This window comes from Condylostylus longicornis, unplaced genomic scaffold, assembly GCF_029603195.1.
Source record: "Condylostylus longicornis isolate FDR11 unplaced genomic scaffold, ASM2960319v2 ptg000151l, whole genome shotgun sequence".
NCBI lineage: Eukaryota > Metazoa > Arthropoda > Insecta > Diptera > Dolichopodidae > Condylostylus > Condylostylus longicornis.
The window spans coordinates 1,207,345-1,279,433 of NW_026578119.1; positions in this window are offsets into that span (position 1 = coordinate 1,207,345).

Sequence of the window (72,089 nt, forward strand, 5' to 3'; positions counted from 1 at the left end):
AGATGACAGATGACAGATGACAAATGACAGATGACAGATGACAGATGACAGATGACAGATGACAGATGACAGATGACAAATGACAGATGACAGATGGCAGATGACAGATAACAGTTGACAGATGACAGATGACAGATGACAGATGACAGATGACAGATGACAGATGACAGTTGACAGATGACAGATGACAGATGACAGATGACAGATGACAGATGACAGATGACAGATGACAGATGACAGATGACAGATGACAGATGACAGATGACAGATGACAGATGACAGGTGACAGATGACAGATGATAGATGACAGATGACAGATGACAGGTGACAGATGACAGATGACAGATGACAGATGACAGATGACAGATGACAGATGACAGATGACAGATGACAGATGACCGATGACAGACGAAAGATGACAGATGACAGATGACAAATGACAGATGACAGATGACAGATGACAGATGACAGATGACAAATGACAGATGACAGATGACAGATGACAGATGACAGATGACAGATGACAGATGACAGATGACAGATGACAGATGACAGATGACAGATGACAGATGACAGATGACAGATGACAAATGACAGATGACAGATGACAGATAACAGTTGACAGATGACAGATGACAGATGACAGATGACAGATGACAGATAACAGTTGACAGATGACAGATGACAGATGACAGATGACAGATGACAGATGACAGATGACAGGTGACAGGTGACAGATGACAGATGACAGATGACAGATGACAGATGACAGATGACAGATGACAGATGACAGATGACAGATGACAGATGACAGATGACAGATGACAGATGACGGATGACAGACGAAAGATGACAGATGACAGGTGACAGGTGACAGATGACAGATGACCGATGACAGATGACAGATGACAGATGACAGATGACAGATGACAGATGACAGATGACAGATGACAGATGACAGATGACAGATGACAGATGACAGATGACAGATGACAGATGACAGATGACAGATGACAGATGACAGATGACAGATGACAGATGACAGATGACAGATGACAGATGACAGATGACAGATGACAGATGACAGATGACAGATGACAGATGACAGATGACAGATGACAGATGACAGATGACAGATGACAGATGACAGATGACAGATGACAGATGACAGATGACAGATGACAGATGACAGATGAGAGATGACAGATGACAGATGACAGATGACAGATGACAGATGACAGATGACAGATGACAGATGACAGATGACAGATGACAGATGACAGGTGACAGCTGACAGATGACAGATGACAGATGACAGATGACAAATGACAGATGACAGATGACAGATGACAGATGACAGATGACAAATGACAGATGACAGGTGACAGGTGACAGATGACAGTTGACAGATGACAGATGACAGATGATGGATGAGATATGACAGATGACAGATGGCACATGACAGATGACAGATGCAGATGACAGATAACAGTTGACAGATGACAGATGACAGATGACAGATGACAGATGACAGATGACAGATGACAGATGACAGATGACAGATGACAGATGACAGACGACAGATGACAGATGACAGATTACAGATGACAGATGACAGATGACAAATGACAGATGACAGATGACAGATGACAGCTGACAGATGACAGATGACAGATGACAGGTGATAGATGACAGATGGCAGATAACAGATGACAGATGACAGATGACATATGACATATGACATATGACATATGACAGATGACAGATGACAGATGACAGATGACAGATGACAGATGACAGATGACAGATGACAGATGACAGATGACAGATGACAGATGACAGATGACAGATGACAGATGACAGATGACAGATGACAGATGACAGATGACAGGTGACAGATGAGAGATAACAGTTGACAGATGGCAGATGACAGATGAGATATGACAGATGACAGATGACAGGTGACAGATAACAGTTGACAGGTGACAGGTGGCAGATGACAGATGAAATATGACAGATGACAGATGACAGACGAGAGATGACAAATGACAGATGACAGATGACAGATGACAGCTGACAGATGACAGATGACAGATGACAGGTGATAGATGACAGATGGCAGATAACAGATGACAGATGACATATGACATATGACATATGACATATGACATATGACAGATGACAGATGACAGATGACAGATGACAGATGACAGATGACAGATGACAGATGACAGATGACAGATGACAGATGACAGATGACAGATGACAGATGACAGATGACAGATGACAGATGACAGACGACAGATGACAGATGACAGATTACAGATGACAGATGACAGATGACAGATGACAAATGACAGATGACAGATGACAGATGACAGCTGACAGATGACAGATGACAGATGACAGGTGATAGATGACAGATGGCAGATAACAGATGACAGATGACAGATGACATATGACATATGACATATGACATATGACAGATGACAGATGACAGATGACAGATGACAGATGACAGATGACAGATGACAGATGACAGATGACAGATGACAGATGACAGATGACAGATGACAGATGACAGATGACAGATGACAGATGACAGACGAAAGATGATAGATGACAGATGACAGATGACAGATGACAGATGACAGATGACAGATGACAGATGACAAATGACAGATGACAGATGGCAGATGACAGATAACAGTTGACAGATGACAGATGACAGATGACAGATGACAGATGACAGATGACAGATGACAGATGACAGATGACAGATGACAGATGACAGATGACAGATGACAGATGACAGATGACAGATGACAGATGACAGATGACAGATGACAAATGACAGATGACAGATGACAGATGACAGATGACAGATGACAGATGACAGATGACCGATGAGAGATGATAGATGACAGATGACAGGTGACAGATGACAGATGACAGATGACAGATGACAGATGACAGATGACAGATGACAGATGACAGATGTCAGATGACATATGACAGATGACGGATGACAGATGATAGATGACAGATGACAGATGACAGATGACAGATGACAGATGACAGTTGACAGATGACAGATGACAGATGACAGATGACAGATGACAGATGACAGATGACAGATGACAGATGAGAGATGAAAGATGACAGATGACAGATGACAGATGACAGATGACAGGTGACAGATGACAGATGATAGATGACAGATGACAGATGACAGGTGACAGATGACAGATGACAGATGACAGATGACAGATGACAGATGACAGATGACAGATGACAGATGACAGATGACAGATGACAGATGACAGATGACCGATGACAGATGACAGACGAAAGATGACAGATGACAGATGACAGATGACAAATGACAGATGACAGATGACAGATGACAGATGACAGATGACAGATGACAAATGACAGATGACAGATGACAGATGACAGATGACAGATGACAGATGACAGATGACAGATGACAGATGACAGATGACAGATGACAGATGACAGATGACAGATGACAGATGACAGATGACAGATGACAGATAACAGTTGACAGATGACAGATGACAGATGACAGATGACAGATGACAGATGACAGATGACAGATGACAGATGACAGATGACAGATGACAGATGACAGATGACAGATGACAGATGACAGATGACAGATGACAGATGACAGATGACAGATGACAGATGACAGATGACAGATGACAGATGACAGATGACAGATGACAGATGACAGATGACAGATGACAGATGACAAATGACAGATGACAGATGACAGATGACAGATGACAGATGACAGATGACAGATGACAGATGACAAATGACAGATGACAGATGGCAGATGACAGATAACAGTTGACAGATGACAGATGACAGATGACAGATGACAGATGACAGATGACAGTTGACAGATGACAGATGACAGATGACAGATGACAGATGACAGATGACAGATGACAGATGACAGATGACAGATGACAGATGACAGATGACAGATGACAGATGACAGATGACAGATGACAGATGACAGGTGACAGATGACAGATGATAGATGACAGATGACAGATGACAGGTGACAGATGACAGATGACAGATGACAGATGACAGATGACAGATGACAGATGACAGATGACAGATGACAGATGACCGATGACAGACGAAAGATGACAGATGACAGATGAAAGATGACAAATGACAGATGACAGATGACAGATGACAGATGACAAATGACAGATGACAGATGACAGATGACAGATGACAGATGACAGATGACAGATGACAGATGACAGATGACAGATGACAGATGACAGATGACAGATGACAAATGACAGATGACAGATGACAGATAACAGTTGACAGATGACAGATGACAGATGACAGATGACAGATGACAGATGACAGATGACAGGTGACAGGTGACAGATGACAGATGACAGATGACAGATGACAGATGACAGATGACAGATGACAGATGACAGATGACAGATGACAGATGACAGATGACGGATGACAGACGAAAGATGACAGATGACAGGTGACAGGTGACAGATGACAGTTGACCGATGACAGATGACAGATGACAGATGACAGATGACAGATGACAGATGACAGATGACAGATGACAGATGACAGATGACAGATGACAGATGACAGATGACAGATGACAGATGACAGATGACAGATGACAGATGACAGATGACAGATGACAGATGACAGATGAGAGATGACAGATGACAGATGACAGATGACAGATGACAGATGACAGATGAGAGATGACAGATGACAGATGACAGATGACAGGTGACAGCTGACAGATGACAGATGACAGATGACAGATGACAAATGACAGATGACAGATGACAGATGACAGATGACAAATGACAGATGACAGGTGACAGGTGACAGATGACAGTTGACAGATGACAGATGACAGATGATGGATGAGATATGACAGATGACAGATGGCACATGACAGATGACAGATGCAGATGACAGATAACAGTTGACAGATGACAGATGACAGATGACAGATGACAGATGACAGATGACAGATGACAGATGACAGATGACAGACGACAGATGACAGATGACAGATTACAGATGACAGATGACAGATAACAAATGACAGATGACAGATGACAGATGACAGATGACAGCTGACAGATGACAGATGACAGATGACAGGTGATAGATGACAGATGGCAGATAACAGATGACAGATGACAGATGACATATGACATATGACATATGACATATGACAGATGACAGATGACAGATGACAGATGACAGATGACATATGACAGATGACAGATGACAGATGACAGATGACAGATGACAGATGACAGATAACAGTTGACAGATGACAGGTGGCAGATGACAGATGAAATATGACAGATGGCAGATGAGAGATAACAGTTGACAGAAGACAGATGAAAAATGACAGATGACAGATGACAGATGACAGATGACAGACGACAGATGACAGATGACAGATTACAGATGACAGATGACAGATAACAAATGACAGATGACAGATGACAGATGACAGATGACAGCTGACAGATGACAGATGACAGATGACAGGTGATAGATGACAGATGACAGATGACAGCTGACAGATGACAGATGACAGATGACAGGTGATAGATGACAGATGGCAGATAACAGATGACAGATGACAGATGACATATGACATATGACATATGACATATGACAGATGACAGATGACAGATGACAGATGACAGATGACATATGACAGATGACAGATGACAGATGACAGATGACAGATGACAGATGACAGATAACAGTTGACAGATGACAGGTGGCAGATGACAGATGAAATATGACAGATGGCAGATGACAGATAACAGTTGACAGATGACAGATGACAGATGACAGATGACAGATGACAGATGACAGATGACAGACGACAGATGACAGATGACAGATTACAGATGACAGATGACAGATAACAAATGACAGATGACAGATGACAGATGACAGATGACAGCTGACAGATGACAGATGACAGATGACAGGTGATAGATGACAGATGGCAGATAACAGATGACAGATGACAGATGACATATGACATATGACATATGACATATGACAGACGAAAGATGACAGATGACAGATGAAAGATGACAAATGACAGATGACAGATGACAGATGACAGATGACAGATGACAAATGACAGATGACAGATGACAGATGACAGATGACAGATGACAGATGACAGATGATGGATGAGATATGACAGATGACAGATGGCACATGACAGATGACAGATGCAGATGACAGATAACAGTTGACAGATGACAGATGACAGATGACAGATGACAGATGACAGATGACAGATGACAGATGACAGGTGACAGCTGACAGATGACAGATGACAGATGACAGATGACAAATGACAGATGACAGATGACAGATGACAGATGACAGATGACAAATGACAGATGACAGGTGACAGGTGACAGATGACAGTTGACAGATGACAGATGACAGATGATGGATGAGATATGACAGATGACAGATGGCACATGACAGATGACAGATGCAGATGACAGATAACAGTTGACAGATGACAGATGACAGATGACATATGACATATGACATATGACATATGACAGATGACAGATGACAGATGACAGATGACAGATGACATATGACAGATGACAGATGACAGATGACAGATGACAGATGACAGATGACAGATAACAGTTGACAGATGACAGGTGGCAGATGACAGATGAAATATGACAGATGGCAGATGAGAGATAACAGTTGACAGAAGACAGATGAAAAATGACAGATGACAGACGAAAGACGACAGATGACAGACGACAGATGACAGATGACAGATGACAGATGACAGATGACAGATGACAGATGACAGATGACAGATGACAGATGACAGATAACAGATAACAGATGACAGATGACAGATGACAGATGACAGATGACAGACGAAAGACGACAGATGACAGATGACAGTTGACAGATGACAGATGACAGATGACAGATGACAGATGACAGATGACAGATGACAGGTGGCAGATGACAGATGAAATATGACAGATGACAGATGAGAGATAACAGTTGACAGAAGACAGATGAAAAATGGCAGATGACAGACGAAAGACGACAGATGACAGACGACAGATGACAGATGACAGATGACAGATGACAGATGACAGATGACAGATGACGGATGACAGATGACAGATGACAGATGACAGATAACAGATAACAGATGACAGATGACAGATGACATATGACAGACAAAAGATGACAGATGACAGATGACAGTTGACAGATGACAGATGACAGATGACAGATGACAGATGACAGATGACAGATGACAGATGACAGATGACAGATGACAGTTGACAGATGGTAGATGACAGATGAGATATGACAGATGACAGATGACAGATGACAGATGACAGATAACAGTTGACAGATGACAGGTGGCAGATGACAGATGAAATATGACAGATGACAGATGAGAGATAACAGTTGACAGAAGACAGATGAAAAATGACAGATGACAGACGAAAGACGACAGATGACAGACGACAGATGACAGATGACAGTTGACAGATGGCAGATGACAGATGACAGATGACAGATGACAGATGACAGATGACAGATGACAGATGACAGACGAGGGATGACAGATGACAGATGACAGATGACAGATGACAGAGGACAGATGACAGATGACAGTTGACAGATGGTAGATGACAGATGAGATATGACAGATGACAGATGACAGATGACAGATGACAGATGACAGATAACAGTTGACAGATGACAGGTGGCAGATGACAGATGAAATATGACAGATGACAGATGAGAGATAACAGTTGACAGAAGACAGATGAAAAATGACAGATGACAGACGAAAGACGACAGATGACAGACGACAGATGACAGATGACAGTTGACAGATGGCAGATGACAGATGACAGATGACAGACGACAGATGACAGATGACAGATGACAGATGAGGGATGACAGATGACAGATGACAGATGACACATGACAGATGACAGATGACAGATGACAGATGACAGATGACAGATGACAGATGACAGATGACAGATGACAGATGACAGATGACAGATGACAGATGACAGACGACAGATGACAGATGACAGATTACAGATGACAGATGACAGATGACAAATGACAGATGACAGATGACAGATAACAGCTGACAGATGACAGATGACAGATGACAGGTGATAGATGACAGATGGCAGATAACAGATGACAGATGACAGATGACATATGACATATGACATATGACAGATGACAGATGACAGATGACAGATGACAGATGACAGATGACAGATGACAGATGACAGATGACAGATGACAGATGACAGATGACAGATGACAGATGACAGATGACAGATGAGAGATGACAGATGACAGATGACAGATGGCAGATGACAGATGACAGATGACAGATGACAGATGACAGATGACAGATGAGGGATGACAGATGACAGATGACAGATGACAGATGACAGATGACAGATGACAGATGACAGATGACAGATGACAGATGACAGATGACAGATGACAGATGACAGATGACAGATGACAGATGACAGATGACAGATGACAGATGACAGATGACAGATGACAGATGACAGATGACAGATGACAGATGACAGACGAAAGATGACAGATGACAGGTGACAGGTGACAGATGACAGATGACAGACGACAGATGACAGATGACAGATGACAGATAACAGTTGACAGATGACAGGTGGCAGATGACAGATGAAATATGACAGATGACAGATGAGAGATAACAGTTGACAGAAGACAGATGAAAAATGACAGATGACAGACGAAAGACGACAGATGACAGACGACAGATGACAGATGACAGTTGACAGATGGCAGATGACAGATGACAGATGACAGATGACAGATGACAGATGACAGATGACAGATGACAGATGAGGGATGACAGATGACAGATGACATATGACATATGACAGATGACAGATGACAGATGACAGATGACAGATGACAGATGACAGATGACAGATGACAGGTGACAGATGACAGATGACAGATGAGAGATGACAGATGACAGATGACAGATGGCAGATGACAGATGACAGATGACAGATGACAGATGACAGGTGACAGATGACAGATGACAGATGAGAGATAACAGTTGACAGAAGACAGATGAAAAATGACAGATGACAGACGAAAGATGACAGATGACAGACGACAGATGACAGATGACAGATGACAGATAACAGTTGACAGATGACAGGTGGCAGATGACAGATGAAATATGACAGATGACAGATGAGAGATAACAGTTGACAGAAGACAGATGAAAAATGACAGATGACAGACGAAAGACGACAGATGACAGACGACAGATGACAGATGACAGTTGACAGATGGCAGATGACAGATGACAGATGACAGATGACAGATGACAGATGACAGATGACAGATGACAGATGAGGGATGACAGATGACAGATGACATATGACATATGACAGATGACAGATGACAGATGACAGATGACAGATGACAGATGACAGATGACAGATGACAGATGACAGATGACAGATGACAGATGACCGATGACAGATGAGAGATGACAGATGACAGATGACAGATGACAGTTGATAGATGACAGATGAAATATGACAGATGACAGATGACAGATGAGAGATAACAGTTGACAGAAGACAGATGAAAAATGACAGATGACAGACGAAAGATGACAGATGACAGACGACAGATGACAGATGACAGATGACAGATAACAGTTGACAGATGACAGGTGGCAGATGACAGATGAAATATGACAGATGACAGATGAGAGAAAACAGTTGACAGAAGACAGATGAAAAATGACAGATGACAGACGAAAGACGACAGATGACAGACGACAGATGACAGATGACAGTTGACAGATGGCAGATGACAGATGACAGATGACAGATGACAGATGACAGATGACAGATGACAGATGAGGGATGACAGATGACAGATGACAGATGACATATAACATATAACATATGACAGATGACAGATGACAGATGACAGATGACAGACGACAGATGACAGATGACAGATGACAGATGACAGATGACAGATGACAGATGACAGATGACAGATGACAGATGACAGATGACAGATGACAGATGACAGATGACAGATGACAGATGACAGATGACAGATGACAGATGACAGATGACAGATGACAGATGACAGATGACAGATGACAGATGACAGATGACAGATGACAGATGACAGATGACAGATGACAGATGACAGATGACAGATGACAGATGACAGATGACAGATGACAGATGACAGATGACAGATGACAGATGACAGATGACAGATGACAGATGACAGATGAAGATGACAGATGACAGATGACAGATGACAGATGACAGATGACAGATGACCGATGACAGATGACAGATGATAGATGACAGATGACAGGTGACAGATGACAGATGACAGATGACAGATGACAGATGACAGATGACAGATGACAGATGACAGATGACAGATGACCGACGAAAGATGATAGATGACAGATGACAGATGACAGATGACAGATGACAGATGACAAATGACAGATGACAGATGGCAGATGACAGATAACAGTTGACAGATGACAGATGACAGATGACAGATGACAGATGACAGATGACAGATGACAGATGAGAGATGACAGATGACAGATGACAGATGACAGATGACAGATGACAGATGACAGATGACAGATGAGAGATGACAGATGACAGATGACAAATGACAGATGACAGATGACAGATGACAGATGACAGATGACAGATGACAGAGTGACAGATGACAGATGACCGATGAGAGATGATAGATGACAGATGACAGGTGACAGATGACAGATGACAGATGACAGATGACAGATGACAGATGACAGATGACAGATGACAGATGACAGATGACAGATGACAGATGACAGATGACAGATGACAGATGACAGATGACAGATGACAGATGACAGATGACAGATGACAGATGACAGATGACAGATGACAGATGACAGTTGACAGATGACAGATGACAGATGACAGATGACAGATGACAGATGACAGATGACAGATGAAAGATGACAGATGACAGATGACAGATGACAGATGACAGATGACAGGTGACAGATGACAGATGATAGATGACAGATGACAGATGACAGGTGACAGATGACAGATAACAGATGACAGATGACAGATGACAGATGACAGATGACAGATGACAGATGACAGATGACAGATGACCGATGACAGATGACAGACGAAAGATGACAGATGACAGATGACAGATGACAAATGACAGATGACAGATGACAGATGACAGATGACAGATGACAAATGACAGATGACAGATGACAGATGACAGATGACAGATGACAGATGACAGATGACAGATGACAGATGACAGATGACAGATGACAGATGACAAATGACAGATGACAGATGACAGATAACAGTTGACAGATGACAGATGACAGATGACAGATGACAGATGACAGATGACAGATGACAGATGACAGATGACAGATGACAGATGACAGATGACAGATGACAGATGACAGATGACAGATGACAGATGACAGATGACAGATGACAGATGACAGATGACAGATGACAGATGACAGATGACAGATGACAGATGACAGATGACAGATGACAGATGACAGATGACAGATGACAGATGACAGATGACAAATGACAGATGACAGATGACAGATGACAGATGACAGATGACAGATGACAGATGACAAATGACAGATGACAGATGGCAGATGACAGATAACAGTTGACAGATGACAGATGACAGATGACAGATGACAGATGACAGATGACAGTTGACAGATGACAGATGACAGATGACAGATGACAGATGACAGATGACAGATGACAGATGACAGATGACAGATGACAGATGACAGATGACAGATGACAGATGACAGATGACAGGTGACAGATGACAGATGATAGATGACAGATGACAGATGACAGGTGACAGATGACAGATGACAGATGACAGATGACAGATGACAGATGACAGATGACAGATGACAGATGACAGATGACCGATGACAGACGAAAGATGACAGATGACAGATGACAAATGACAGATGACAGATGACAGATGACAGATGACAGATGACAAATGACAGATGACAGATGACAGATGACAGATGACAGATGACAGATGACAGATGACAGATGACAGATGACAGATGACAGATGACAGATGACAGATGACAGATGACAGATGACAAATGACAGATGACAGATGACAGATAACAGTTGACAGATGACAGATGACAGATGACAGATGACAGATGACAGATGACAGATGACAGGTGACAGGTGACAGATGACAGATGACAGATGACAGATGACAGATGACAGATGACAGATGACAGATGACAGATGACAGATGACAGATGACAGATGACAGATGACGGATGACAGACGAAAGATGACAGATGACAGGTGACAGATGACAGATGACCGATGACAGATGACAGATGACAGATGACAGATGACAGATGACAGATGACAGATGACAGATGACAGATGACAGATGACAGATGACAGATGACAGATGACAGATGACAGATGACAGATGACAGATGACAGATGACAGATGACAGATGACAGATGACAGATGACAGATGACAGATGACAGATGACAGATGACAGATGACAGATGACAGATGACAGATGACAGATGACAGATGACAGATGACAGATGACAGATGACAGATGACAGATGACAGATGACAGATGACAGATGACAGATGACAGATGACAGATGACAGATGACAGATGACAGATGAGAGATGACAGATGACAGATGACAGATGACAGATGACAGATGACAGATGACAGATGACAGATGACAGATGACAGGTGACAGCTGACAGATGACAGATGACAGATGACAGATGACAAATGACAGATGACAGATGACAGATGACAGATGACAGATGACAAATGACAGATGACAGGTGACAGGTGACAGATGACAGTTGACAGATGACAGATGACAGATGATGGATGAGATATGACAGATGACAGATGGCACATGACAGATGACAGATGCAGATGACAGATAACAGTTGACAGATGACAGATGACAGATGACAGATGACAGATGACAGATGACAGATGACAGATGACAGATGACAGATGACAGATGACAGACGACAGATGACAGATGACAGATTACAGATGACAGATGACAGATGACAAATGACAGATGACAGATGACAGATGACAGCTGACAGATGACAGATGACAGATGACAGGTGATAGATGACAGATGGCAGATAACAGATGACAGATGACAGATGACATATGACATATGACATATGACATATGACAGATGACAGATGACAGATGACAGATGACAGATGACAGATGACAGATGACAGATGACAGATGACAGATGACAGATGACAGATGACAGATGACAGATGACAGATGACAGATGACAGATGACAGATGACAGATGACAGGTGACAGATGAGAGATAACAGTTGACAGATGGCAGATGACAGATGAGATATGACAGATGACAGATGACAGGTGACAGATAACAGTTGACAGGTGACAGGTGGCAGATGACAGATGAAATATGACAGATGACAGATGACAGACGAGAGATGACAAATGACAGATGACAGATGACAGATGACAGCTGACAGATGACAGATGACAGATGACAGGTGATAGATGACAGATGGCAGATAACAGATGACAGATGACATATGACATATGACATATGACATATGACATATGACATATGACAGATGACAGATGACAGATGACAGATGACAGATGACAGATGACAGATGACAGATGACAGATGACAGATGACAGATGACAGATGACAGATGACAGATGACAGACGACAGATGACAGATGACAGATTACAGATGACAGATGACAGATGACAGATGACAAATGACAGATGACAGATGACAGATGACAGCTGACAGATGACAGATGACAGATGACAGGTGATAGATGACAGATGGCAGATAACAGATGACAGATGACAGATGACATATGACATATGACATATGACATATGACAGATGACAGATGACAGATGACAGATGACAGATGACAGATGACAGATGACAGATGACAGATGACAGATGACAGATGACAGATGACAGATGACAGATGACAGATGACAGATGACAGATGACAGACGAAAGATGATAGATGACAGATGACAGATGACAGATGACAGATGACAGATGACAAATGACAGATGACAGATGGCAGATGACAGATAACAGTTGACAGATGACAGATGACAGATGACAGATGACAGATGACAGATGACAGATGACAGATGACAGATGACAGATGACAGATGACAGATGACAGATGACAGATGACAGATGACAGATGACAGATGACAGATGACAGATGACAGATGACAGATGACAGATGACAAATGACAGATGACAGATGACAGATGACAGATGACAGATGACAGATGACCGATGAGAGATGATAGATGACAGATGACAGGTGACAGATGACAGATGACAGATGACAGATGACAGATGACAGATGACAGATGACAGATGACAGATGTCAGATGACATATGACAGATGACGGATGACAGATGACAGATGACAGATGACAGATGACAGATGACAGATGACAGATGACAGTTGACAGATGACAGATGACAGATGACAGATGACAGATGACAGATGACAGATGACAGATGACAGATGAGAGATGAAAGATGACAGATGACAGATGACAGATGACAGATGACAGGTGACAGATGACAGATGATAGATGACAGATGACAGATGACAGGTGACAGATGACAGATGACAGATGACAGATGACAGATGACAGATGACAGATGACAGATGACAGATGACAGATGACAGATGACAGATGACAGATGACCGATGACAGATGACAGACGAAAGATGACAGATGACAGATGACAGATGACAAATGACAGATGACAGATGACAGATGACAGATGACAGATGACAGATGACAAATGACAGATGACAGATGACAGATGACAGATGACAGATGACAGATGACAGATGACAGATGACAGATGACAGATGACAGATGACAGATGACAGATGACAGATGACAGATGACAGATGACAGATGACAGATAACAGTTGACAGATGACAGATGACAGATGACAGATGACAGATGACAGATGACAGATGACAGATGACAGATGACAGATGACAGATGACAGATGACAGATGACAGATGACAGATGACAGATGACAGATGACAGATGACAGATGACAGATGACAGATGACAGATGACAGATGACAGATGACAGATGACAGATGACAGATGACAGATGACAGATGACAGATGACAAATGACAGATGACAGATGACAGATGACAGATGACAGATGACAGATGACAGATGACAGATGACAAATGACAGATGACAGATGGCAGATGACAGATAACAGTTGACAGATGACAGATGACAGATGACAGATGACAGATGACAGATGACAGTTGACAGATGACAGATGACAGATGACAGATGACAGATGACAGATGACAGATGACAGATGACAGATGACAGATGACAGATGACAGATGACAGATGACAGATGACAGATGACAGATGACAGATGACAGATGACAGATGACAGATGACAGGTGACAGATGACAGATGATAGATGACAGATGACAGATGACAGGTGACAGATGACAGATGACAGATGACAGATGACAGATGACAGATGACAGATGACAGATGACAGATGACAGATGACAGATGACCGATGACAGACGAAAGATGACAGATGACAGATGAAAGATGACAAATGACAGATGACAGATGACAGATGACAGATGACAGATGACAAATGACAGATGACAGATGACAGATGACAGATGACAGATGACAGATGACAGATGACAGATGACAGATGACAGATGACAGATGACAGATGACAGATGACAGATGACAAATGACAGATGACAGATGACAGATAACAGTTGACAGATGACAGATGACAGATGACAGATGACAGATGACAGATGACAGATGACAGGTGACAGGTGACAGATGACAGATGACAGATGACAGATGACAGATGACAGATGACAGATGACAGATGACAGATGACAGATGACAGATGACAGATGACAGATGACGGATGACAGACGAAAGATGACAGATGACAGGTGACAGGTGACAGATGACAGTTGACCGATGACAGATGACAGATGACAGATGACAGATGACAGATGACAGATGACAGATGACAGATGACAGATGACAGATGACAGATGACAGATGACAGATGACAGATGACAGATGACAGATGACAGATGACAGATGACAGATGACAGATGACAGATGACAGATGACAGATGACAGATGACAGATGAGAGATGACAGATGACAGATGACAGATGACAGATGACAGATGACAGATGAGAGATGACAGATGACAGATGACAGATGACAGGTGACAGCTGACAGATGACAGATGACAGATGACAGATGACAAATGACAGATGACAGATGACAGATGACAGATGACAGATGACAAATGACAGATGACAGGTGACAGGTGACAGATGACAGTTGACAGATGACAGATGACAGATGATGGATGAGATATGACAGATGACAGATGGCACATGACAGATGACAGATGCAGATGACAGATAACAGTTGACAGATGACAGATGACAGATGACAGATGACAGATGACAGATGACAGATGACAGATGACAGATGACAGACGACAGATGACAGATGACAGATTACAGATGACAGATGACAGATAACAAATGACAGATGACAGATGACAGATGACAGATGACAGCTGACAGATGACAGATGACAGATGACAGGTGATAGATGACAGATGGCAGATAACAGATGACAGATGACAGATGACATATGACATATGACATATGACATATGACAGATGACAGATGACAGATGACAGATGACAGATGACAGATGACAGATGACAGATGACAGATGACAGATGACAGATGACAGATGACAGATGACAGATGACAGATGACAGATGACAGATGACAGATGACAGATGACAGATGACAGATGACAGATGACAGGTGACAGATGAGAGATAACAGTTGACAGATGGCAGATGACAGATGAGATATGACAGATGACAGATGACAGGTGACAGATAACAGTTGACAGATGACAGGTGGCAGATGACAGATGAAATATGACAGATGACAGATGACAGACGAGAGATAACAGTTGACCGAAGACAGATGAAAAATGACAGATGACAGACGAAAGACGACAGATGACAGACGACAGATGACGGATGACAGATGACAGATGACAGATGACAGATGACAGATGACAGATGACAGATGACAGATGACAGATGACAGATGACAAATGACAGATGACAGATGACAGATGGCAGATGACAGATAACAGTTGACAGATGACAGACGACAGATGACAGATGACAGATGACAGATGACAGATGACAGATGACAGATGACAGATGACAGGTGACAGGTGACAGATGACAGTTGACAGATGACAGATGATGGATGAGATATGACAGATGACAGATGGCACATGACAGATGACAGATGCAGATGACAGATAACAGTTGACAGATGACAGCTGACATGTGACAGATGACAGATGACAGATGATAGATTACAGATGACAGATGATAGATGACAGATGACAGATGACAGATGACAGCTGACAGATGACAGATGACAGGTGATAGATGACAGATGGCAGATAACAGATGACAGATGACAGATGACATATGACATATGACATATGACAGATGACAGATGACAGATGACAGATGACAGATGACAGATGACATATGACAGATGACAGATGACAGATGACAGATGACAGATGACAGATGACAGATGACAGATGACAGATAACAGTTGACAGATGACAGGTGGCAGATGACAGATGAAATATGACAGATGACAGATGAGAGATAGCAGTTGACAGAAGACAGATGAAAAATGACAGATGACAGACGAAAGACGACAGATGACAGACGACAGATGACAGATGACAGATGACAGATGACAGATGACAGATGACAGATGACAGATGACAGATGACAGATAACAGATAACAGATGACAGATGACAGATGACAGATGACAGATGACAGACGAAAGACGACAGATGACAGATGACAGTTGACAGATGACAGATGACAGATGACAGATGACAGATGACAGATGACAGATGACAGATAACAGTTGACAGATGACAGGTGGCAGATGACAGATGAAATATGACAGATGACAGATGAGAGATAACAGTTGACAGAAGACAGATGAAAAATGGCAGATGACAGACGAAAGACGACAGATGACAGACGACAGATGACAGATGACAGATGACAGATGACAGATGACAGATGACAGATGACGGATGACAGATGACAGATGACAGATGACAGATAACAGATAACAGATGACAGATGACAGATGACATATGACAGACGAAAGATGACAGATGACAGATGACAGTTGACAGACGAGAGATGACAGATGACAGATGACAGATGACAGATGACAGATGACAGATGACAGATGGCAGATGACAGATGACGGATGACAAATGACAGATGACAGATGACAGATAACAGATAACAGATGACAGATGACAGATGACATATGACAGACGAAAGATGACAGATGACAGATGACAGTTGACAGACGAGAGATGACAGATGACAGATGACAGATGACAGATGACAGATGACAGATGGCAGATGACAGATAACAGTTGAAAGATGACAGATGACAGATGACAGTTGACAGACGACAGATGACAGATGACAGATGACAGATGACAGATGACAGATGACAGATAACAGATAACAGATGACAGATGACAGATGACATATGACAGACGAAAGATGACAGATGACAGATGACAGTTGACAGACGAGAGATGACAGATGACAGATGACAGACGACAGATGACAGATGACAGATGACAGACGACAGATAACAGATGACAGATGACAGATGACAGATGACAGATGACAGATAACAGATAACAGATGACAGATGACAGATGACAGATGACAGATGACAGACGAAAGACGACAGATGACAGATGACAGTTGACAGATGACAGATGACAGATGACAGATGACAGATGACAGATGACAGATGACAGATGACAGATAACAGTTGACAGATGACAGGTGGCAGATGACAGATGAAATATGACAGATGACAGATGAGAGATAACAGTTGACAGAAGACAGATGAAAAATGGCAGATGACAGACGAAAGACGACAGATGACAGACGACAGATGACAGATGACAGATGACAGATGACAGATGACAGATGACAGATGACGGATGACAGATGACAGATGACAGATGACAGATAACAGATAACAGATGACAGATGACAGATGACATATGACAGACGAAAGATGACAGATGACAGATGACAGTTGACAGACGAGAGATGACAGATGACAGATGACAGATGACAGATGACAGATGACAGATGACAGATGGCAGATGACAGATAACAGTTGAAAGATGACAGATGACAGATGACAGTTGACAGACGACAGATGACAGATGACAGATGACAGATGACAGATGACAGATGACAGATGACAGATGACGGATGACAGATGACAGATGACAGATGACAGATAACAGATAACAGATGACAGATGACAGATGACATGTGACAGACGAAAGATGACAGATGACAGATGACAGTTGACAGACGAGAGATGACAGATGACAGATGACAGATGACAGATGACAGATGACAGATGACAGATGGCAGATAACAGTTGACAGATGACAGATGACAGATGACAGATGACAGATGACAGATGACAGATGACAGGTGACAGGTGACAGATGACAGATGACAGATGACAGATGACAGATGATAGATGACAGATGACAGATGAAAGGTGACAGATGACAGATGACAGATGACAGATGACAGATGACAGATGACAGATGACAGATGACAGACGACAGATGACAGATGACAGATTACAGATGACAGATGACAGATGACATATGACATATGACATATGACATATGACAGATGACAGATGACAGATGACAGATGACAGATGACAGATGACAGATGACAGATGACAGATGACAGATGACAGATGACAGATGACAGATGACAGATGACAGATGACAGATGACAGATGACAGATGACAGATGACAGATGAGAGATGACAGATGACAGATGACAGATGACAGGTGACAGCTGACAGATGACAGATGACAGATGACAGATGACAGATGACAAATGACAGATGACAGATGACAGATGACAGATGACAGATGACAAATGACAGATGACAGGTGACAGGTGACAGATGACAGTTGACAGATGACAGATGACAGATGATGGATGAGATATGACAGATGACAGATGGCACATGACAGATGACAGATGCAGATGACAGATAACAGTTGACAGATGACAGATGACAGATGACAGATGACAGATGACAGATGACAGATGACAGATGACAGATGACAGATGACAGATGACAGACGACAGATGACAGATGACAGATTACAGATGACAGATGACAGATGACAAATGACAGATGACAGATGACAGATGACAGCTGACAGATGACAGATGACAGATGACAGGTGATAGATGACAGATGGCAGATAACAGATGACAGATGACAGATGACATATGACATATGACATATGACATATGACAGATGACAGATGACAGATGACAGATGACAGATGACAGATGACAGATGACAGATGACAGATGACAGATGACAGATGACAGATGACAGATGACAGATGACAGATGACAGATGACAGATGACAGATGACAGATGACAGATGACAGATGACAGATGACAGATGACAGATGACAGATGACAGATGACAAATGACAGATGACAGATGACAGATGACAGCTGACAGATGACAGATGACAGATGACAGGTGATAGATGACAGATGGCAGATAACAGATGACAGATGACAGATGACATATGACATATGACATATGACATATGACAGATGACAGATGACAGATGACAGATGACAGATGACAGATGACAGATGACAGATGACAGATGACAGATGACAGATGACAGATGACAGATGACAGATGACAGATGACAGATGACAGATGACAGATGACAGACGAAAGATGATAGATGACAGATGACAGATGACAGATGACAGATGACAGATGACAAATGACAGATGAGAGATGGCAGATGACAGATAACAGTTGACAGATGACAGATGACAGATGACAGATGACAGATGACAGATGACAGATGACAGATGACAGATGACAGATGACAGATGACAGATGACAGATGACAGATGACAGATGACAGATGACAGATGACAGATGACAGATGACAGATGACAGATGACAGATGACAAATGACAGATGACAGATGACAGATGACAGATGACAGATGACAGATGACAGATGACAGATGACCGATGAGAGATGATAGATGACAGATGACAGGTGACAGATGACAGATGACAGATGACAGATGACAGATGACAGATGACAGATGACAGATGACAGATGACAGATGAGATATGACAGATGACAGATGACAGGTGACAGATAACAGTTGACAGATGACAGGTGGCAGATGACAGATGAAATATGACAGATGACAGATGACAGACGAGAGATGACAAATGACAGATGACAGATGACAGATGACAGCTGACAGATGACAGATGACAGATGACAGGTGATAGATGACAGATGGCAGATAACAGATGACAGATGACAGATGACATATGACATATGACATATGACATATGACAGATGACAGATGACAGATGACAGATGACAGATGACAGATGACAGATGACAGATGACAGATGACAGATGACAGATGACAGATGACAGATGACAGATGACAGATGACAGATGACAGACGACAGATGACAGATGACAGATTACAGATGACAGATGACAGATGACAAATGACAGATGACAGATGACAGATGACAGCTGACAGATGACAGATGACAGATGACAGGTGATAGATGACAGATGGCAGATAACAGATGACAGATGACAGATGACAGATTACAGATGACAGATGACAGATGACAAATGACAGATGACAGATGACAGATGACAGCTGACAGATGACAGATGACAGATGACAGATGACAGACGACAGATGACAGATGACATATGACAGATGACAGATGACAGATGACAGATGACAGATGACAGATGACAGATGACACATGACAGATGACAGATGACAGATGACAGATGACAGATGACAGATGACAGATGACAGATGACAGACGACAGATGACAGATGACAGATTACAGATGACAGATGACAGATGACAAATGACAGATGACAGATGACAGCTGACAGATGACAGATGACAGATGACAGGTGATAGATGACAGATGGCAGATAACAGATGACATATGACATATGACATATGATATATGACAGATGACAGATGACAGATGACAGATGACAGATGACAGATGACAGATGACAGATGACAGATGACCGATGAGAGATGATAGATGACAGATGACAGGTGACAGATGACAGATGACAGATGACAGATGACAGATGACAGATGACAGATGACAGATGACAGATGAGATATGACAGATGACAGATGACAGGTGACAGATAACAGTTGACAGATGACAGGTGGCAGATGACAGATGAAATATGACAGATGACAGATGACAGACGAGAGATGACAAATGACAGATGACAGATGACAGATGACAGCTGACAGATGACAGATGACAGATGACAGGTGATAGATGACAGATGGCATATAACAGATGACAGATGACAGATGACATATGACATATGACATATGACATATGACAGATGACAGATGACAGATGACAGATGACAGATGACAGATGACAGATGACAGATGACAGATGACAGATGACAGATGACAGATGACAGATGACAGATGACAGATGACAGATGACAGACGACAGATGACAGATGACAGATTACAGATGACAGATGACAGATGACAAATGACAGATGACAGATGACAGATGACAGCTGACAGATGACAGATGACAGATGACAGGTGATAGATGACAGATGGCAGATAACAGATGACAGATGACAGATGACAGATTACAGATGACAGATGACAGATGACAAATGACAGATGACAGATGACAGATGACAGATGACAGATGACAGATGACAGATGACAGATGACAGACGACAGATGACAGATGACATATGACAGATGACAGATGACAGATGACAGATGACAGATGACAGATGACAGATGACAGATGACAGATGACAGATGACAGATGACAGATGACAGATGACAGATGACAGATGACAGACGACAGATGACAGATGACAGATTACAGATGACAGATGACAGATGACAAATGACAGATGACAGATGACAGATGACAGCTGACAGATGACAGATGACAGATGACAGGTGATAGATGACAGATGGCAGATAACAGATGACAGATGACAGATGACATATGACATATGACATATGACATATGACAGATGACAGATGACAGATGACAGATGACAGATGACAGATGACAGATGACAGATGACAGATGACAGATGACAGATGACAGATGACAGATGACAGATGACAGATGACAGATGACAGATGACAGACGAAAGATGATAGATGACAGATGACAGATGACAGATGACAGATGACAGATGACAAATGACAGATGACAGATGGCAGATGACAGATAACAGTTGACAGATGACAGATGACAGATGACAGATGACAGATGACAGATGACAGATGACAGATGACAGATGACAGATGACAGATGACAGATGACAGATGACAGATGACAGATGACAGATGACAGATGACAGATGACAGATGACAAATGACAGATGACAGATGACAGATGACAGATGACAGATGACAGATGACAGATGACAGATGACAGATGACAGATGACAGATGACCGATGAGAGATGATAGATGACAGATGACAGGTGACAGATGACAGATGACAGATGACAGATGACAGATGACAGATGACAGATGACAGATGACAGATGACAGATGACAGATGACAGATGTCAGATGACAGATGACAGATGACAGATGACAGATGACAGATGACAGATGACAGATGACAGATGACAGATGACAGATGACAGTTGACAGATGACAGATGACAGATGACAGATGACAGATGACAGATGACAGATGACAGATGACAGATGACAGATGACAGATGAAAGATGACAGATGACAGATGACAGATGACAGATGACAGGTGACAGATGACAGATGATAGATGACAGATGACAGATGACAGGTGACAGATGACAGATGACAGATGACAGATGACAGATGACAGATGACAGATGACAGATGACAGATGACAGATGACAGATGACAGATGACCGATGACAGATGACAGACGAAAGATGACAGATGACAGATGACAGATGACAAATGACAGATGACAGATGACAGATGACAGATGACAGATGACAAATGACAGATGACAGATGACAGATGACAGATGACAGATGACAGATGACAGATGACAGATGACAGATGACGGATGACAGATGACAGATGACAAATGACAGATGACAGATGACAGATAACAGTTGACAGATGACAGATGACAGATGACAGATGACAGATGACAGATGACAGATGACAGATAACAGATGACAGATGACAGATGACAGATGACAGATGACAGATGACAGATGACAGATGACAGATGACAGATGACAGATGACAGATGACAGATGACAGGTGACAGATGACAGATGACAGATGACAGATGACAGATGACAGATGACAAATGACAGATGACAGATGACAGATGACAGATGACAGATGACAGATGACAGATGACAGATGACAAATGACAGATGACAGATGGCAGATGACAGATAACAGTTGACAGATGACAGATGACAGATGACAGATGACAGATGACAGATGACAGTTGACAGATGACAGATGACAGATGACAGATGACAGATGACAGATGACAGATGACAGATGACAGATGACAGATGACAGATGACAGATGACAGATGACAGATGACAGATGACAGATGACAGGTGACAGATGACAGATGATAGATGACAGATGACAGATGACAGGTGACAGATGACAGATGACAGATGACAGATGACAGATGACAGATGACAGATGACAGATGACAGATGACCGATGACAGACGAAAGATGACAGATGACAGATGACAGATGACAAATGACAGATGACAGATGACAGATGACAGATGACAGATGACAAATGACAGATGACAGATGACAGATGACAGATGACAGATGACAGATGACAGATGACAGATGACAGATGACAGATGACAGATGACAGATGACAGATGACAGATGACAAATGACAGATGACAGATGACAGATAACAGTTGACAGATGACAGATGACAGATGACAGATGACAGATGACAGATGACAGATGACAGGTGACAGGTGACAGATGACAGATGACAGATGACAGATGACAGATGACAGATGACAGATGACACATGACAGATGACAGATGACAGATGACAGATGACGGATGACAGACGAAAGATGACAGATGACAGGTGACAGGTGACAGATGACAGATGACCGATGACAGATGACAGATGACAGATGACAGATGACAGATGACAGATGACAGATGACAGATGACAGATGACAGATGACAGATGACAGATGACAGATGACAGATGACAGATGACAGATGACAGATGACAGATGACAGATGACAGATGACAGATGACAGATGACAGATGACAGATGACAGATGACAGATGACAGATGACAGATGACAGATGACAGATGACAGATGACAGATGACAGATGACAGATGACAGATGACAGATGACAGATGAGAGATGACAGATGACAGATGACAGATGACAGATGACAGATGACAGATGACAGATGAGAGATGACAGATGACAGATGACAGATGACAGGTGACAGCTGACAGATGACAGATGACAGATGACAGATGACAGATGACAGATGACAGATGACAGATGACAGATGACAAATGACAGATGACAGGTGACAGGTGACAGATGACAGTTGACAGATGACAGATGACAGATGATGGATGAGATATGACAGATGACAGATGGCACATGACAGATGACAGATGCAGATGACAGATAACAGTTGACAGATGACAGATGACAGATGACAGATGACAGATGACAGATGACAGATGACAGATGACAGATGACAGATGACAGATGACAGACGACAGATGACAGATGACAGATTACAGATGACAGATGACAGATGACAAATGACAGATGACAGATGACAGATGACAGCTGACAGATGACAGATGACAGATGACAGGTGATAGATGACAGATGACAGATGGCAGATAACAGATGACAGATGACAGATGACATATGACATATGACATATGACATATGACAGATGACAGATGACAGATGACAGATGACAGATGACAGATGACAGATGACAGATGACAGATGACAGATGACAGATGACAGATGACAGATGACAGATGACAGATGACAGATGACAGATGACAGGTGACAGATGAGAGATAACAGTTGACAGATGGCAGATGACAGATGAGATATGACAGATGACAGATGACAGGTGACAGATAACAGTTGACAGATGACAGGTGGCAGATGACAGATGAAATATGACAGATGACAGATGACAGACGAGAGATAACAGTTGACCGAAGACAGATGAAAAATGACAGATGACAGACGAAAGACGACAGATGACAGACGACAGATGACGGATGACAGATGACAGATGACAGATGACAGATGACAGATGACAGATGACAGATGACAGATGACAGATGACAGATGACAAATGACAGATGACAGATGACAGATGGCAGATGACAGATAACAGTTGACAGATGACAGATGACAGATGACAGGTGACAGATGACAGATGACAGATGACAGATGACAGATGACAGATGACAGGTGACAGGTGACAGATGACAGTTGACAGATGACAGATGATGGATGAGATATGACAGATGACAGATGGCACATGACAGATGACAGATGCAGATGACAGATAACAGTTGACAGATGACAGCTGACATGTGACAGATGACAGATGACAGATGATAGATTACAGATGACAGATGATAGATGACAGATGACAGATGACAGATGACAGCTGACAGATGACAGATGACAGGTGATAGATGACAGATGGCAGATAACAGATGACAGATGACAGATGACATATGACATATGACATATGACAGATGACAGATGACAGATTACAGATGACATATGACAGATGACAGATGACAGATGACAGATGACAGATGACAGATGACAGATGACAGATAACAGTTGACAGATGACAGGTGGCAGATGACAGATGAAATATGACAGATGACAGATGAGAGATAGCAGTTGACAGAAGACAGATGAAAAATGACAGATGACAGACGAAAGACGACAGATGACAGACGACAGATGACAGATGACAGATGACAGATGACAGATGACAGATGACAGATGACAGATGACAGATGACAGATAACAGATAACAGATGACAGATGACAGATGACAGATGACAGATGACAGACGAAAGACGACAGATGACAGATGACAGTTGACAGATGACAGATGACAGATGACAGATGACAGATGACAGATGACAGATGACAGATAACAGTTGACAGATGACAGGTGGCAGATGACAGATGAAATATGACAGATGACAGATGAGAGATATCAGTTGACAGAAGACAGATGAAAAATGGCAGATGACAGACGAAAGACGACAGATGACAGACGACAGATGACAGATGACAGATGACAGATGACAGATGACAGATGACAGATGACAGATGACAGATGACAGATGACGGATGACAGATGACAGATGACAGATGACAGATAACAGATAACAGATGACAGATGACAGATGACATATGACAGACGAAAGATGACAGATGACAGATGACAGTTGACAGACGAGAGATGGCAGATGACAGATGACAGATGACAGATGACAGATGACAGATGACAGATGGCAGATGACAGATAACAGTTGAAAGATGACAGATGACAGATGACAGTTGACAGATGACAGATGACAGATGACAGATGACAGATGACAGATGACAGATGACAGATGACAGATGACAGTTGACAGATGGTAGATGACAGATGAGATATGACAGATGACAGATGACAGATGACAGATGACAGATGACAGATGACAGATGACAGATGACAGATAACAGTTGACAGATGACAGGTGGCAGATGACAGATAAATATGACAGATGACAGATGAGAGGTAACAGTTGACAGAAGACAGATGAAAAATGACATATGACAGACGAAAGACGACAGATGACAGACGACAGATGACAGATGACAGTTGACAGATGACAGATGACAGATGGCAGATGACAGATAACAGTTGACAGATGACAGATGACAGATGACAGATGACAGATGACAGATGACAGATGACAGTTGACAGATGACAGATGACAGATGATAGATGACAGATGACAGATGACAGGTGACAGATGACAGATGACAGATGACAGATGACAGATGACAGATGACAGATGACAGACGACAGATGACAGATGACAGATTACAGATGACAGATGACAGATGACAAATGACAGATGACAGATGACAGATGACAGCTGACAGATGACAGATGACAGATGACAGGTGATAGATGACAGATGGCAGATAACAGATGACAGATGACAGATGACATATGACATATGACATATGACATATGACAGATGACAGATGACAGATGACAGATGACAGATGACAGATGACAGATGACAGATGACAGATGACAGATGACAGATGACAGATGACAGATGACAGATGACAGATGACAGATGACAGATGACAGATGACAGATGACAGATGACAGATGACAGATGACAGATGACAGATGACAGATGACAGATGAGAGATGACAGATGACAGATGACAGGTGACAGGTGACAGCTGACAGATGACAGATGACAGATGACAGATGACAAATGACAGATGACAGATGACAGATGACAGATGACAAATGACAGGTGACAGATGACAGTTGACAGATGACAGATGACAGATGATGGATGAGATATGACAGATGACAGATGGCACATGACAGATGACAGATGCAGATGACAGATAACAGTTGACAGATGACAGATGACAGATGACAGATGACAGATGACAGATGACAGATGACAGATGACAGATGACAGATGACAGATGACAGACGACAGATGACAGATGACAGATTACAGATGACAGATGACAGATGACAAATGACAGATGACAGATGACAGATGACAGCTGACAGATGACAGATGACAGATGACAGGTGATAGATGACAGATGGCAGATAACAGATGACAGATGACAGATGACATATGACATATGACATATGACATATGACAGATGACAGATGACAGATGACAGATGACAGATGACAGATGACAGATGACAGATGACAGATGACAGATGACAGATGACAGATGACAGATGACAGATGACAGATGACAGATGACAGATGACAGATGACAGATGACAGATGACAGATGACAGATGACAGATGACAGATGACAGATGACAGATGACAGATGACAGATGACAGATGACAGATGACAGATGACAGATGACAGATGACAGATGACAGGTGACAGATGAGAGATAACAGTTGACAGATGGCAGATGACAGATGAGATATGACAGATGACAGATGACAGGTGACAGATAACAGTTGACAGATGACAGGTGGCAGATGACAGATGAAATATGACAGATGACAGATGACAGACGAGAGATGACAAATGACAGATGACAGATGACAGATGACAGCTGACAGATGACAGATGACAGATGACAGGTGATAGATGACAGATGGCAGATAACAGATGACAGATGACAGATGACATATGACATATGACATATGACATATGACAGATGACAGATGACAGATGACAGATGACAGATGACAGATGACAGATGACAGATGACAGATGACAGATGACAGATGACAGATGACAGATGACAGACGACAGATGACAGATGACAGATTACAGATGACAGATGACAGATGACAAATGACAGATGACAGATGACAGATGACAGCTGACAGATGACAGATGACAGATGACAGGTGATAGATGACAGATGGCAGATAACAGATGACAGATGACAGATGACATATGACATATGACATATGACATATGACAGATGACAGATGACAGATGACAGATGACAGATGACAGATGACAGATGACAGATGACAGATGACAGATGACAGATGACAGATGACAGATGACAGATGACAGATGACAGATGACAGACGAAAGATGATAGATGACAGATGACAGATGACAGATGACAGATGACAAATGACAGATGACAAATGGCAGATGACAGATAACAGTTGACAGATGACAGATGACAGATGACAGATGACAGATGACAGATGACAGATGACAGATGACAGATGACAGATGACAGATGACAGATGACAGATGACAGATGACAGATGACAGATGACAGATGACAGATGACAGATGACAGATGACAGATGACAGATGACAAATGACAGATGACAGATGACAGATGACAGATGACAGATGACAGATGACAGATGACAGATGACCGATGAGAGATGATAGATGACAGATGACAGGTGACAGATGACAGATGACAGATGACAGATGACAGATGACAGATGACAGATGACAGATGACAGATGACAGATGACAGATGTCAGATGACAGATGACAGATGACAGATGACAGATGACAGATGACAGATGACAGATGACAGATGACAGATGACAGATGACAGATGACAGTTGACAGATGACAGATGACAGATGACAGATGACAGATGACAGATGACAGATGACAGATGACAGATGACAGATGAAAGATGACAGATGACAGATGACAGATGACAGATGACAGATGACAGGTGACAGATGACAGATGATAGATGACAGATGACAGATGACAGGTGACAGATGACAGATGACAGATGACAGATGACAGATGACAGATGACAGATGACAGATGACAGATGACAGATGACAGATGACCGATGACAGATGACAGACGAAAGATGACAGATGACAGATGACAGATGACAAATGACAGATGACAGATGACAGATGACAGATGACAGATGACAAATGACAGATGACAGATGACAGATGACAGATGACAGATGACAGATGACAGATGACAGATGACAGATGACAGATGACAAATGACAGATGACAGATGACAGATAACAGTTGACAGATGACAGATGACAGATGACAGATGACAGATGACAGATGACAGATGACAGATGACAGATGACAGATGACAGATGACAGATGACAGATGACAGATGACAGATGACAGATGACAGATGACAGATGACAGATGACAGATGACAGATGACAGATGACAGATGACAGATGACAGATGACAAATGACAGATGACAGATGACAGATGACAGATGACAGATGACAAATGACAGATGACAGATGGCAGATGACAGATAACAGTTGACAGATGACAGATGACAGATGACAGATGACAGATGACAGATGACAGTTGACAGATGACAGATGACAGATGACAGATGACAGATGACAGATGACAGATGACAGATGACAGATGACAGATGACAGATGACAGATTACAGATGACAGATGACAGATGACAGGTGACAGATGACAGATGATAGATGACAGATGACAGATGACAGGTGACAGATGACAGATGACAGATGACAGATGACAGATGACAGATGACAGATGACAGATTACAGATGACCGATGACAGACGAAAGATGACAGATGACAGATGACAGATGACAGATGACAAATGACAGATGACAGATGACAGATGACAGATGACAGATGACAAATGACAGATGACAGATGACAGATGACAGATGACAGATGACAGATGACAGATGACAGATGACAGATGACAGATGACAGATGACAGATGACAGATGACAGATGACAAATGACAGATGACAGATGACAGATAACAGTTGACAGATGACAGATGACAGATGACAGTTGACAGATGACAGATGACAGATGACAGATGACAGATGACAGATGACAGATGACAGATGACAGATGACAGATTACAGATGACAGATGACAGATGACAGGTGACAGATGACAGATGATAGATGACAGATGACAGATGACAGGTGACATATGACAGATGACAGATGACAGATGACAGATGACATATGACAGATGACAGATGACAGATGACAGATGACAGATGACAGATGACAGATGACAGATGACAGATGACAGATGACAGATGACAGATAACAGTTGACAGATGACAGGTGGCAGATGACAGATGAAATATGACAGATGACAGATGAGAGATAGCAGTTGACAGAAGACAGATGAAAAATGACAGATGACAGACGAAAGACGACAGATGACAGACGACAGATGACAGATGACAGATGACAGATGACAGATGACAGATGACAGATGACAGATGACAGATGACAGATAACAGATAACAGATGACAGATGACAGATGACAGATGACAGATGACAGACGAAAGACGACAGATGACAGATGACAGTTGACAGATGACAGATGACAGATGACAGATGACAGATGACAGATGACAGATGACAGATGACAGATAACAGTTGACAGGTGACAGGTGGCAGATGACAGATGAAATATGACAGATGACAGATGAGAGATAACAGTTGACAGAAGACAGATGAAAAATGGCAGATGACAGACGAAAGACGACAGATGACAGACGACAGATGACAGATGACAGATGACAGATGACAGATGACAGATGACAGATGACAGATGACAGATGACAGATGACGGATGACAGATGACAGATGACAGATGACAGATAACAGATAACAGATGACAGATGACAGATGACATATGACAGACGAAAGATGACAGATGACAGATGACAGTTGACAGACGAGAGATGACAGATGACAGATGACAGATGACAGATGACAGATGACAGATGACAGATGACAGATGGCAGATGACAGATAACAGTTGAAAGATGACAGATGACAGATGACAGTTGACAGATGACAGATGACAGATGACAGATGACAGATGACAGATGACAGATGACAGATGACAGATGACAGTTGACAGATGGTAGATGACAGATGAGATATGACAGATGACAGATGACAGATGACAGATGACAGATGACAGATGACAGATGACAGATGACAGATGACAGATAACAGTTGACAGATGACAGGTGGCAGATGACAGATAAATATGACAGATGACAGATGAGAGATAACAGTTGACAGAAGACAGATGAAAAATGACATATGACAGACGAAAGACGACAGATGACAGACGACAGATGACAGATGACAGTTGACAGATGACAGATGACAGATGGCAGATGACAGATAACAGTTGACAGATGACAGATGACAGATGACAGATGACAGATGACAGATGACAGATGACAGTTGACAGATGACAGATGACAGATGATAGATGACAGATGACAGATGACAGGTGACAGATGACAGATGACAGATGACAGATGACAGATGACAGATGACAGATGACAGATGACAGACGACAGATGACAGATGACAGATTACAGATGACAGATGACAGATGACAAATGACAGATGACAGATGACAGATGACAGCTGACAGATGACAGATGACAGATGACAGGTGATAGATGACAGATGGCAGATAACAGATGACAGATGACAGATGACATATGACATATGACATATGACATATGACAGATGACAGATGACAGATGACAGATGACAGATGACAGATGACAGATGACAGATGACAGATGACAGATGACAGATGACAGATGACAGATGACAGATGACAGATGACAGATGACAGATGACAGATGACAGATGACAGATGACAGATGACAGATGACAGATGAGAGATGACAGATGACAGATGACAGATGACAGGTGACAGCTGACAGATGACAGATGACAGATGACAGATGACAAATGACAGATGACAGATGACAGATGACAGATGACAGATGACAAATGACAGATGACAGGTGACAGGTGACAGATGACAGTTGACAGATGACAGATGACAGATGATGGATGAGATATGACAGATGACAGATGGCACATGACAGATGACAGATGCAGATGACAGATAACAGTTGACAGATGACAGATGACAGATGACAGATGACAGATGACAGATGACAGATGACAGATGACAGATGACAGATGACAGATGACAGATGACAGACGACAGATGACAGATGACAGATTACAGATGACAGATGACAGATGACAAATGACAGATGACAGATGACAGATGACAGCTGACAGATGACAGATGACAGATGACAGGTGATAGATGACAGATGGCAGATAACAGATGACAGATGACATATGACATATGACATATGACATATGACAGATGACAGATGACAGATGACAGATGACAGATGACAGATGACAGATGACAGATGACAGATGACAGATGACAGATGACAGATGACAGATGACAGATGACAGATGACAGATGACAGATGACAGATGACAGATGACAGATGACAGATGACAGATGACAGATGACAGATGACAGATGACAGATGACAGATGACAGGTGACAGATGAGAGATAACAGTTGACAGATGGCAGATGACAGATGAGATATGACAGATGACAGATGACAGGTGACAGATAACAGTTGACAGATGACAGGTGGCAGATGACAGATGAAATATGACAGATGACAGATGACAGACGAGAGATGACAAATGACAGATGACAGATGACAGATGACAGCTGACAGATGACAGATGACAGATGACAGGTGATAGATGACAGATGGCAGATAACAGATGACAGATGACAGATGACATATGACATATGACATATGACATATGACAGATGACAGATGACAGATGACAGATGACAGATGACAGATGACAGATGACAGATGACAGATGACAGATGACAGATGACAGATGACAGACGACAGATGACAGATGACAGATTACAGATGACAGATGACAGATGACAAATGACAGATGACAGATGACAGATGACAGCTGACAGATGACAGATGACAGATGACAGGTGATAGATGACAGATGGCAGATGACAGATGACAGATGACAGATGACAGATGACAGATGACAGATGACAGACGAAAGATGATAGATGACAGATGACAGATGACAGATGACAGATGACAAATGACAGATGACAGATGGCAGATGACAGATAACAGTTGACAGATGACAGATGACAGATGACAGATGACAGATGACAGATGACAGATGACAGATGACAGATGACAGATGACAGATGACAGATGACAGATGACAGATGACAGATGACAGATGACAGATGACAGATGACAGATGACAGATGACAAATGACAGATGACAGATGACAGATGACAGATGACAGATGACAGATGACAGATGACCGATGAGAGATGATAGATGACAGATGACAGGTGACAGATGACAGATGACAGATGACAGATGACAGATGACAGATGACAGATGACAGATGACAGATGACAGATGACAGATGTCAGATGACAGATGACAGATGACAGATGACAGATGACAGATGACAGATGACAGATGACAGATGACAGATGACAGATGACAGATGACAGTTGACAGATGACAGATGACAGATGACAGATGACAGATGACAGATGACAGATGACAGATGACAGATGACAGATGACAGATGACAGATGACATATAACATATAACATATGACAGATGACAGACGACAGATGACAGATGACAGATGACAGATGACAGGTGACAGATGACAGATGACAGATGACAGATGACAGATGACAGATGACAGATGACAGATGACAGATGACCGATGACAGATGACAGACGAAAGATGACAGATGACAGATGACAGATGACAAATGACAGATGACAGATGACAGATGACAGATGACAGATGACAAATGACAGATGACAGATGACAGATGACAGATGACAGATGACAGATGACAGATGACAGATGACAGATGACAAATGACAGATGACAGATGACAGATAACAGTTGACAGATGACAGATGACAGATGACAGATGACAGATGACAGATGACAGATGACAGATGACAGATGACAGATGACAGATGACAGATGACAGATGACAGATGACAGATGACAGATGACAGATGACAGATGACAGATGACAGATGACAGATGACAGATGACAGATGACAGATGACAGATGACAGATGACAAATGACAGATGACAGATGACAGATGACAGATGACAGATGACAGATGACAAATGACAGATGACAGATGGCAGATGACAGATAACAGTTGACAGATGACAGATGACAGATGACAGATGACAGATGACAGATGACAGTTGACAGATGACAGATGACAGATGACAGATGACAGATGACAGATGACAGATGACAGATGACAGATGACAGATTACAGATGACAGATGACAGGTGACAGATGATAGATGATGACAGATGATAGATGACAGATGACAGATGACAGGTGACAGATGACAGATGACAGATGACAGATGACAGATGACAGATGACAGATGACAGATGACAGATGACCGATGACAGACGAAAGATGACAGATGACAGATGACAGATGACAAATGACAGATGACAGATGACAGATGACAGATGACAGATGACAGATGACAAATGACAGATGACAGATGACAGATGACAGATGACAGATGACAGATGACAGATGACAGATGACAGATGACAGATGACAGATGACAGATGACAGATGACAGATGACAGATGACAAATGACAGATGACAGATGACAGATAACAGTTGACAGATGACAGATGACAGATGACAGATGACAGATGACAGATGACAGGTGACAGGTGACAGGTGACAGATGACAGATGACAGATGACAGATGACAGATGACAGATGACAGATGACAGATGACAGATGACAGATGACAGATGACAGATGACAGATGACAGATGACAGATGACAGATGACGGATGACAGACGAAAGATGACAGATGACAGGTGACAGGTGACAGATGACAGATGACCGATGACAGATGACAGATGACAGATGACAGATGACAGATGACAGATGACAGATGACAGATGACAGATGACAGATGACAGATGACAGATGACAGATGACAGATGACAGATGACAGATGACAGATGACAGATGACAGATGACAGATGACAGATGACAGATGACAGATGACAGATGACAGATGACAGATGACAGATGACAGATGACAGATGACAGATGACAGATGACAGATGACAGATGACAGATGACAGATGACCGATGACAGATGACAGATGACAGATGACAGATGACAGATGACAGATGACAGATGACAGATGAGAGATGACAGATGACAGATGACAGATGACAGATGACAGATGACAGATGAGAGATGACAGATGACAGATGACAGATGACAGGTGACAGCTGACAGATGACAGATGACAGATGACAGATGACAAATGACAGATGACAGATGACAGATGACAGATGACAAATGACAGATGACAGGTGACAGGTGACAGATGACAGTTGACAGATGACAGATGACAGATGATGGATGAGATATGACAGATGACAGATGGCACATGACAGATGACAGATGCAGATGACAGATAACAGTTGACAGATGACAGATGACAGATGACAGATGACAGATGACAGATGACAGATGACAGATGACAGATGACAGATGACAGACGACAGATGACAGATGACAGATTACAGATGACAGATGACAGATGACAAATGACAGATGACAGATGACAGATGACAGCTGACAGATGACAAATGACAGATGACAGGTGATAGATGACAGATGGCAGATAACAGATGACAGATGACAGATGACATATGACATATGACATATGACATATGACAGATGACAGATGACAGATGACAGATGAAAAATGACAGATGACAGATGACAGATGACAGATGACAGATGACAGATGACAGATGACAGGTGACAGATGAGAGATAACAGTTGACAGATGGCAGATGACAGATGAGATATGACAGATGACAGATGACAGGTGACAGATAACAGTTGACAGATGACAGGTGGCAGATGACAGATGAAATATGACAGATGACAGATGACAGACGAGAGATAACAGTTGACCGAAGACAGATGAAAAATGACAGATGACAGACGAAAGACGACAGATGACAGACGACAGATGACGGATGACAGATGACAGATGACAGATGACAGATGACAGATGACAGATGACAGATGACAGATGACAGATGACAAATGACAGATGACAGATGACAGATGGCAGATGACAGATAACAGTTGACAGATGACAGACGACAGATGACAGATGACAGATGACAGATGACAGATGACAAATGACAGATGACAGATGACAGATGACAGATGACAGATGACAAATGACAGATGACAGATGACAGATGACAGATGACAGATGACAGATGACAGATGACAGATGACAGATGACAGATGACAGATGACAAATGACAGATGACAGATGACAGATAACAGTTGACAGATGACAGATGACAGATGACAGTTGACAGATGACAGATGACAGATGACAGATGACAGATGACAGATGACAGATGACAGATGACAGATGACAGATTACAGATGACAGATGACAGATGACAGGTGACAGATGACAGATGATAGATGACAGATGACAGATGACAGGTGACATATGACAGATGACAGATGACAGATGACAGATGATATATGACAGATGACAGATGACAGATGACAGATGACAGATGACAGATGACAGATGACAGATGACAGATGACAGATAACAGTTGACAGATGACAGGTGGCAGATGACAGATGAAATATGACAGATGACAGATGAGAGATAGCAGTTGACAGAAGACAGATGAAAAATGACAGATGACAGACGAAAGACGACAGATGACAGACGACAGATGACAGATGACAGATGACAGATGACAGATGACAGATGACAGATGACAGATGACAGATGACAGATGACAGATAACAGATAACAGATGACAGATGACAGATGACAGATGACAGATGACAGACGAAAGACGACAGATGACAGATGACAGTTGACAGATGACAGATGACAGATGACAGATGACAGATGACAGATGACAGATGACAGATAACAGTTGACAGATGACAGGTGGCAGATGACAGATGAAATATGACAGATGACAGATGAGAGATAACAGTTGACAGAAGACAGATGAAAAATGGCAGATGACAGACGAAAGACGACAGATGACAGACGACAGATGACAGATGACAGATGACAGATGACAGATGACAGATGACAGATGACAGATGACAGATGACGGATGACAGATGACAGATGACAGATGACAGATAACAGATAACAGATGACAGATGACAGATGACATATGACAGACGAAAGATGACAGATGACAGATGACAGTTGACAGACGAGAGATGACAGATGACAGATGACAGATGACAGATGACAGATGACAGATGACAGATGACAGATGGCAGATGACAGATAACAGTTGAAAGATGACAGATGACAGATGACAGTTGACAGATGACAGATGACAGATGACAGATGACAGATGACAGATGACAGATGACAGATGACAGATGACAGATGACAGTTGACAGATGGTAGATGACAGATGAGATATGACAGATGACAGATGACAGATGACAGATGACAGATGACAGATGACAGATGACAGATGACAGATGACAGATGACAGATAACAGTTGACAGATGACAGGTGGCAGATGACAGATAAATATGACAGATGACAGATGAGAGATAACAGTTGACAGAAGACAGATGAAAAATGACATATGACAGACGAAAGACGACAGATGACAGACGACAGATGACAGATGACAGTTGACAGATGACAGATGACAGATGGCAGATGACAGATAACAGTTGACAGATGACAGATGACAGATGACAGATGACAGATGACAGATGACAGATGACAGTTGACAGATGACAGATGACAGATGATAGATGACAGATGACAGATGACAGGTGACAGATGACAGATGACAGATGACAGATGACAGATGACAGATGACAGATGACAGCTGACAGATGACAGACGACAGATGACAGATGACAGATTACAGATGACAGATGACAGATGACAAATGACAGATGACAGATGACAGATGACAGCTGACAGATGACAGATGACAGATGACAGGTGATAGATGACAGATGGCAGATAACAGATGACAGATGACAGATGACATATGACATATGACATATGACATATGACAGATGACAGATGACAGATGACAGATGACAGATGACAGATGACAGATGACAGATGACAGATGACAGATGACAGATGACAGATGACAGATGACAGATGACAGATGACAGATGACAGATGACAGATGACAGATGACAGATGACAGATGAGAGATGACAGATGACAGATGACAGATGACAGGTGACAGCTGACAGATGACAGATGACAGATGACAGATGACAAATGACAGATGACAGATGACAGATGACAGATGACAGATGACAAATGACAGATGACAGGTGACAGGTGACAGATGACAGTTGACAGATGACAGATGACAGATGATGGATGAGATATGACAGATGACAGATGGCACATGACAGATGACAGATGCAGATGACAGATAACAGTTGACAGATGACAGATGACAGATGACAGATGACAGATGACAGATGACAGATGACAGATGACAGATGACAGATGACAGATGACAGATGACAGACGACAGATGACAGATGACAGATTACAGATGACAGATGACAGATGACAAATGACAGATGACAGATGACAGATGACAGCTGACAGATGACAGATGACAGATGACAGGTGATAGATGACAGATGGCAGATAACAGATGACAGATGACATATGACATATGACATATGACATATGACAGATGACAGATGACAGATGACAGATGACAGATGACAGATGACAGATGACAGATGACAGATGACAGATGACAGATGACAGATGACAGATGACAGATGACAGATGACAGATGACAGATGACAGATGACAGATGACAGATGACAGATGACAGATGACAGATGACAGATGACAGATGACAGATGACAGATGACAGATGACAGATGACAGATGACAGATGACAGATGACAGGTGACAGATGAGAGATAACAGTTGACAGATGGCAGATGACAGATGAGATATGACAGATGACAGATGACAGGTGACAGATAACAGTTGACAGATGACAGGTGGCAGATGACAGATGAAATATGACAGATGACAGATGACAGACGAGAGATGACAAATGACAGATGACAGATGACAGATGACAGCTGACAGATGACAGATGACAGATGACAGGTGATAGATGACAGATGGCAGATAACAGATGACAGATGACAGATGACATATGACATATGACATATGACATATGACATATGACAGATGACAGATGACAGATGACAGATGACAGATGACAGATGACAGATGACAGATGACAGATGACAGATGACAGATGACAGATGACAGATGACAGACGACAGATGACAGATGACAGATTACAGATGACAGATGACAGATGACAAATGACAGATGACAGATGACAGATGACAGCTGACAGATGACAGATGACAGATGACAGGTGATAGATGACAGATGGCAGATAACAGATGACAGATGACAGATGACATATGACATATGACATATGACATATGACAGATGACAGATGACAGATGACAGATGACAGATGACAGATGACAGATGACAGATGACAGATGACAGATGACAGATGACAGATGACAGATGACAGATGACAGATGACAGATGACAGATGACAGATGACAGATGACAGATTACAGATGACAGATGACAGATGACAAATGACAGATGACAGATGACAGATGACAGCTGACAGATGACAGATGACAGATGACAGGTGATAGATGACAGATGGCAGATAACAGATGACAGATGACAGATGACATATGACAGATGACAGATGACAGATGACAGGTGATAGATGACAGATGGCAGATAACAGATGACAGATGACAGATGACATATGACATATGACATATGACATATGACAGATGACAGATGACAGATGACAGATGACAGATGACAGATGACAGATGACAGATGACAGATGACAGATGACAGCTGACAGATGACAGATGACAGATGACAGGTGATAGATGACAGATGGCAGATAACAGATGACAGATGACAGATGACATATGACATATGACATATGACATATGACATATGACAGATGACAGATGACAGATGACAGATGACAGATGACAGATGACAGATGACAGATGACAGATGACAGATGACAGATGACAGATGACAGATGACAGACGACAGATGACAGATGACAGATTACAGATGACAGATGACAGATGACAAATGACAGATGACAGATGACAGATGACAGCTGACAGATGACAGATGACAGATGACAGGTGATAGATGACAGATGGCAGATAACAGATGACAGATGACAGATGACATATGACATATGACATATGACATATGACAGATGACAGATGACAGATGACAGATGACAGATGACAGATGACAGATGACAGATGACAGATGACAGATGACAGATGACAGATGACAGATGACAGATGACAGATGATAGATGACAGATGACAGATGACAGATGACAGATGACAAATGACAGATGACAGATGGCAGATGACAGATAACAGTTGACAGATAACAGATGACAGATGACAGATGACAGATGACAGATGACAGATGACAGATGACAGATGACAGATGACAGATGACAGATGACAGATGACAGATGACAGATGACAGATGACAGATGACAGATGACAGATGACAGATGACAGATGACAAATGACAGATGACAGATGACAGATGACAGATGACAGATGACAGATGACAGATGACAGATGACCGATGAGAGATGATAGATGACAGATGACAGGTGACAGATGACAGATGACAGATGACAGATGACAGATGACAGATGACAGATGACAGATGACAGATGACAGATGACAGATGTCAGATGACAGATGACAGATGACAGATGACAGATGACAGATGACAGATGACAGATGACAGATGACAGATGACAGATGACAGTTGACAGATGACAGATGACAGATGACAGATGACAGATGACAGATGACAGATGACAGATGAAAGATGACAGATGACAGATGACAGATGACAGATGACAGATGACAGGTGACAGATGACAGATGATAGATGACAGATGACAGATGACAGGTGACAGATGACAGATGACAGATGACAGATGACAGATGACAGATGACAGATGACAGATGACAGATGACCGATGACAGATGACAGACGAAAGATGACAGATGACAGATGACAGATGACAAATGACAGATGACAGATGACAGATGACAGATGACAGATGACAAATGACAGATGACAGATGACAGATGACAGATGACAGATGACAGATGACAGATGACAGATGACAGATGACAGATGACAAATGACAGATGACAGATGACAGATAACAGTTGACAGATGACAGATGACAGATGACAGATGACAGATGACAGATGACAGATGACAGATGACAGATGACAGATGACAGATGACAGATGACAGATGACAGATGACAGATGACAGATGACAGATGACAGATGACAGATGACAGATGACAGATGACAAATGACAGATGACAGATGACAGATGACAGATGACAGATGACAGATGACAAATGACAGATGACAGATGGCAGATGACAGATAACAGTTGACAGATGACAGATGACAGATGACAGATGACAGATGACAGATGACAGTTGACAGATGACAGATGACAGATGACAGATGACAGATGACAGATGACAGATGACAGATGACAGATGACAGATGACAGATTACAGATGACAGATGACAGATGACAGGTGACAGATGATAGATGATGACAGATGATAGATGACAGATGACAGATGACAGGTGACAGATGACAGATGACAGATGACAGATGACAGATGACAGATGACAGATGACAGATGACAGATGACCGATGACAGACGAAAGATGACAGATGACAGATGACAGATGACAAATGACAGATGACAGATGACAGATGACAGATGACAGATGACAGATGACAAATGACAGATGACAGATGACAGATGACAAATGACAGATGACAGATGACAGATGACAGATGACAGATGACAGATGACAGATGACAGATGACAGATGACAGATGACAGATGACAGATGACAAATGACAGATGACAGATGACAGATAACAGTTGACAGATGACAGATGACAGATGACAGATGACAGATGACAGATGACAGATGACAGGTGACAGGTGACAGGTGACAGATGACAGATGACAGATGACAGATGACAGATGACAGATGACAGATGACAGATGACAGATGACAGATGACAGATGACAGATGACAGATGACAGATGACAGATGACGGATGACAGACGAAAGACGACAGATGACAGGTGACAGGTGACAGATGACAGATGACCGATGACAGATGACAGATGACAGATGACAGATGACAGATGACAGATGACAGATGACAGATGACAGATGACAGATGACAGATGACAGATGACAGATGACAGATGACAGATGACAGATGACAGATGACAGATGACAGATGACAGATGACAGATGACAGATGACAGATGACAGATGACAGATGACAGATGACAGATGACAGATGACAGATGACAGATGACAGATGACAGATGACAGATGACAGATGACAGATGACAGATGACAGATGACAGATGACAGATGACAGATGACAGATGACAGATGACAGATGACAGATGACAGATGACCGATGACAGATGACAGATGACAGATGACAGATGACAGATGACAGATGACAGATGACAGATGACAGATGAGAGATGACAGATGACAGGTGACAGCTGACAGATGACAGATGACAGATGACAAATGACAGATGACAGATGACAGATGACAGATGACAAATGACAGATGACAGGTGACAGGTGACAGATGACAGTTGACAGATGACAGATGACAGATGATGGATGAGATATGACAGATGACAGATGGCACATGACAGATGACAGATGCAGATGACAGATAACAGTTGACAGATGACAGATGACAGATGACAGATGACAGATGACAGATGACAGATGACAGATGACAGACGACAGATGACAGATGACAGATTACAGATGACAGATGACAGATGACAAATGACAGATGACAGATGACAGATGACAGCTGACAGATGACAAATGACAGATGACAGGTGATAGATGACAGATGGCAGATAACAGATGACAGATGACAGATGACATATGACATATGACATATGACAGATGACAGATGACAGATGACAGATGACAGATGACAGATGACAGATGACAGATGACAGATGACAGATGACAGATGACAGATGACAGGTGACAGATGAGAGATAACAGTTGACAGATGGCAGATGACAGATGAGATATGACAGATGACAGATGACAGGTGACAGATAACAGTTGACAGATGACAGGTGGCAGATGACAGATGAAATATGACAGATGACAGATGACAGACGAGAGATAACAGTTGACCGAAGACAGATGAAAAATGACAGATGACAGACGAAAGACGACAGATGACAGACGACAGATGACGGATGACAGATGACAGATGACAGATGACAGATGACAGATGACAGATGACAGATGACAGATGACAGATGACAAATGACAGATGACAGATGACAGATGGCAGATGACAGATAACAGTTGACAGATGACAGACGACAGATGACAGATGACAGATGACAGTTGACAGATGACAGCTGACATGTGACAGATGACAGATGACAGATGATAGATTACAGATGACAGATGATAGATGACAGATGACAGATGACAGATGACAGCTGACAGATGACAGATGACAGGTGATAGATGACAGATGGCAGATAACAGATGACAGATGACAGATGACATATGACATATGACATATGACAGATGACAGATGACAGATGACAGATGACATATGACAGATGACAGATGACAGATGACAGATGACAGATGACAGATGACAGATGACAGATGACAGATGACAGATAACAGTTGACAGATGACAGGTGGCAGATGACAGATGAAATATGACAGATGACAGATGAGAGATAGCAGTTGACAGAAGACAGATGAAAAATGGCAGATGACAGACGAAAGACGACAGACGACAGACGACAGATGACAGATGACAGATGACAGATGACAGATGACAGATGACAGATGACAGATAACAGATAACAGATGACAGATGACAGATGACAGATGACAGATGACAGACGAAATACGACAGATGACAGATGACAGTTGACAGATGACAGATGACAGATGACAGATGACAGATGACAGATGACAGATGACAGATAACAGTTGACAGATGACAGGTGGCAGATGACAGATGAAATATGACAGATGACAGATGAGAGATAACAGTTGACAGAAGACAGATGAAAAATGGCAGATGACAGACGAAAGACGACAGATGACAGACGACAGATGACAGATGACAGATGACAGATGACAGATGACAGATGACAGATGACGGATGACAGATGACAGATGACAGATGACAGATAACAGATAACAGATGACAGATGACAGATGACATATGACAGACGAAAGATGACAGATGACAGATGACAGTTGACAGACGAGAGATGACAGATGACAGATGACAGATGACAGATGACAGATGACAGATGACAGATGACAGATGGCAGATGACAGATAACAGTTGAAAGATGACAGATGACAGATGACAGTTGACAGATGACAGATGACAGATGACAGATGACAGATGACAGATGACAGATGACAGATGACAGATGACAGATGACAGTTGACAGATGGTAGATGACAGATGAGATATGACAGATGACAGATGACAGATGACAGATGACAGATGACAGATGACAGATAACAGTTGACAGATGACAGGTGGCAGATGACAGATAAATATGACAGATGACAGATGAGAGATAACAGTTGACAGAAGACAGATGAAAAATGACATATGACAGACGAAAGACGACAGATGACAGACGACAGATGACAGATGACAGTTGACAGAAGACAGATGACAGTTGGCAGATGACAGGTAACAGTTGACAGATGACAGATGACAGATGACAGATGACAGATGACAGATGACAGATGACAGTTGACAGATGACAGATGACAGATGATAGATGACAGATGACAGATGACAGGTGACAGATGACAGATGACAGATGACAGATGACAGATGACAGATGATAGATGACAGACGACAGATGACAGATGACAGATTACAGATGACAGATGACAGATGACAAATGACAGATGACAGATGACAGATGACAGCTGACAGATGACAGATGACAGATGACAGGTGATAGATGACAGATGGCAGATAACAGATGACAGATGACAGATGACATATGACATATGACATATGACATATGACAGATGACAGATGACAGATGACAGATGACAGATGACAGATGACAGATGACAGATGACAGATGACAGATGACAGATGACAGATGACAGATGACAGATGACAGATGACAGATGACAGATGACAGATGACAGATGACAGATGACAGATGACAGATGACAGATGACAGATGACAGATGACAGATGACAGATGACAGATGACAGATGACAGATGACAGATGACAGATGACAGATGACAGATGACAGATGACAGATGACAGTTGACAGATGACAGATGACAGATGGCAGATGGCAGATGACAGATAACAGTTGACAGATGACAGATGACAGATGACAGATGACAGATGACAGATGACAGATGACAGTTGACAGATGACAGATGACAGATGATAGATGACAGATGACAGATGACAGACGACAGATGACAGATGACAGATGACAGATGACAGATGACAGATGACAGATGACAGATGACAGACGACAGATGACAGATGACAGATGACAGATGACAGATGACAGATGACAGATGACAGATGGCACATGACAGATGACAGATGCAGATGACAGATAACAGTTGACAGATGACAGCTGACAGATGACAGATGACAGATGACAGATGATAGATTACAGATGACAGATGATAGATGACAGATGACAGACGACAGATGACAGATGACAGATGACAGATGACAGCTGACAGATAACAGTTGACAGATGACAGATGACAGATGACAGATGACAGATGACAGATGACAGATGACAGATGACAGATGACAGATGACAGATGATAGATGACAGATGACAGATGACAGACGACAGATGACAGATGACAGATGACAGATGACAGATGACAGATGACAGATGACAGATGACAGACGACAGATGACAGATGACAGATGACAGATGACAGATGACAGATGACAGATGACAGATGGCACATGACAGATGACAGATGCAGATGACAGATAACAGTTGACAGATGACAGCTGACAGATGACAGATGACAGATGACAGATGACAGATGATAGATTACAGATGACAGATGATAGATGACAGATGACAGATGACAGATGACAGATGACAGATGACAGCTGACAGATGACAGATGACAGGTGATAGATGACAGATGGCAGATAACAGATGACAGATGACAGATGACATATGACATATGACATATGACAGATGACAGATGACAGATGACAGATGACATATGACAGATGACAGATGACAGATGACAGATGACAGATGACAGATGACAGATGACAGATGACAGATAACAATTGACAGATGACAGGTGGCAGATGACAGATGAAATATGACAGATGACAGATGAGAGATAACAGTTGACAGAAGACAGATGAAAAATGACAGATGACAGACGAAAGACGACAGATGACAGACGACAGATGACAGATGACAGATGACAGATGACAGATGACAGATGACAGATGACAGATGACAGATGACAGATGACAGATGACAGATAACAGATAACAGATGACAGATGACAGATGACAGATGACAGATGACAGACGAAAGACGACAGATGACAGATGACAGTTGACAGATGACAGATGACAGATGACAGATGACAGATGACAGATGACAGATAACAGTTGACAGATGACAGGTGGCAGATGACAGATGAAATATGACAGATGACAGATGAGAGATAACAGTTGACAGAAGACAGATGAAAAATGACAGATGACAGACGAAAGACGACAGATGACAGATGACAGATGACAGATGACAGATGACAGATGGCAGATGACAGATAACAGATGACAGCTGACAGATGACAGATGACAGATGACAGATGACAGATGATAGATTACAGATGACAGATGATAGATGACAGATGACAGATGACAGATGACAGATGACAGATGACAGCTGACAGATGACAGATGACAGGTGATAGATGACAGATGGCAGATAACAGATGACAGATGACAGATGACATATGACATATGACATATGACAGATGACAGATGACAGATGACAGATGACAGATGACAGATGACAGATAACAGATAACAGATGACAGATGACATATGACAGACGAAAGATGACAGATGACAGATGACAGTTGACAGACGACAGATGACAGATGACAGATGACAGATGACAGATGACAGATGACAGATGGCAGATGACAGATAACAGTTGAAAGATGACAGATGACAGATGACAGTTGACAGATGACAGATGGCAGATGACAGATGACAGATGACAGATGACAGATGACAGATGACAGATGACAGATGACAGATGACAGTTGACAGATGGTAGATGACAGATGAGATATGACAGATGACAGATGACAGATGACAGATGACAGATGACAGATAACAGTTGACAGATGACAGGTGGCAGATGACAGATGAAATATGACAGATGACAGATGAGAGATAACAGTTGACAGAAGACAGATGAAAAATGACAGATGACAGACGAAAGACGACAGATGACAGACGACAGATGACAGATGACAGTTGACAGATGACAGATGACAGATGACAGATGACAGATGACAGATGACAGATGACAGATGACAGATGACAGATGACAGATGACAGATGACAGATGACAGATGACAGACGAAAGATGACAGATGACAGATGACAGATGACAGATGACAGATGACAGATGACAGATGACAGATGACAGATGACAGATGACAGACGACAGATGACAGATGACATTTGACAGATGACAGATGGCAGATGACAGATGAGATATGACAGATGACAGATGACAGATGACAGATGACAGATGACAGATGACAGATGACAGATGACAGATGACAGATGACAGATGACAGATGACATTTGAGAGATGGCAGATGACAGATGACAGATGAGATATGAGATATGACAGATGACAGATGACAGAAGACAGATGACAAATGACAGATGACAGATGACAGATGACTGATGACAGATGACAGATGACAGATGAGAGATGACAGATGGCAGATGGCAGATGACAGATGACAGATGACAGATGACAGATGACAGATGACAGATGACAGACGAAAGATGACAGATGACAGATGACAGATGACAGATGACAGATGACAGATGACAGATGACAGATGACAGATGACAGACGACAGATGACAGATGACAGATGACAGATGACAGATGACAGGTGACAGATGACAGATGACAGATGACAGATGACATATGACATATGACATATGACAGATGACAGATGAGATATGACAGATGACAGATGACAGATGACAGATGACAGATGACAGATGACAGATGACAGATGACAGATGACAGATGACAGATGACAGATGACAGATGACAGATGACAGATGACAGATGACAGATGACAGATGACAGATGACAGATGACAGATGACAGATGACAGATGACAGATGACAGATGACAGATGACAGATGACAGATGACAGTTGACAGATGGCAGATGACAGATGAGATATGACAGATGACAGATGACAGATAACAGTTGACAGATGACAGGTGGCAGATGACAGATGAAATATGACAGATGACAGATGAGAGATAACAGTTGACAGAAGACAGATGAAAAATGACAGATGACAGACAAAAGACGACAGATGACAGACGACAGATGACAGATGACAGATGACAGATGACAGATGACAGATGACGGATGACAGATGACAGATGACAGATAATAGATAACAGATGACAGATGACAGATGACAGATGACAGATGACAGATGACAGATGACAGATGACAGATGACACATAACAGATACCAGATGACAGATGACAGATGAGATATGACAGATGACATATGACATATGACAGATGACACAAGACAAATGACAGATGATGGATGAGATATGACAGATTACAGATGGCACATGACAGATGACTGATGCAGATGACAGATAACAGTTGACAGCTGACAGATGACAGATGACAGATGACAGATGACAGATGACAGATGACAGATGACAGATGACAGATGACAGATGACAGATGACAGATGACAGATGACAGATGAGATATGACAGATGACAGATGACATATGACAGATGACAGATGACAGATGACAGATGACACATAACAGATGCCAGATGACAGATGACAGATGAGATATGACAGATGACATATGACATATGACAGATGACACATGACAAATGACAGATGATGGATGAGATATGACAGATTACAGATGACAGATGACAGATGACACATAACAGATGCCAGATGACAGATGACAGATGACAGATGACACATGACAGATGACAGATGACAGATGACAGATGACAGATGACAGATGACAGATGACAGATGACAGATGACAGATGACAGATGACAGATGACACATAACAGATGCCAGATGACAGATGACAGATGAGATATGACAGATGACATATGACATATGACAGATGACACATGACAAATGACAGATGATGGATGAGATATGACAGATTACAGATGACAGATGACAGATAACACATAACAGATGCCAGATGACAGATGACAGATGACACATGACAGATGACAGATGACAGATGACAGATGACAGATGACAGATGAGATATGACAGATGACAGATGACATATGACAGATGACAGATGACTGATGCAGATGACAGATAACAGTTGACAGATGACAGATGACAGATGACAGATGACAGATGATAGATGACAGATGACAGATGACAGAGGACAGATGACAGATGACAGATGACAGATGACAGATGACAGATGACACATAACAGATGCCAGATGACAGATGACAGATGAGATATGACAGATGACATATGACAGATGACACATGACAAATGACAGATGATGGATGAGATATGACAGATTACAGATGACAGATGACAGATGACACATAACAAATGCCAGACGACAGATGACAGATGACACATGACAGATGACAGATGACAGATGACAGATGACAGATGACAGATGACAGATGACAGATGACAGATGACAGATGACAGATGACAGATAACAGATGACAGATGACAGACGACAGATGACAGATGACAGATGACAGGTGACAGATGACAGATGACAGATAACAGATGAGATATGACAGATGACAGATGACATATGACAGATGACAGATGACAGATGACAGATGACAGATGACAGATGACAGATGACAGATGACAGATGACAGATGACAGATGACAGATGACAGATGACAGATGACAGATGACAGATGACAGATGACAGATGACAGATGACAGGTGACAGATGACAGATGACAGATAACAGATGACAGATGACAGATGAGAGATGACAGATAACAGTTGACAGTTGACCAATGACAGATGACAGATGACAGATGACAGATGACAGATGAGAGATGACAGATGACAGATGACAGATGACAGATGACAGATGACAGATGACAGATGACAGATGACAGATGACAGATGACAGATGACAGATGACAGATGACAGATGACAGATGACAGATGACAGATGACAGATGACAGATGACAGATGACAGATGACAGATGACAGATGACAGATGACAGATGACAGATGACAGATGACAGATGACAGATGACAGATGACAGATGACACATGACAGATGACAGATGACAGATGACAGATGACAGATGAGAGGTGATAGATGACAGATGACAGATAACAGATAACAGATGACAGATGACAGATGACATATGACATATGACATATGACAGATGACAGATGAAAAATGACAGATGATGGATGAGATATGACAGATGACAGATGGCACATGACATATGACAGATGCAGATGACAGATAACAGTTGACAGATGACAGATGACAGACGACAGATGACAGATGACAGATGACAGATGACAGATGACAGATGACAGATGACAGATGACAGATGACAGATGACAGATGACAGATGACAGATGACAGATAACAGATGACAGATGACAGATGACAGATGACAGATGACAGATTACAGATGACAGGTGACAGATGACAGGTGATAGATGACAGATGGCAGATAACAAATGACAGGTGACAGATGACATATGACATATGACATATGACAAATAACAGATGATAGATGACAGATGACAGATGGCAGATGACAGATAACAGTTGACAGATGACAGATGACAGATGACAGATGACAGATGACAGATGACAGATGACAGATGACAGATGACAGATGACAGATGACAGATGATAGATGACAGATGACAGATGACAGATGACAGATGACAAATGACAGATGACAGGTGACAGGTGACAGATGACAGTTGACAGATGACAGATGATGGATGAGATATGACAGATGACAGATGGCACATGACAGATGACAGATGCAGATGACAGATAACAGTTGACAGATGACAGCTGACAGATGACACATGACAGATGACAGATGACAGATGACAGATGACAGATGACAGATGACAGATGATAGATTACAGATGACAGATGATAGATGACAGATGACAGATGACAGATGACAGCTGACAGATGACAGATGACAGATGACAGGTGATAGATGACAGATGGCAGATAACAGATGACAGATGACAGATGACATATGACATATGACATATGACAGATGACAGAAGACAGATGACAGATGACATATGACAGATGACAGATGACAGATGACAGATGACAGATGACAGATGACAGATGACAGATGACAGATGACAGATGACAGATGATAGATGACAGATGACAGATGACAGATGACAGCTGACAGATGACAGATGACAGATGACAGATGACAGATGACAGATGACAGACGAAAGATGACAGATGACAGATGACAGTTGACAGATGACAGATGACAGATGACAGATGACAGATGACAGATGACAGATGACAGATGACAGATGGCAGATGACAGATAACAGTTGAAAGATGACAGATGACAGATGACAGATGACAGATGACAGATGACAGATGACAGATGACAGATGACAGATAACAGATGACAGTTGACAGATGGCAGATGACAGATGAGATATGGCAGATGACAGATGACAGATGACAGATGACAGATGACAGATAACAGTTGACAGATGACAGGTGGCAGATGACAAATGAAATATGACAGATGACAGATGAGAGATAACAGTTGACAGAAGACAGATGAAAAATGACAGATGACAGACGAAAGACGACAGATGACAGACGACAGATGACAGATGACAGATGACAGATGACAGATGACAGATGACAGATGACAGATAACAGATAAAAGATGACAGATGACAGATGACAGATGACATATGACAGACGAAAGATCCCAAATGACAGATGACAGTTGACAGATGACAGATGACAGATGACAGATGACAGATGACAGATGACAGATGGCAGATGACAGATAACAGTTGAAAGATGACAGATGACAGATGACAGTTGACAGATGACAGATGACAGATGACAGATGACAGATGACAGATGACAGATGACAGATGACAGATGACAGATGACAGATGACAGATGACAGATGACAGATGACAGATGACAGATGACAGATGACAGATGACAGATGAAAGATGACAGATGACAGACGAATGATGACAGATGACAGATGACAGATGACAGATGACAGATGACAGATGACAGATGACAGATGACAGATAACAGATAACAGATGACAGATGACAGATGACAGACGAAAGATGACAGGTGACAGATGACAGTTGACAGATGACAGATGACAGATGACAGATGACAGATGACAGATGACAGATGGCAGATGACAGATGACAGATGACAGATGACAGATGACAGATGACAGATGACAGATGACAGATGACAGATGACAGATGACAGATGACAGATGAAAAATGACAGATGACAGGTGACAGGTGACAGATGACAGTTGACAGATGACAGATGGTGGATGAGATATGACAGATGACAGATGGCACATGACAGATGACAGATGCAGATGACAGATAACAGTTGACAGATGACAGCTGACAGATGACAGATGACAGATGACAGATGACAGATGATAGATTACAGATGACAGATGATAGATGACAGATGACAGATGACAGATGACAGATGACAGCTGACAGATGACAGATGACAGATGACAGGTGATAGATGACAGATGGCAGATAACAGATGACAGATGACAGATGACATATGACATATGACATATGACAGATGACAGAAGACAGATGACAGATGACATATGACAGATGACAGATGACAGATGACAGATGACAGATGACAGATGACAGATGACAGATGACAGATGACAGATGACAGATGACAGATGACAGATGACAGATGACAGATGACAGATAACAGTTGACAGATGACAGGTGGCAGATGACAGATGAAATTAGACAGATGACAGATGAGAGATAACAGTTGACAGAAGACAGATGAAAAATGACAGATGACAGACGAAAGACGACAGATGACAGACGCCAGATGACAGATTACAGATGACAGATGATAGATGACAGATGACAGATGACAGATGACAGATGACAGCTGACAGATGACAGATGACAGATGACAGGTGATAGATGACAGATGGCAGATAACAGATGACAGATGACAGATGACATATGACATATGACATATGACAGATGACAGAAGACAGATGACAGATGACAGATGGCAGATAACAGATGACAGATGACAGATGACAGTTGACAGATGACAGATGACAGATGACAGATGACAGATGACAGATGACAGATGACAGATGACAGATGGCAGATGACAGATAACAGTTGAAAGATGACAGATGACAGATGACAGATGGCAGATGACAGATAACAGTTGAAAGATGACAGATGACAGATGACAGATGACAGATGACAGATGACAGATAACAGTTGACAGATGACAGGTGGCAGATGACAGGTGATAGATGACAGATGGCAGATAACAGATGACAGATGACAGATGACATATGACATATGACAGATGACAGAAGACAGATGACAGATGACATATGACAGATGACAGATGACAGATGGCAGATAACAGATGACAGATGACAGATGACAGTTGACAGATGACAGATGACAGATGACAGATGACAGATGACAGATGACAGATGGCAGATGACAGATAACAGTTGAAAGATGACAGATGACAGATGACAGATGACAGATGACAGATGACAGATGACAGATAACAGTTGACAGATGACAGGTGGCAGATGACAGGTGATAGATGACAGATGGCAGATAACAGATGACAGATGACAGATGACATATGACATATGACAGATGACAGAAGACAGATGACAGATGACATATGACAGGTGGCAGATGACAGGTGATAGATGACAGATGGCAGATAACAGATGACAGATGACAGATGACAGATGACAGATGACAGATGACAGATGACAGATAACAGTTGACAGATGACAGGTGGCAGATGACAGGTGATAGATGACAGATGGCAGATAACAGATGACAGATGACAGATGACATATGACATATGACAGATGACAGATGACAGATGACAGATGACAGATGACAGATGACAGATGGCAGATGACAGATAATAGTTGAAAGATGACAGATGACAGATGAGAGATGACAGATGACAGATGACAGATGACAGATAACAGTTGACAGATGACAGCTGACAGATGACAGATGACAGATGACAGATGACAGATGATAGATTACAGATGACAGATGATAGATGACAGATGACAGATGACAGATGACAGATGACAGCTGACAGATGACAGATGACAGATGACAGGTGATAGATGACAGATGGCAGATAACAGATGACAGATGACAGATGACATATGACATATGACATATGACAGATGACAGAAGACAGATGACAGATGACAGATGGCAGATAACAGATGACAGATGACAGATGACAGTTGACAGATGACAGATGACAGATGACAGATGACAGATGACAGATGACAGATGACAGATGACAGATGACAGATGGCAGATGACAGATAACAGTTGAAAGATGACAGATGACAGATGACAGATGACAGATGACAGATGACAGATGACAGATAACAGTTGACAGATGACAGGTGGCAGATGACAGGTGATAGATGACAGATGGCAGATAACAGATGACAGATGACAGATGACATATGACATATGACAGATGACAGAAGACAGATGACAGATGACATATGACAGATGACAGATGACAGATGACAGATGACAGATGACAGATGACAGATGACAGATGACAGATGACAGATGACAGATGACAGATGACAGATGACAGATGACAGATGACAGATAACAGTTGACAGATGACAGGTGGCAGATGACAGATGAAATATGACAGATGACAGATGAGAGATAACAGTTGACAGAAGACAGATGAAAAATGACAGATGACAGACGAAAGACGACAGATGACAGACGCCAGATGACAGACGAAAGATGACAGATGACAGATGACAGTTGACAGATGACAGATGACAGATGACAGATGACAGATGACAGTTGACAGATGACAGATGATGGATGAGATATGACAGATGACAGATGGCACATGACAGATGACAGATGCAGATGACAGATAACAGTTGACAGATGACAGCTGACAGATGACAGATGACAGATGACAGATGGCAGATAACAGATGACAGATGACAGATGACATATGACATATGACATATGACAGATGACAGAAGACAGATGACAGATGACATATGACAGATGACAGATGACAGATGACAGATGACAGATGACAGATGACAGATGACAGATGACAGATGACAGATGACAGATGACAGATGACAGATGACAGATGACAGATGACAGATGACAGATGACAGATGACAGATGACAGATGACAGATGACAGATGACAGATGACAGATGACAGATGACAGATGACAGATGACAGATGACAGATGACAGATGACAGATGACAGATGACAGATGCCAGATGACAGAAGACAGATGACAGATCACAAATGACAGATGACAGATGACAGATGGCAGATGACAGATGAGAGATGACAGATGACAGACGACAGATGCCAGATGACTGATGACAGATGAGAGATGACAGATAACATATGGCAGATGTTACATGACATACGACAGATGACAGATGACAGATGATAGATTACAGATGACAGATGACAGATGACAGATGACAGATGACAGATGACAGATGACAGAAGACAGATGACAGATGACAGATGACAGATGACAGATGACAGATGACAGATGACAGATGACAGATGGCAGATGACAGATGAGAGATGACAGATAACATATGGCAGATGTTACATGACATATGACAGATGACAGATGACAGATGACAGATGACAGATGACAGATGACAGATGACAGATTACAGATGACAGATGACAGATGACAGATGACAGATGACCGATGACAGATGACAGATGACAGATGACAGATGGCAGATGACAGATAACACTTGAAAGATGACAGATGACAGTTGAGAGATGACAGATGACAGATTACAGATGACAGATGACAGATGACAGATGACAGATGACAGATGACAGATGACAGATGACAGATGAAAAATGACAGATGACAGATAACAGATGACAGGTGACAGATGACAGATGATAGATGACAAATGACAGGTGACAGATGACAGATGACAGATGACAGATGACAGATGACAGATGACAGATGACAGATGACAGATGACAGATGACAGATGACAGATGACAGATGACAGATGACAGACGACAGATGACAGATGACAGATGACAGATGACAGATGACAGATGACAGATGACAGATGACAGATGACAGATGACAGATGACAGATGACAGATGACAGGTGACAGATGACAGATGACAGATGACAGATGACAGATGACAGATGACAGATGACAGATGACAGGTGGCAGATGACAGATGAAATATGACAGATGACAGATGACAGATGAGAGATAACAGATGACAGATGACAGATGACAGATGACAGATGACAGATGACAGATGACAGATGACAGATGACAGATGACAGATGACAGATGACAGATGACAGATTACAGATGACAGATGACAGATGACAGATGACAGATGACAGATGACAGATGACAGATGACAGATGACAGATGACAGATGACAGATGACAGATGACAGATGACAGATGACAGATGACAGATGACAGATGACAGATGACAGATGACAGATGACAGATGACAGATGACAGATGACAGATGACAGTGGACAGATGACAGATAACAAATGACAGATGACAGATGACATATGACATATGACATATGACAGATGACAGATGACAGATGACAAATGACAGATGATGGATGAGATATGACAGATGACAGATGGCACATGACAGATGACAGATGCAGATGACAGATAACAGTTGACAGATTACAGATGTTAGATGACAGATGACAGATGACAGATGACAGATGACAGATGACAGATGACAGATGACAGATGACAGATGACAGATGACAGATGACAGATGACAGATGACAGATGACAGATGACAGATGACAGATGACAGATGACAGATGACAGATAACAGATAACAGATGACAGATGACAGATGACATATGACATATGACATATGAAAGATGACAGATGACAGATGACAGATGACAAATGGCAGATGATGGATGAGATATGACTGATGACAGATGGCACATGAAAGATGACAGATGCAGATGACAGATAACAGTTGACAGTTGACAGATGACAGATGACAGATGACAGATGACAGATGACAGATGACAGATGACAGATGACAGATGACAGATGACAGATGACAGATGACAGATGACAGATGACAGATGACAGATGACAGATGACAGATGACAGATGACAGATAACAGATGACAGATGACAGATGACAGATGACAGTTTACAGATGACAGATGACAGATGACAGGTGACAGATGACAGGTGATAGATGACAGATGACAGATAACAGATGACAGGTGACAGATGACAGATGACAAATGGCAGATGATGGATGAGATATGACAGATGACAGATGGCACATGAAAGATGACAGATGCAGATGACAGATAACAGTTGACAGTTGACAGATGGCAAATGACAGATGACAGATGACAGATGACAGATGACAGATGACAGATGACAGATGACAGATGACAGATGACAGATGACAGATGACAGATGACAGATGACAGATGACAGATGACAGATGACAGATGACAGATGACAGATGACAGATGACAGATGACAGATAACAGATGACAGATGACAGATGACAGATGACAGATAACAGATGACAGATGACAGATGACAGATTACAGATGACCGGTGACAGATGACAGATGAGAGATAACAGTTGACAGATGGCAGATGAGATATGACAGATGACAGATGACAGATGACAGATAACAGTTGACAGATGACAGGTGGCAGATGACAGATGAAATATGACAGATGACAGATGACAGATGAGAGATAACAGTTGATAGAAGACAGATGAAAAATGACAGATGACAGACGAAAGATGACAGATGACAGACGACAGATGACAGATGACAGATAACAGATGACAGATGACAGTTGACAGATGACAGATGACAGATGACAGATGACAGATGACAGATGACAGATGACAGATGACAGATGACAGATGACAGATGACAGATGACAGATGACAGATGACATATTACATATGACAGATGACAGACGACAGATGACAGATGACAGATGACAGATGACAGATGACAGATGACAGATGACAGATGACAGATGACAGATGACAGATGACAGGTGACAGATGACAGATGACAGATGACAGATGACAGATGACAGGTGGCAGATGACAGATGAAATATGACAGATGACAGATGACAGATGAGAGATAACAGATGACAGATGACAGATGACAGATGACAGATGACAGATGACAGATGACAGATGACAGATGACAGATGACAGATGACAGATGACAGATGACAGATGACAGATGACAGATGACAGATGACAGATTACAGATGACAGATGACAGATGACAGATGACAGATGACCGATGACAGATGACAGATGACAGATGGCAGATGACAGATAACACTTGAAAGATGACAGATGACAGTTGAGAGATGACAGATGACAGATGACAGATGACAGATGACAGATGACAGATGACAGATGACAGATGACAGATGACAGATGACAGATGACAGATGACAGATGACAGATGACAGATGACAGATGACAGATAACAGATGACAGGTGACAGATGACAGATGATAGATGACAAATGACAGGTGACAGATGACAGATGACAGATGACAGATGACAGATGACAGATGACAGATGACAGATGACAGATGACAGATGACAGATGACAGATGACAGATGACAGACGACAGATGACAGATGACAGATGACAGATGACAGATGACAGATGACAGATGACAGATGACAGATGACAGATGACAGATGACAGATGACAGATGACAGATGACAGATGACAGGTGACAGATGACAGATGACAGATGACAGATGACAGATGACAGATGACAGATGACAGATGACAGATGACAGGTGGCAGATGACAGATGAAATATGACAGATGACAGATGACAGATGAGAGATAACAGATGACAGATGACAGATGATAGATGACAGATGACAGATGACAGATGACAGATGACAGATGACAGATGACAGATGACAGATGACAGATGACAGATGACAGATTACAGATGACAGATGACAGATGACAGATGACAGATGATAGATGACAGATGACAGATGACAGATGACAGTGGACAGATGACAGATAACAGATGACAGATGACATATGGCATATGACATATGACAGATGACAGATGACAGATGACAGATGACAAATGACAGTTGATGGATGAGATATGACAGATGACAGATGACAGTGGACAGATGACAGATAACAGATGACAGATGACATATGGCATATGACATATGACAGATGACAGATGACAGATAACAGATGACAGGTGACAGATGACAGATGATAGATGACAAATGACAGGTGACAGATGACAGATGACAGATGACAGATGACAGATGACAGATGACAGATGACAGATGACAGATGACAGATGACAGATGACAGATGACAGATGACAGATGACAGATGAGAGATAACAGATGACAGATGACAGATGATAGATGACAGATGACAGATGACAGATGACAGATGACAGATGACAGATGACAGATGCAGATGACAGATAACAGTTGACACATGACAGATGACAGATGACAGATGACAGATGACAGATGACAGATGACAGATGACAGATGACAGATGACAGATGACAGATGACAGATGACAGATGACAGATGACAGATGACAGATGAGAGATGACAGATGACAGTGGACAGATGACAGATAACAAATGACAGATGACAGATGACATATGACATATGACATATGACAGATGACAGATGACAGATGACAAATGACAGATGACAGATGACAGATGACAGATAACAGATGACAGGTGACAGATGACAGATGATAGATGACAAATGACAGGTGACAGATGACAGATGACAGATGACAGATGACAGATGACAGATGACAGATGACAGATGACAGATGACAGATGACAGATGACAGATGACAGATGACAGACGAAAGATGACAGATGACAGATAACAGATGACAGATGACAAATGACAGATGACAAATGACAGATGACAGATGGCAGATGACAGATAACAGTTGACAGATGACAGATGACAGATGACAGATGACAGATGACAGATGACAGATGACAGATGACAGATGACAGATGACAGATGACAGATGACAGATGACAGATGACAGATGACAGATGACAGATGACAGATGACAGATGACAGATGACAGATGACAGATGACAGATGACAGACGAAAGATGACAGATGACAGGTGACAGGTGACAGATGACAGATGACCGATGACAGATGAGGGATGACAGATGACAGATGACAGATGACAGATGACAGATGACAGATGACAGATGACAGATGACAGATGACAGATGACAGATGACAGATGACAGATGACAGATGACAGATGACAGATGACAGATGACAGATGACAGATGGCAGATGACAGATGACAGATGACAGATGACAGATGACAGATGACAAATGACAGATGACAGATGACAGATGACAGATGACAGATGACAAATGACAGATGACAGATGGCGGATGACAGATAACAGTTGACAGATGACAGATGACAGATGACAGATGACAGATGACAGATGACAGTTGACAGATGACAGATGAGAGATGACAGATGACAGATGACAGATGACAGATGACAGATGACAGATGACAGATGACAGATGACAGATGACAGATGACAGATGACAGATGACAGATGACAGATGACAGATAACAGATGACAGGTGACAGATGACATATGATAGATGACAGATGACAGGTGACAGATGACAGATGACAGATGACAGATGACAGATGACAGATGACAGATGACAGATGACAGATGACAGATGACAGATGACAGATGACAGATGACAGATGACAGATGACAGATGACAGATGACAGATGACAGACGAAAGATGACAGATGACAGATGACAGATGACAGATGACAGATGACAGATGACAGATGACAGATGACAGATGACAAATGACAGATGACAGATGACAGATGGCAGATGACAGATAACAGTTGACAGATGACAGATGACAGATGACAGATGACAGATGACAGATGACAGATGACAGATGACAGATGACAGATGACAGATGACAGATGACAGATGACAGATGACAGATGACAGATGACAGATGACAGATGACAGATGACGGATGACAGATGACAGATGACAGACGAAAGATGACAGATGACAGGTGACACGTGACAGATGACAGATGACCGATGACAGATGAGGGATGACAGATGACAGATGACAGATGACAGATGACAGATGACATATGACAGATGACAGATGACAGATGACAGATGACAGATAACACTTGAAAGATGACAGATGACAGTTGACAGATGACAGATGACAGATGACAGATGACAGATGACAGATGACAGATGACAGATGACAGATGACAGATGACAGATGACAGATGACAGATGACAGATGACAGATGACAGATGACAGATGACAGATGACAGATGACGGATGACAGATGACAGATGACAGATGACAGATGACAGATGACAGATGACAGATGACAGATGACAGATGACAGATGACAGATGACAGATGACAGATGACAGATGACAGATGACAGATGACAAATGACAGATGACAGATGGCAGATGACAGATAACAGATGACAGATGACAGATGACAGATGACAGATGACAGATGACAGATGACAGATGACAGATGACAGATGACAGATGACAGATGACAGATGACAGATGACAGATGACGGATGACAGATGACAGATGACAGATGACAGACGAAAGATGACAGATGACAGGTGACAGGTGACAGATGACCGATGACAGATGAGGGATGACAGATGACAGATGACAGATGACAGATGACAGATGACAGATGACAGATGACAGATGACAGATGACAGATGACAGATGACAGATGACAGATGACAGATGACAGATGACATATGACATATGACAGATGACAGATGACAAATGACAGTTGATGGATGAGATATGACAGATGACAGATGGCACATGACAGATGACAGATGGAGATGACAGATAACAGTTCACAGATGACAGATGACAGATGACAGATGACAGATGACAGATGACAGATGACAGATGACAGATGACAGATGACAGATGACAGATGACAGATGACAGATAACAGATGACAGATAACAGATGACAGATGACAGATTACAGATGACAGATAACAGTTGACAGTTGACAAATGACAGATGACAGATGACAGATGACAGATGACAGATGACAGATGACAGATGACAGATGACAGATGACAGATGACAGATGACAGATGACAGATGACAGATGACAGATGACAGACGACAGGTGATAGATGACAGATGACAGATGACAGATGACAGATAACAGATGACAGATAACAGATGACAGATAACAGATGACAGATAACAGATGACCGATGACAGATTACAGATGACAGATAACAGTTGACAGTTGACAAATGACAGATGACAGATGACAGATGACAGATGACAGATGACAGATGACAGATGACAGATGACAGATGACAGATGACAGATGGCAGGTGATAGATGACAGATGACAGATGACAGATGACAGATGACAAATGACAGATGATGGATGAGATATGACAGATGACAGATGGCACATGACAGATGACAGATGCAGATGACAGATAACAGTTGACAGATGACAGATGACAGATGACAGATGACAGATGACAGATGACAGATGACAGATGACAGATGACAGATGACAAATGACAGATGACAGATGACAGATGACAGATAACAGATGACAGATGACAGATGACAGATGACAGATGACAGATGACAGACGACAAATGACAGATGACAGATGACAGATGACAGATGACAGATGACAGATGACAGATGACAGATGACAGATGACAGAAGACAGATGACAGATGACAGATGACAGATGACAGATGACAGATGACAGATGACAGATGACAGATGACAGATGACAGATGACAGATGACATATGACAGATGACAGATGACAGATGACAGATGACAGATGACAGATGACAGATGACAGATGACAGATGACAGATGGCAGTGGACAGATGACAGATAACAGATGACAGATGACAGATGACAGATGACAGATGACATATGACATATGACATATGACAGATGACAAATGACAGTTGATGGATGAGATATGACAGATGACAGATGGCACATGACAGATGACAGATGCAGATGACAGGTAACAGTTGACAGATGACAGATGACAGATGACAGATGACAGATGACGGATGACAGATGACAGATAACAGATGACAGATAACAGATGACCGATGACAGATTACAGATGACAGATAACAGTTGACAGTTGACAAATGACAGATGACAGATGACAGATGACAGATGACAGATGACAGATGACAGATGACAGATGACAGATGACAGATGACAGATGACAGGTGATAGATGACAGATGACAGATGACAGATGACAGATGACAAATGACAGATGATGGATGAGATATGACAGATGACAGATGGCACATGACAGATGACAGATGCAGATGACAGATGACAGATGAGAGATGACAGATGACAGATGACAGATGACAGATGACAGATGACAGATGACAGATGACAGATGACAGATGACAGATGACAGATGACAGATGACAGATAACAGATGACAGATGACAGATGACAGATGACAGATGACAGATGACAGATGACAGATGACAGATGTTAGATGACAGATGACAGATGACAGATGACAGATGACAGATGACAGATGACAGATGACAGATGACAGATGACAGATGACAGACGACAGATGACAGATGACAGTGGACAGATGACAGATAACAGATGACAGATGATAGATGACATATGACAGATGACAGATGACAGATGACAGGTGATAGATGACAGATGACAGATGACAGATGACAGATGACAAATGACAGATAACAGTTGACAGATGACAGATGACAGATGACAAATGACAGATGATGGATGAGATATGACAGATGACGGATGGCACATGACAGATGACAGATGCAGATGACAGATAACAGTTGACAGATGACAGATGACAGATGACAGATGACAGATGACAGATGACAGATGACAGATGACAGATGACAGATGACAGATGACAGATGACAGATGACAGATGACAGATGACAGATGACAGATGACAGATGACAGATGACAGATGACAGATGACAGATGACAGATGACAGATGACAGATGACAGATGACAGATGACAGATGACAGATGGCACATGACAGATGACAGATGCAGATGACAGATAACAGTTGACAGATGACAGATGACAGATGACAGATGACAGATGACAGATGACAGATGACAGATGACAGATGACAGATGACAGATGACAGATGACAGATGACAGATGACAGATAACAGATGACAGATGACAGATAACAGTTGACAGATGACAGATGACAGATGACAGATGACAAATGACAGATGATGGATGAGATATGACAGATGATAGATGGCACATGACAGATGACAGATGCAGATGACAGATAACAGTTGACAGATGACAGATGACAGATGACAGATGACAGATGACAGATGACAGATGACAGATGACAGATGACAGATGACAGATAACAGATGACAGATGACAGATGACAGATGGCACATGACAGATGACAGATGCAGATGACAGATAACAGTTGACAGATGACAGATGACAGATGACAGATGACAGATGACAGATGACAGATGACAGATGACAGATGACAGATGACAGATGACAGATAACAGATGACACATGACAGATGACAGATGACAGATGACAGATGACAGATGACAGATGACAGATGACAGATGACAGATGACAGATGACAGATGACAGATGACAGATGACAGATGACAGATGACAGTGGACAGATGACAGATGACAGATGACAGATGACAGATGACAGATGACAGATGACAGATGACAGATGACAGATGACAGATGACAGATGACAGGTGATAGATGACAGATGACAGATGACAGATGACAAATGACAGATGATGGATGAGATATGACAGATGACAGATGGCACATGACAGATGACAGATGCAGATGACAGATAACAGTTGACAGATGACAGATGACAGATGACAAATGACAGATGACAGATGACAGATGACAGATGACAGATGACAGATGACAGATGACAGATGACAGATGACAGATGACAGATAACAGATGACAGATGACAGATGACAGATGACACATGACAGATGACAGATGACAGATGACAGATGACAGATGACAGATGACAGATGACAGATGACAGATGACAGATGACAGATGACAGATGATAGATGACAGATGACAGATGACAGATGACAGATGACAGATGACAGATGACAGATGACAGATGACAGATGACAGATGACAGATGACAGATGACAGATGACAGATGACAGATGACAGATGACAGATGACAGATGACAGATGACAGTGGTCAGATGACAGATAACAAATGACAGATGACAGATGACATAAGACAGATGACAGATGACAGATGACAGATGACAGATGACAGGTGACAGATGACAGATGACAGATGACAGATGACAGATGACAGATGACAGATGACAGATGACAGATGACAGATGACAGATGACAGATGACAGATGGCATATGACAGATGACAGATGCAGATGACAGATGACAGGTGATAGATGACAGATGACAGATGACAGATGACAGATGACAAATGACAGATGATGGATGAGATATGACAGATGACAGATGTCACATGACAGATGACAGATGCAGATGACAGATAACAGTTGACAGATGACAGATGACAGGTGACATATGACAGCTGACAGATGACAGATAACAGATGACAGGTGATAGATGACAGATGACAGATGACAGATGACAAATGACAGATGATGGATGAGATATGACAGATGACAGATGGCACATGACAGATGACAGATGCAGATGACAAATAACCGTTGACAGATGACAGATGACAGATGACAGATGACAGATGACAGATGACAGATGACAGATGACAGATGAAAGATGACAGATGACAGATGACAGATGACAGATAACAGATGACAGATGACAGATGACAGATGACAGATGACAGATGACAGATGACAGATGACAGATGACAGATGACAGATGACAGATGACAGATGACAGATGACAGATGACAGATGACAGATGACAGATGAGAGATGACAGATGACAGATGACAGATGACAGATGACAGATGACAGATGACAGATGACAGATGACAGATGACAGATGGCACATGACAGATGACAGATGCAGATGACAGATAACAGTTGACAGATGACAGATGACAGATGACAGATGACAGATGACAGATGACAGATGACAGATGACAGATGACAGATGACAGATGACAGATGACAGATGACAGATGACAGATAACAGATGACAGATGACAGATGACAGATGACAGATGACAGATGACAGTGGTCAGATGACAGATAACAGATGACAGATGACAGATGACATAAGACAGATGACAGATGACAGATGACAGATGACAGGTGACAGATGACAGATGACAGATGACAGATGACAGATGACAGATGACAGATGACAGATGACAGATGACAGATGACAGATGACAGATGACAGATGACAGATGACAGATGACAGATGGCATATGACAGATGACAGATGCAGATGACAGATGACAGGTGATAGATGACAGATGACAGATGACAGATGACAGATGACAAATGACAGATGATGGATGAGATATGACAGATGACAGATGTCACATGACAGATGACAGATGCAGATGACAGATAACAGTTGACAGATGACAGATGACAGGTGACATATGACAGCTGACAGATGACAGATGACAGATGACAGGTGATAAATGACAGATGACAGATGACAGATGACAGATGACAAATGACAGATGATGGATGAGATATGACAGATGACAGATGGCACATGACAGATGACTGATGACAGATGACAGATGACAGGTGATAGATGACAGATGACAGATGACAGATGACAGATGACAGATGACAGATGACAGATGACAGATGACAGATGACAGATGACAGATGACAGATGAGAGATGACAGATGACAGATGACAGATGACAGATGACAGATGACAGATGACAGATGACAGATGACAGATGACAGATGACAGATGACAGATGACAGATGACAGATGACAGTTGACAGATGACAGATGACAGATGACAGATGACAGATGACAGATGACAGATGACAGATGACAGATGACAGATGACAGATAACAGATGACAGATGACAGATGACAGATAACAGTTGACAGATGACAGATGACAGATGACAGATGACAAATGACAGATGATGGATGAGATATGACAGATGACAGATGGCACATGACAGATGACAGATGCAGATGACAGATAACAGTTGACAGATGACAAATGACAGATGATGGATGAGATATGACAGATGACAGATGGCACATGACAGATGACAGATGCAGATGACAGATAACAGTTGACAGATGACAGATGACAGATGACAGATGACAGATGACAGATGACAAATGACAGATGACAGATGACAGATGACAGATGACAGATGACAGATGACAGATGACAGATGACAGATAACAGATGACAGATGACAGATGACAGATGACAGATGACAGATGACAGATGACAGATGACAGATGACAGATGACAGATGACAGATGACAGATGACAGATGACAGATGACAGATGACAGATGACAGATGACAGATGACAGATGACAGATGACAGATGACAGATGACAGATAACAGATGACAGATGACAGATGACAGATGACAGATGACAGATGACAGATGACAGATGACAGATGACAGATGACAGTGGTCAGATGACAGATAACAGATGACAGATGACAGATGACATAAGACAGATGACAGATGACAGATGACAGATGACAGGTGACAGATGACAGATGACAGATGACAGATGACAGATGACAGATGACAGATGACAGATGACAGATGACAGATGACAGATGACAGATGACAGATGGCATATGACAGATGACAGATGCAGATGACAGATGACAGGTGATAGATGACAGATGACTGATGACAGATGACAGATGACAAATGACAGATGATGGATGAGATATGACAGATGACAGATGTCACATGACAGATGACAGATGCAGATGACAGATAACAGTTGACAGATGACAGATGACAGGTGACATATGACAGCTGACAGATGACAGATGACAGATGACAGGTGATAAATGACAGATGACAGATGACAGATGACAGATGACAAATGACAGATGATGGATGAGATATGACAGATGACAGATGGCACATGACAGATGACTGATGACAGATGACAGATGACAGGTGATAGATGACAGATGACAAATGACAGATGATGAATGAGATATGAGGGATGACACCTGGCACATGACAGATGACAGATGCAGATGACAAATAACGGTTGACAGATGACAGATGACAGATGACAGATGACAGATGACAGATGACAGATGACAGATGACAGATGACAGATGACAGATGAAAGATGACAGATGACAGATGACAGATAACAGATGACAGATGACAGATGACAGATGACAGATGACAGATGACAGATGACAGATGACAGATGACAGATGACAGATGACAGATGACAGATGACAGATGACAGATGACAGATGACAGATGACAGATGACAGATGA